Source organism: Magnolia sinica, chromosome 16, assembly GCF_029962835.1.
Source record: "Magnolia sinica isolate HGM2019 chromosome 16, MsV1, whole genome shotgun sequence".
Lineage (NCBI taxonomy): Eukaryota > Viridiplantae > Streptophyta > Magnoliopsida > Magnoliales > Magnoliaceae > Magnolia > Magnolia sinica.
In genome coordinates this window covers 49,759,238-49,831,326 of record NC_080588.1, presented here as the reverse complement: position 1 = coordinate 49,831,326, position 72,089 = coordinate 49,759,238, and the positions used below count along the sequence as shown (strand labels likewise).

The 72,089-nt window shown below is 38.4% G+C and overlaps 3 non-coding genes across 3 annotated transcripts; all 3 read left to right on the top strand.

The window, feature by feature from the left end:
- Window positions 1-50,193: 50,193 nt before the first annotated feature.
- Window positions 50,194-50,300, top strand: LOC131229978 (small nucleolar RNA R71). Its single transcript, XR_009163710.1, has one exon. It is a non-coding gene; the product is annotated as a small nucleolar RNA R71 (small nucleolar RNA).
- A 6,402-nt stretch (window positions 50,301-56,702) lies between these two features.
- LOC131230101 (small nucleolar RNA R71) lies at window positions 56,703-56,809 on the top strand. Its single transcript, XR_009163825.1, has one exon. It is a non-coding gene; the product is annotated as a small nucleolar RNA R71 (small nucleolar RNA).
- A 10,073-nt stretch (window positions 56,810-66,882) lies between these two features.
- On the top strand, window positions 66,883-66,989 carry LOC131230038 (small nucleolar RNA R71). The gene has a single exon (XR_009163766.1). It is a non-coding gene; the product is annotated as a small nucleolar RNA R71 (small nucleolar RNA).
- Window positions 66,990-72,089: the final 5,100 nt, after the last annotated feature.

The window sequence follows — 72,089 nt, the reverse complement described above, 5'->3', positions numbered from 1 at the left end:
ACCGATTCGTCATTATGTTTATTGATGACATCTTGATATACTCCAAGAGTCGGGAAGATCATGAGGAACACCTGTGAGCAGTCTTGGATACTCTAAGGAAGAACTAGTTGTTTGCAGAATACAAGAAGTGTGACTTCAGGAAAGAAGAAGTCAAGTTCCTGGGACATGTGGTGTCCAAGGAAGGGATAGCTGTGGACCTTGCTAAGGTAGCCACAGTTCAGGACTAAGAGCAGCCCGGTTCGGTTACTGAGGTAAGGAGTTTTCTTAGTTTGGCAGGTTATTATCGACAATTCATTCAGGACTTCTCGAAGATAACTAGACCTTTGTCTCAGTTGACACGGAAGGATCTGAAGTTCGCTTAGAATGAAAAGAAGAAGTAGCTTTTCAGGAGCTGAAGGACAGGTTGACGTCCGCCCCTGTGTTAGTATTCCAGAGCAAGGGGTCAAGTATGTTATATATACAGACGCGTCTCGTGTCAGTTTGGGTAGTATCCTTATGCAGAAGGACAAGGTGATTGCATATGCCTCGAGACAGTTGAGGAAACATGAGGAGAACTACCCTACGCACGACCTAGAGTTGGCAGCTGTCATCTTTGCACTGAAGCTTTGGAGACATTACCTCTACGGAGAGGAGTTCGAGCTCTTTTGCAATCATAAGAGCCTCAGATACATATTCGCTCAGCAAGACCTAAATATGAGGCAGTGACGATGGATGGAGACCCTGAAGGACTTCAAGTTCGAAGTCTCTTACCATCCTGGCAAGGCCAACCTTGTGGTAGACGCGCTTAGCCACAAGAAGGTATTGGCATTTACGGCTCCATTGATGGTAGCAGAGTGGGACATGGCAGAGTTCGTGCGAGGCTTTGAGCAGAAACTCACGTGGAGGAGCCGTATGAGGGTATCGACATATTCCAATACAGCCCCTCATTGATGACAGGATTATCGCAGCTCAGGCAGACGATGAGCAGTTGGCAATGATGAGAGAGTAGGTTAGTGCAGATGAGGACTCCGAATGGAGAGTTGGCATGGATGGGGGCTTACGTTACCATGGCTGCCTATGCATCCCAAACCTCCCTGACTTGAGGAAGGAAGTTCTTGTGGCTGCTCACGATTCAAGGATGGCTATGCATCCAGGCAGTACGAAGATGTATCATGACATGAAGAGGTCGTACTGGTGGGACAATATGAAGGCTCACATAGCAGATTACGTGTCCCATTGTCTCACTTACCAGCAGGTCAAGGCAGAGCATCACTAACCTCCTGGACTACTTCAGCCCATGCCCATAACAGAATGGAAGTGAGATTTCATCTCTATGGATTTCATCTCAGGGCTACCGAAGATGAGGAAGGGGCATGATTTCATTTGGGTGATCATGGACCGGTTGACGAAATTGACTCATTTTCTCCCTATCAGAGTCTCGAACTCTGCAGACAAGTTGGCCAGGTTGTACATCAAGGAGATTGTACGTCTGCATGGAGTTCCCTTGGAGATCGTGTAGGACTGAGACACGCGATTTACATCCATTTTCTGGACTCGCATCTAAGAAGCAATGGGTGTAAAGTTGAAGTTCAGTACCACGTTCCACCCACAGACTGACGGGCAGACGGAATGGGTGAATCAGATTCTGGAGAATATGCTGCGAGCCTGTGTGCTGGATTTCAAGGATAGTTGGGATGACTATCTTCCTTATGCAGAGTTCGCCTATAACAACAGCTTCCAGACAAGTATTGGCATGGCTCCTTACGAGGCACCATATGGGTGTCTGTGTAGGGCACTGCATTGCTTGGCAGAGGTAGGCGAGAAGAGCTTGATTGTTCCGGAGTTAGTTCAGGCAACTTCAGAGAAAGTCGACATTATCAGGCACCGACTTCTGACAGCGCAAAGCAGATAGAAGAACTACGCTGATACGAGGTGGCGACTACTAGAGTTCAAGGTCGATGACCATGTATTCTTCAGAGTTTTCCCTATGAAGGGAGTCCTTCGGTTTGGCAAGAAAGGGAAGCTTACGCCTTGATTCATTGGCCCATTCTAGATACTTGATCGAGTGGGTGTGGTGGCGTACCACCTTGCATTGCCCACACCACTTGCGGGTGTGCACAACATATTTCATGTATCTATGTTGAAGAAATACATTCCCGATCCTTCCCACATTATCAAATGGGAGTAGGTACAGTTGAGCGAGGATGCTACTTATATACTGTGACCGATGCCTATCCTAGACATGAAGGAGCAGGTGTTGCGCAGCAAAGTTATTCCACTTGTGAAAGTGCTGTGGACGCTTCACACGGAAGAAGAGTCTACTTGGGAGACAGAAGTCGAGGTTCGAAAGAACTACCCTTAGATTCTTGAGGAGTATGAAAAGGTACTATTTTCGAGGATGAAAATTTTCTTTAAGGGGGGTAGATTGTAACGTCTCGAAAAAATCCGTACAAGGACCCAAGTACCACCTCAGGCAGAAATCACCCGGGAGCAAAACCTTTAGAAATTAGGTTAATATTAACAAGTGCTAAACTAAAGTACTTATGAAATTAGCACTGATCACTTTAAATATGATCTGCAAGACCCAAACTGTGCAGTATCATTGACGCTACGTTGCCCTGAAATATAGAATCCATCCCTAAACCCGATTGCTCTCCGGAGCACACCGAAACTCCGTATCAGACCTGGACCACATGTCAAAAGTCCGACAACCATAAAACTATACAGTTATGACCACATTACTGGACTTGACAACTCCTTCGGAAATCAAGTCTTAATTGTGTCCAGAAATGCACAACTTGAGCCTGGAGCAAAGTGTGTGAGAAACGTGAATCTTTAGAAATGAAATCCGAATTTAAGTAATCTGAGTCATGTCGCTTGCGGGCCAAATATAAGGATTCAGACCGTCAGAATCTGACCCAAATACACCATCGGATCAGGGAAAATGTCCTATACATGGCCATGTACTTGTGGCCCTGATCGAGTGACCGTGACTGTTGAACTGAAACTGGTCCGCCACGGCTGATCTGTAAACCGGATCGGAACGAAAACTCAGCCTAACCTAGATCCATGGTCAGGTAGCTAAAGTTCGACTGCGTGAAGAAGGGGCCACCAGAAGTGCTCCGTTGGGCTAAAACAAATGCCCTTTGGATATAACCTAAGTATACCTTGGCCCTAGGGCCATTTCCATCAGTTCTGGGCCTATATAAGGACCTTAAACCCTCTCTCTCTCACCTCATACGAATTTGAGAAACCCTAGGGGAGAGAGGAGAGAAAAGAGAAGGGAAAGGAGAGAAAGTGAGAGAGTGAGTTGGCGATTCTTTTTAGGATTTGATCCCGCTACTCCACGCACTCAACCACCTTATCTGTATCGCTATACCGGCATTTTCGATAACGTACTTGGGTAAGGAATCCTAACCCTAACCTGTTTTAGGGTTTCCAACTAGTGTAATAGATGAAATAGCTAACCTATTCCCTAATATAGGTTGTTATGGTGCCATAGACAAAGACTTAGTGGTTAAACTGAGTTCGTTACCCGTTTACTGGTGTAAGGTGCAGGCTATTTACGTTTAGGTTATGGTTTTCAAGGCTTTCAATGTCGGTTAATGATTTATTACTGACGTGGGTGCCATTTCACAAGCCAAATGCAATGTCTGTTTCGCTTTACATATATATATGAACTATGTTGGGTATATTGTAATCCGTGTGTTTGTAGAAATGATTGTATATGTATGAAATTTGGAATTATGTTTACCATGATTAATTACCATGTATATATGCAAGTTGTATGTGTAACAACTCCTTGATGAAAGGATTTGCCCAAATACATGTTATCCCAACATACGTCGCGTATGTTATAATGTGTAGCCTAGGTGTTTGTGAAAATGTCTGAATGAGTGGAGGATTTGCATTCATGCTCGCCATGACAAATTGTTGTGGGTATATGATTGTTATGTAGGCGGCAACCCCTTGGCGAAAGGTTTTGCCCTAATATACATTATAATCAACATACGTTGTGTATGTTAAAAAGGCGTAGTCTAAGTGTTCGTGAAAATGTCTGAATGTGTAAGTACTTGGCATCAGGTACTTTATATGAGTGTTGAGATAAGATTCTCAACTACCTTGACTATGTGTATGATTTCCTCCATGCAATTTATATTATATTATCTATTTTACTTATGAAATGCGCATGTGTGAATCCCTGTGTATGTTGTACTTCATAACATGCTCAAATGGTTGTAGGATTGGAATTATATGTTTATTACTGATTTGACTATTTCATATGAATACTTGTTGGAATTGGATATATTTGGGACTACGATATAGTCCAGGTAATCGGTAATAGGCCCTGATTTGGTGGCTGAGGTTATTTTCGCCCCACAGGACGTGTTCGATGAGTCCGAGCCGTACTTCGGTTGTTGACAGTGGTTAAGACACACGGAGTGCTCGTGCACTTCATGTCGGTCAATTCGATGTGCGCTCATACCGGTCGAGCTCGTCAAGTAACCCAATTGACCCGATGTATGTTCACCATGTATGGATGCTACTGCTTGAATCTAAGGTACCAAAATCACCAGTAAAAATCCCTTTAACCTTGGTACCTCTATCCGCTAAGACTCATGAGCTGGGCATGGTGGTATGAGACACCGTGGTCAAGCTGTAAGCTTACATTGGGGTGACGAGCCTCCCCGTAGTGTCTAGTGAGCAACACAGCCTCGTGAGCCGAATACGGTGGTATGGGACACTATATTCGAGTTGTCGGCCTACATTGATAAGGTGACGAGCCCTTTGTAGTGACCTCAAATGTACGCTAAGACTGTGTAGAGGTGACGAGCCTTTCCGTAGCAACAAGAGTACAAACTAGGCCATCACTGATAAGATGATAAGCCCTTTGTAGCGACCTAGAACCGTAACATCGTATGAGATTTACTAGGATTGATGACCCTAGAATGGATCATCGTTTAGGAATTGATATAAGGAAGGTACCTCAGCTTCCCAATGCTGCTGTATGAAAAGGACTAATAAGAACTTGGTAATTATACTCATGCACCGCATTGCATGTGCCATTTGGCGATGTGTAGAGAGCACGAGGAAGTGACTGACATGCGCGACCGTTAAATGAAGATCGCTGAGGGAGTGCAGGTGAGGGCATGCATCATTTATACATACCATTCCTGCATTAATCAGAGTACTTAGGGATGTTTGATTGTATTGCTTTATCATTACTGCTTGACTGAATTGATAACATGTTGACCTTTGCTTTATTATTCCACTGAGTTGATCACTCACTCCCACGTTACGGGACGGTGTTTTAAACACCAACCAGACTCTGTCTTAGTTGCAGATGGAGACCCGACTGATGAGGCAGAGGCGGACTTTGCAGATGATGAGGACACTTTCTCATATATGCAGTATTCAGTCAGGTTTACATAGACCGCTCTGATCGGCAGGGCTTCAGGGTTATACTTGTAGTGGACTACTACATTTGTTTGACATTTTATATTTTGAAAGAATACATGTATTTATTGACCTGGGAATGCATACATACTTTGGGGATCTATACTGATTTAGACATTTTATACATTTTTAAGTAAGTCTTCCGCTTGCGTATTACAACTGTCCCTGGATTATGTTTTGCTGATTTGGCTTAATCTTACTCATGTTTTATGCACTAATACAGACAACATTTAACCATAATTAAATATGTTGCATAAGTGATGCGTTGGAACTCGGGAGTTGGACTTCTACTCGACCCCCGATTTTCAGGGCGTTACATGTCAGTATACTTTTTTTTTCATTAGATGTTGGATTTTGATTATTTTTCCTCCTTTTGTAAATGGCATGTTTTGATGAATGCATTGAATAGGGTTAATTTTATTTTGTGTTTGAAGTTTGTGAATTCCTGTGTGGGGCTTAAGTGGTCCCACCTATGATTGAGTTAGATCATTTGGAATTTTATAGAAGGGGAGTTAATTGGTACTCGTGCAGTGTGTCACGGTTGATGTGCAGGTACTCAAAATTTTTATCATGTGGCAAAGGCATACATTTACTTAAAATTTTAATACTCTTGATCTCTGAGCATGGAAATTCATTGAACTCATACTACTGGCTAGTTCCATTTCACTGTCCTTTTGGATCACTCAATATTCTTGTTAGGTTATCTAATAAGGTGGGTGTAGAGGTGCATGTTAGTTTACCAAACTCATCACCTTTCACCCTATTATGTAGTGATTTGGGATTTAATTGTGCAGATATGAGATATGGTTGCAATAGCAAAGATAATGAATGCAACATTGGTCCTTCCTTCTCTTGATCACAAGTCCTTTTGGATAGATCCGAGGTATGAACTCCTGCCTACAACAACCATGAGAATCTTTCACTGGTTTTGGTAGACTAGAAAACTAAAAAAACGAGGCTTAATGTAGTTTCAATAGAATCTTGTAGTGATTTTAAGGACCCTTTTGATTGGAAGCGCTTCATAGAAGTCTTGAAAGATGATGTTGAGATAGTGGAGTTCCTCTCACATTTAATTGTAAAAATGCTACATCAGATTATGTTTTAGAGACTTGGTTTTGCTCAAATCAGATTCTGTTTTTTTTAAAAATCTTTTTAAAGTCAAGCTAGGAGAGTTTTCAACATCATCAGTGTTTTTTTCTCTCTCTCTCTGCTTGTTTGTTTGTTGATGAAGGCGACATTTTGATTGGTGGGCTGTGAGATTCAAATTGTAAGGTGCAAAGATGGTGTAAGGCAGTGAGATCATGATATCTTCTTTTATTTGATTAACAAATGGTTCCTAAATGTTTGAGGTATTATAGAATGCTCAAGCTAAGTTCCTGAATGTTTGAGGCCTCATTATACAATGCTCAAGATGAGTTTGTACCGTATGTTCAGGTGAGTCAATTTATACAAGTCGGGTCCATGGTTCAGTAATCCAAACTTTTCATATATGGGCCACATATGAAAGGATCCTGAGATTGGAAGATCCCAGCTATAGAATATTTGGCCTTTTCCAGGTTGAATGTAAACCATTGCTGAGTTTTCTTTCTCAAGCGACTATTTGTCAGACTAGCCCCATCTGTACAAACTGAAAAATAGAAATGGGTGAGCATTGTATGAAAGGCCAAATGGCTTAGATGTATATAATTTTTATCATGTATACAGTGGAATCAACAAAAAGTAATGTATATGCTCGAAATTGATGGAGTAAACCCGGATGTGCGTCGGAGCTCTCCGGATGTTCTCTTATTTTTATATATCCTAAAAAAAGATGTATAAATAACATTATTATTCCAAGTTGTCATGAAAAAAGAAAATCCTTAAGTGCCACAAATATGGATCTAAATCTCTACCTTTCTTTGTTTTTCTTATGCTAATCTCTTTCTTATGTGATATATCCTATTAAAATTCCCTAAAGGCACGGATCTCCCAAAATAGAAGACTACTAATGACTTGAACATGACTAATTGCAGCATATCTTGTCAAAAAGCTTTTGTCACCAAGCATTTAGTGGTAGGTAGTATAGATTATTTAATATAGGCTTAACGACCAATGGTTAACTGAGGATATGCTCCTTGATAGAGTGGAATGGCATGAATGGGATTCATGTAGCTGACCCCAGTTTGTTGGGATAAGATTTAGATTATGAAGATGATTATGATGATAGATTATGTTGGAGATTTTGTTTGAGTTTCAGTACATTTGAGGATGGGAAAGTTTCAAGTTCTTTTATCGGTAGTTCCATATGTTGTATATCAGTTGGGTTAGTTTAAACCAAAGAGACATGGTGATAACCCTCCTGCCTATGAGTTGATAGTTTTGGAACTCAAAAGAGTTGTAAGCATTCAGATTCTAGTTAAAATTGCCAAGGCCACAGTACAATTATCAGTCACCTTTGTTTCATGAACCAAGTCTCCAACGTGCCTTACATGTGTCAACTCGCAGATACATCTTAATTTTTAAGTTGGTATTGCAAAGGGTGAGCTAATGCAATACCGCGGGTTCTAAATACATTAAGTAAAGATCTCTCTTTTTTTTTAAATTTTTTTAATTTTTTAACCTCATTTGGGTTCCTAATAAAATTACAATGGTCAGGCTAAAATGGTCAATCCACCTTACTCTTATGAACCAATCTCCTACATGGCAGAGTGAGATTCTACTGCTTTTCTTACTAATCTTTTTTTTTTTCATGTCCGCTCTTTTATGTGTATCTTTCACCTGTCTCAATTTTCTTGGATGGATGATGAATGTATTTGCGAATGTAAATGAAAATAAAGAATTTATAATATATAACCTATTCTCAAATCCCAAAACCTATAACCTAAAGCTAAACCTTAACCTAAACCTAAACCTATAACCTAAACCTAAACCTAAAGCCCAAATGTAAACCCAATCTCGAACCCGAACCCGATTTCCTAAACCTAAACCTTAACGTATTCTGAAATCCCTAAACCCAAACCTACACCTAATCCTAATCTCAACGCCCTAACCTAAAACCTAAACTCAATTCCCTAAACCTTAACCTATAACCTAACCTAAACCTAAACCTATAACCTACACTTATAACCTAAACCTAAACATATAACTTAAACCTATAACCTTAACCTAAACATAAAACCTAAACCTAAACCTATTCTTATAACCTAAACCTATACTTATAACCTAAACCTATTCTCAAATCCCAAAACCTATAACCTAAACCTTAACCCGAACCCGAACCTAATTTTCTAAACCTAAACCTACACCTATTATCAATTCCCTAAACCTTAACCTATAACCTAATCTAGACCTAAACCTATAACCTACACTTATAACCTAAACCTATAACCTTAACCTAAATTTAAAACCTAACGTAAACCTTAACCTATAACCTATAACCTAAACCTAAACCTTAACCTATAACCTAAACTTATAACCTTTACCTAAACTTATAACCTTAACCTAAACCTAATCTCAAATCCCAACCAGAAACGATTTGAGACGACGTTCAGTGATACTTTGTTAAATATGAAATTCATGACCTTTAGTAACTTGGTTAATAAAAAGAACTACATAGTGGCTTGATCCCAATCTGACTTTTTGGGTACGTAGGCAGCCGTTCGTAATGTACTAGAATATCGGTGCAGCCACAAATCTTTTTTCTCCTTTGAATTGTAACAAACTGTATTGGTTGCATTTTTCTCTATCATACAGGTTGTGGCTATCAAAGATATAATATCACCTCCTTATAGGGAAACATTTAATGATGTGTACAAGTAAATTCATTTTTTCTTATTCCTTATATTGTTTTCCAGTTATATTTGTGTTGGTTTCAGAGTATAGGTAGCAATAGAAAGTGTTGGTCAATTGTGGCTTATAGACAAAGGGATAAGTAACCAACAATACGAATATGGGAGGCCTTCCCCAGGTATTCAGATGCTTTTAGATATAATTATGTTGTTTTTAAATGTATTAGCTTGAAATTGATGGAGCAGACCCAGATGTGCGTCGGAGCTATTCGGATGTTGAACGGAGGTCCCTAGAAGGTGGGAACAGCTGTTATGACTATGATGGAGCTGTCCATTTCCTACGAACAGCATTGGAGTGGCCTGACCATTTGGACATGCCATATTTATGTATTTACTTGAAATTGATGGAGTAGACTCGGATGTGTGTCGGAGCTATTTGGATGTTGAGTGGGGGTCCTTGGAAGGTGGGAACCGCTGTTATGACCATGATGAAGCTGTCCATTTCTTATGGACAACGTTGAAAAGGCTGGTCAATTGGAGCAAGCCGTGTTTATATCTGTATTTGCAGGGACCACACCCTTAACCTATAACCTAAACCTATTCTTAAATCCTAAAACCTATAACTACAAACTAAACCTATAACTTAAACCTATAACCTAAACTCAATTCCCTAACTTTAACCTATAACCTAACTTAAACCTATACTTATAACCTAAACCTATTCTCAAATCCCAAAACCTATAACCTAAACCTTAACCTAAACCTATAACCTATAACTTATAACCTGAACCTATAACCTATTCTCAAATACCAAAACCTATAACTATAACCTAAACCTTAACCAAAAACCTATAACCTAACCTAAACCTAAACCTAAACATATAACCTTAACCTAAACCTAAACTTAAACCTAAACCTATAACCTATAACCTAAACCTAAACCTAAAACTTAATGTAATCTCAAATCCCTAAACCTGAACCTACACCTAATCCTAATCTCAACTCCCTAACCTAAACCTAAACCTAAACTTGAAAACCCGAACCCGAACCCGATTTCCTAAACCTAAACCTTAACCTATTCTCAATTCCCTAAACCTATAGCTTATAACCTAAATCGAAACCTAAACCTAAACTTAAACCTAAACCTATAACCTATAACTTAAACCTAAACCAAAAACCTAATGCATTCTCAAATCCCTAAACCTAAACCTACACCTAATCCTAATCTCAACTCCCTAACCTAAACCTAAACCTAAACTTGAAAACCCAAACCTAAACCCGATCCCGAACCTGAACCCGATTTCCTAAACCTAAACCTTAACCTATTCTCAATTCCCTAAACCTGTAGCTTATAACCTAAACTGAAACCTAAACCTAAACCTAAACCTAAACCGATAACCTATAACCTAAACCTAAACCTAAACCTAAAACCTAAATGTATTCTCAAATCCCTAAACCAAAACCTACACCTAATCCTAATCTCAACTCCCTAACCTAAACCTAAACTTAAACTTGAAAACCCAAACCTAAACCCAATCCCGAACCCGAACCCGATTTCCTAAACCTAAACCTTCACAATTCCCTAAACCTATAGCTTATAACCTAAACCTAAACCTAAAACCTAAATGTATTCTCAAATCCCTAAACCTAAACCTACATCTAATCCTAATCTCAACTTCCTAACCTAAACCTAAATCTAAACTTGAAAACCTAAACCTAAACCCGATCCACACCCGAATCCAATTTCCTAAACATAAACCTTAACCTATTCTCAATTCCCTAAACCTATAGCTATAACCTAAACCTAACCCTAAACCTAAACCTATAACCTATAACCTAAACCTAAAACCTAAATGTATTCTTAAATCCCTAAACCTAAACCCACACCTAATCCTAATCTCAACTCCCTAACCTAAACCTAAACCTAAACTTGAAAACCCAAACCTAAACCCGATCCTGAACCCGAACCTGATTTCCTAAACCTAAACCTTAGTCTATTCTCAATTCCCTAAACCTAAACCTTAACCTAAACCTAAACCTAAACCTAAACCTAAACCTATAACCTATAACCTAAACCTAAACCTAAAACCTAAATGTATTCTCCAATCCCTAAACCTAAACCTACACCTAATCCTAATCTCAACTCCCTAACCTAAACCTAAACCTAAACTTGAAAACCCAAACCTAAACCCGATCCCGAACCCGAACCCAATTTCCTAAACCTAAACCTTAACCTATTCTCAATTCCCTAAACCTATAGCTTATAACCTAAACCTAAACCTAAACCTTAACCTAAACCTATAACCTTTAACCTAAACCTAAACCTAAAACCTAAATTGTATTCTCAAATCCATAAACCTAAACCTACACCTAATCCTAATCTCAACTCCCTAACCTAAACCTAAACTTAAAAACCCAAACCTAAACCCGATCTCGAACCCGAACCCGATTTTCTAAACCTAAACCTTAACCTATTCTCAGTTCTCTAAACTTATAGCTTATAACCTAACCTAAACCTAAACCCAAACCTACACCTAATCCTAATCTCAACTCCCTAACCTAAACCTAAACCTAAACTTGAAAACCCAAACCTAACCCGATCCCGAACCCAAACCCGATTTCTTAAACCTAAACCTTAACATATTCTCAATTCCCTAAACCAAAACCAAAACCTAAATCTTAACCTAAACCTAAACCTATAACCTATAACCTATAACCTAAACCTAAAACCTAAATGTATTCTTAAATCCATAAACCTAAACCTACACCTAATCCTAATCTCAATTCCCTAACCTAAACCTAAACCTAAACTTGAAAACCCAAACCTAAACCCGATCCCGAACCCAAACCCGATTTCTTAAACCTAAACCTTAACCTATTCTCAATTCCCTAAACCAAAACCTAAACGTAAACCTTAACCTAAACCTAAACCTATAACTTATAACACCTAAACCTAAAACCTAAATGTATTCTTAAATCCCTAAATCTAAACTTACACCTAATCCTAATCTCAACTCCCTAACCTAAACCTAAACCTAAACTTGAAAACCTAAAGCTAAACCCGATCCCGAACCCGAACCTGATTTCCTAAACCTAAATATTAATCTATTCTCAACTCCCTAAACCTATAGCTTATAACCTAAACCTAAACCTAAACCTAAAACCATAACCTAAACTTAAACCTAAACCTAAACCTAAACCTAAACCTAAAACCTAAATGTATTCTCAAAGCCCAAAACCTAAACCTACACCTAATCCTAATCTCAACTCCCTAACCTAAACCTAAACCTAAACTTGAAAACCCAAACCTAAACTCAATCCTGAACCCGAACCCGATTTCCTAAACCTAAACCTTAACCTATTCTCAATTCCCTAAACCTTAACCTATAACCTAACCTAAACCTAAACCTATAACTTGCACTTATAAACTAAACCTATATCCTAAACCTAAGCCTAAAACCTAAACCTAAACCTAAAACCGAAATGTATTCTCAAATCCTTAAACCTAAACCTACACCTAATCCTAATCTCAACTCCCTAACCTAAACTTAAACCTAAACTTGAAAACCCAAACCTAAACCCGATCCCGAACTCGGACCCGATTTCCTAAACCTAAACCTTAACCTTAACCTTAACCTATTCTCAATTCCCTAAAGCTATAACCTATAACTAAAACCTAAACCTTAACCTAAACCTATAACCAAAACCTAAACCTAAACCTAAACCTAAACCTAAACCAAAACCTATAACCTAAACCTTAACCTATAACTTATAACCTATAACCTATAACTTAAACTTATAAACTATAACCTAAAACCTAAAACTAAACCTATAACCTAAAACCTAAATGTATTCTCAAATCCCTAAACCTAGACCTACACCTAATCCTAATCTCAACTCCCTAACCTAAACCTAAACCTAAACTTGAAAATCTAAACCTAAACCCGATCTCGAACCCGAACCCGATTACTGTAATAATGTAGCCTAATCACATGACAAGAAACAAGAACATATCCCTTTTAACATATGCCCCTTTTTACAAAGCTTTAATTTTTGTTGTTGTTTCTATTAACTTGAATTGAAACACTTTTTTGTATTATTTGCTTGCATTAGTTTTATTTTAATGATCAATTTTATTTTAAAAAAGTGCCCACTTTTTTGGAAGAAGTTTATGCAATTCTTCATGATTTTGAATTATAATGTTTTGTTGGTTTAATATTTTTTTTAGATGAAAGACAGAAAATTATTGTTGATTTTTTTCCTTTTTTTAAAATTTTTTTATTTATGATGTTAAACTTATATGTATTTATGTGTGGATGAAAGTAATGTGGATAAGATTGTTTGTGTTTGGATGGATGTAGTTTGTGTTTCGATGAATGTAGTTTATGTTGGATTTACATAGTTTGGGTTTAGATGGATGTGAATGTGAATATTATGAAATATATTATATAACAGGTGTATATCAGGAAAAATGCGATGAAATATATTATAACAGGTGTATATTGACCCTCTCAAATTTGAAAGTGTGCTTTGAAGGTTCATAAGGGACGGTCCATGACCGTCCTTTTTAAGGACGGTCTATGGCTGTCCTTTGAAGGCTCATAAGAGACGGTCCATGACAGTCCTTTTTAAGGATGGTCCATGGCCGTCCTTTGAAGGCTTATCAGAGACGGTCCATGACAGTCCTTTTTAAGGATGGTCCATGACCGTCCTTTTTTCATCAATAAGAATGACGGTTTTTGACCGTCCTTTAAGTAATACGACATGTCAAAATTTGATGGCCCATGCAATGGTCCATGACCGTCCTTTTTGGTCATTTGAGACAATTTTGGACTGTCCTTTTTTCACTATTTTGCCATAGTGGTGTACCTGCACAAGTGACGGATAAAGAAGACCCTGGCTAGTACAGGGGACCCTCCATGCCTAAGTCAGACATGGAATCTGGGTCTGATCATAGGCTAGAAAATATGCGTACCTTTCACCATTGGAGGAACTCTTATTTATAGGTAAGGGGAGGCGGTGGCGTAGAGGAGATCTCCATGTTTAGTAGGGGTGTGTTGTAGTAAGATTTAGATCATGTACATGTCGTGAGGATCTTTTGAGATTCTTAGCTAAGAAATTAGGTAGGCCCGTATTGCAGTCGATTCCTTAGATCCTTGGCTGGGATCCTGGGTAGACACCGCTGGGATCATGTCGGAACTAGTAGAAGAAAGGTTGTGCCGACTTGAGTCATTCGGTGAACAACAGTTGAGTTCCTTTTGGCACAGTGTCGACTAGGGGGTCTTTCGACCAACTGATGAGTTGATCAAGCTTGACCTCATCTCCAACTTTATCTGGGGCCAGAGGTTGAACCTTTTAGTCGTATTTGTCATTGTCCGACCTGGTGAAGTGAACAAAGTCCCTGCCTGACCTTATATTTTTGGTCGGCCCATTCTTCCCATAACAATAAGCCCCCTACTTTCGAGCTTGTGAAGCAGGCTTGAGAAGTAGGTGGGTCAGTTTCGGTTGGGTCAGATTTTTCTTGTTATTAATGTTCAATAAGGCGGCATGCTTAGAAAATGAGGTGTATCTGTAATCATGATGCATTGCATTTGAAGTGGCGCATCATAGCTTGAGGTCATGTGCGCTATTAGGATGCCTTTTTTGGCACTCGGCATATGGGGTAGTGACACGTGGACTGTCCTTGGTCGCGGAGCTATGTAGTGAGCAATTACGCTAAACTTGTATGAGCATGTTGAGGAGCTATTTTTCGGTTGCACATTGAATGTGAGCATTAAGTGCTCGTACGAGCGGGCCTGCTATAGAAGGGGATGCCCTAGTATTGTCTACGACTATTTGCCCCTCTTTCTGTGTTCATTGTCCCTTTCCGACGTAGGCGATTTCCAGTGAGATTTCATGGTCTCCCCCTTGGTGAGCCTCACATTCATTCTTCTACTCCCGTCCCTTCCTTTGTCTCTTTCTTTTTCTTTGGGATTCCAATTTCTGGTGATTTTCTTTCCTGGAGAATATGTCCGGATCGCATGACCAGTGGGGAGGGGCGTTCTGACGTGGTGATGGTGGGGCACATGAACTTCGCCCTATGTCGAACCCACCATCACCGTTGGTGGTGATGAGTGACAGGGATTTTCGGGCATCCCACAAGTCGTAGATGACAGATCGGTCCTCGGCCGAGTGGCTAGAGGATACAGGGGGGTTGCCTTAGTGACTGAAGAAATCAGTGGGTCCTCATCAAAGGAAGCAGAGAAAGTGTTGGTATGGTCCTCGTTGACAGAGACTGACTTGGTGTGGATCAGGTCGGGGTATTATATTCCCAAGTCTGTGGTACTCCGAGCTCCTGTGCCAGGCGAGCTCCCCATAGAACCTCGTAACGGAGAGGTAGCCATTTTCCAGGTCGCCCTCCAATGCGGGTTGATGCTTCCCTTGTAACCCATTATGAGGAAGTTCTCACATGTCTGGGGTTAGCTCCTGGGAAGTTGATTCCTAATGCCTGAAGGGCATTGGTGGGGGTATTCATTCTTTGGTCTAAGCTCGACCAACCCGAGCTGACCGTGAATGAATTTCTTCGCTTGTACCAGGTGAAATCCAAACGGTTAGTACTATTTTGTTGCTTGGCCAAGGACTAATAAGGCCCTAATCATAGATGTCCCGACCTTAAACAAGAATTGGAAGGGCAAGTGGTTTTGAGCGTCAAGAGATTGGGAGGTTCCATGAACTTTCGGGCTTCACTCTTGGGTCTTAACCTCCTTCTCCAAGCCAGGTCTTATATCCGAATTGCTTCCCCTTTGTTTTTTTTTTTTTGCTTCCTTCATTTTCTGACTGTGGTCATTGTTAGCAGTTCCGTTTAAGTATCCTGCCAGGGTGAGCGAAAAAGTTCGTGCTCGGATTGCTGAAGCGAGATTGATAGACTGTGAGTTAAGGTCTTGGAGGCATCTCATCACGCCCGAGCTGCTTCTCAAGTCAAGTCTCGTTCTATCCATAGTAGGTATAATGTCGAGGGTTAGTTGAAGGACCATCTCACTCTTGCATGATGGCTAATCATTTCTTTTTGTCGTGTAGGGATGCATGAGCAGAGGAGCCACAAACGTAAAGCCCCCTCCTTGGCCAAGGTCGCCTAAAAGAAGAAAAAACCGATCTTAAAGAAGAAGGGAGCGGTTGGCTTATCGTCTTCCATGGGTCGGGAAGTCGCAAATGACATTGTGACTATGATTCCTACTGCCGCCATCTCTGAGGCAGTAGGGGAGGCTTTGTCTCTGAGTGCCGGCCTTTTGAGGTGTAGGGTGCTGTGGAGATCGAGGCTTCATTTCGAGTTGAAGGCCGAGTTAATGGGAGTCAGGGATCCTCCAAGTCAGCTCGTGCCTCGATAGAGGGCCTTCCGCCCTGGGTAGAACGACATATTCTGAATGCTGAGTTCACCAGGACAATGGATATGCCTCCAGACGACATCGTGGGGTAGTTGGCAAACTTCTCCTTATGGGAAGTTGCTTTTCACAATTTTCTTTCGTCGTTTAGTAGTTTTTGTGTCTTCTAATATGAATTTAGTTTTAGCTCACCCCTTCTCTCCTTAATGTACTTCGCGAGATATTGCGCAGCAAGGCAAATTATAAGGAGGTCGAGGTGGCATTGCTGCAGAAGAGTGTTGAAGCCGAGTAGCTTCGCTCCGAGAACGCCTCTTTGAGGGCTCAGGGGGAGGGTTGAATGCTGCCCTGAAGGCCTAGGTGGAGGGGGCGTTGATCGAGCTAGAGGTGTCCAAGAAGCTCCTTGCCGAAGCTTTGGAGAGGGGTGCCCAGTGGAAGTCTGATTTGGCTGAGTTGAGGCATGAGTACAGTGCAAATATGAAAGAGGCTCAAGGAGCTATCCAAGCGGCTCGGGCAGCTGCCATAGAGGAATTTAAAGCCTCTAAGGAGCTTGAGGAGGACAGGGATGCTTTTATGGTCTCGGGTACAAAAAGTGCCTAGAAGATATCAAAGGAATGTATCCTGAGCTCAACTTCTCTGCCTTTGAGGTCGACCCTTCCTAAGACTCCTCTCCGTTGACTGAGGACTTGCCTTTTAAGCAGCCTCCTCCAGCAGAGCCCTACACTTTCTTTCTATTATGTATTTTTATTTTGGCTATGTACCTTCCTCAGCATATTAATGAAAGAGAGCTTTTGTCACAATGTTTATGTGCATTTTTCAATTTGTCATTGATTGGCAGAGCAACCTTTTTAATCGTGCTAGGGCTTAAGTAGGAGCCCTCCTTGTATACTGTGTGGTTTTGATGATATTCCTTAGTTAGCGGTCTGACCTTTTCTTTAAGGGTCAGGCGAATAGTGAGGGCTATCTCTTCCTTGCACTAAGGGAAGTCCTCAGTAGGCCGTGTAGATTAAGCTATTTGTAGATAAGAAGTACAAATATCCCAACCTCGGGATTTTTATTGTAGCCCCTAAGAAAAATATGTATGTTCTGACTTGGTCGGTTGCTTAGTTGTAGATTTAAAACAATAGAAAGTAGATTTTGCCCTTAAGCCTGGTCGGCTTTTATGCATAGTACATCTTCAGGTGCTCGTCGTTCCATTGATGTGACAGGGGTCCTTCCTCCATGCCTGGTCGGCTCATGCTTGTCACCTTGTAGGGCCCTTCCCACTTTGGCCCCAGGGTCCCTGAGACAGGTTCTTTGGTATTCTGGAAGGTTCTGCGGAGGACCGGATCTCAGCCCTAAACCTCCTCATATTTACTCTAGAATTGTAGAAACGGGAAACCTTTTGTTGTTGAGCTACAACTTTGAGTTAGGCTTGCTTCCTTCTTTCTTTGATCAGGTCGAAGTCTAGTGTCATCTACTCGGCGTTTTGACGTTTGTCGTAGGAGCGGGTCCAAGCAATCAGGACTCCGATTTCGACTGGGACAATGACTTCCGTGCCGAAGGCCAGGGAAAAAGGAGTTTCCCTGGACAATAGTCCGGTACGCCCAGAGAACGTGGGGAAGCTCTTCTACCTAGGCTTCTTTAGCCTTCTCAAGCTTGGTTCGAAGGTGATTCTTGATAATTTTTTAACCGCTTTGACCTGTCTGTTAGCTTGGGGGTGTCGAGGTGACAAGTAGACATTTCAAAATATGAGGATTTTGCACATACCTCAAAATTGGTCATTGTCAAATTGTTTCCTGTTATTTAAGACATTCGTATAGGGGATCCCATACTGATATATGATGTTTTTCCAAATGATGTCGGTAAGTTTTTGCTCGATTATCTTGGCTAGGGGCTTGGGCTCGGCCCACTTAGTGAAGTAGTCGATCGCTAGGACCACAAACTTGACATGCTCCTTGCCAGTTGGTAGAGGGCTGATAATGTTGATCCTTCATTATGCGAAGGGCCATGGTCCGACCATGGGGGTTAGCTGTTCAACCGGGTGATTGGGTATGGCCGCAAATCTTTGGCATTTATCGCATTTCTGAGTGTACTGACTTGTATCTATCTAAATGGTTGGCCAAAAATATCCTCGTCGGATGACTTTGTGAGTGAGAGCCCAACTACCGTATTGGTTACCATGAATGCCTTCATGAATCTCTCTTAGGACATACTCAGCTTTGTCAGGTCAGAGGAATCTGAGGTAGTGAAGAGAGAATTTCTTTTTATACAAAGTATCCCCGACCATGGTGTATCGAGCAGCCCTGAATCAGATGTGTGACTCTAATCGATCTTCTGGTAGCTTTCCTTCCTTGAGGTAGTTGACTATTGGGTTCATCCAGGATGGCTCCGAATCTATTAGGAGAATTGTGCCTGGATCGGGTCCACCGATGCACGATTGGGATCAGTTTCGAGATGTTGTCTTCAGCTGTTGTGGCCAGCTTTGCTAGCATGGAGTTCTTTGACATAGGGATTAGGTTGATATTGCACTTCGAGAATTTGTCGATAAACTCTTGGGCATTTTGAAAGTAGGTCTTCATTCTCTCTTCTTTGGCTTGGTATTCACATTGCTATCTGGTTGATGACGAGCTGTGATTCGTTGTGGACTTCGAAGTGCTAGGCTCCCATGGCTACTGCAAGCCTGAGCCTGGCCAATAATACTTTATAGTCTGCTGCGTTGTTTGATATTTGGAATCCAAATCTTAAGGCATATTGTGTGTAGGTCTGGTCAGGAGCCTCAAGGACTATCCTGACCCCACTGCCTTTAGAATTGGATGAACCGTTGACATGTAGTGTCCATGTCGGAAGATTTAGCTCGCACGTCTAATTTTTAGGCTGCTTGGTCTGGGTGTCAGGGCTGGTCTCCAGGTCATTCTTGAAAACAAATTCGATAATGAAGTCAGCCACTGCTTGGCCTTTAATGGAGGTTTAGGGTTGATATTTGATGTCAAACTGGCTGAGCTAATAGCCCATTTTGTGAGTCTCATTGATACTGCAGGTTTTTGGAGTACTTGGTGAAGGGGTTGGTTGGTTGGAAATATGATGGTATGGGCCTGGAAGTAAGGTTGCAGGCGGTAGGATGAAATGACCAAGGACAGGGTGAGATTTTCAATGTCTAGATATCTAGTCTTGGTGGGGACCAAGGCTTGCTTACGTACTACACTGGCAATTGTTTCCCCTCTTGCTCTTAGATATGGGCTGATCTGACTACTAATGTCAAAACGGCTAAGTATAGTAGCAATAACTCCCCTTGCTCAGGTTTTGAGAGCAATGGTGGCAATCCTAAGTACTGTTTGAGCTGCTGGAAGGCGAGTTCACATTCCTCTGTCCATTATCTTTTGTTTCCTTTCTAATTGTTTGAAAATGGGGAGACATCTATCTATGGTCCGGGAGATAAAACAATTGAGGGTGACTATTCTCCTGGTGAGACATTGAATTTCCTTCATCGTTTTGGGCGAGCTCATGTCTAGCAGAGCCTAGATTTTGTCGAGGTTTGCCTCTATTCCTCTCTGTCTGACCAAGAATCTGATGAATTTTCCCGAACTAACATCGATGATGCATTTGTTCCGATTCAATTCCATCCAGTATTTCCGCAGAATCACGAACATCTCTTCGAGGTCGTTAATGTGGTTGACATCTTTGATGCTTTTGATGAGCATGTCATCGACGGAGGCTTCCATGGAGCATCCGACCTGCTGAGTGAACATCCTGTTGATGAACGTTGATATGTGGCCCTGACATTTTTCAGCCCAAAGGGCATGACATTGTAGCAGTAGAGACCTTTGTTGGTGACGAAAGTCATCTTCTGCTTGTTGTATAGGTATATAACAATTTAGTTATAGCTCAAGTAGGCATCCATGAAACTTGTAAGTTCATGCCCGGCCGTGCTATCAACGAGCTAGTCGATCTATGGGAGGGGAAAGCAATCATTGAGGCAGGCTTTGTTTCGGTCGGTATAATCAACACAGACCCGCCGCTTCCCATTGGATTTTTTTTTTCACTAGAACGATGTTGGCTATCTAGTCTGGATAGTAGATGTCATGCCCCGAATTCCGACACCTAGGCATATTCAACCCTGATTCCGTACCCGAAGGAATGACTTCTGTTTTGTATGCTTACATTTCATAATCCACAGATATATGGAAAAAATTATTCTCATTCATAAAATATAACCATCCAAAAATTTAATAATCAAACATTTATTTAGAGGAGAACAAAATATCCATGTTCTGACTATTCAAGATTATTACCAAACACATGTCATCGCCATACTATCATACTATACTTAATGTTCATTACAACTTATTTAGAAAATGTTAAAGAATTGAAAAATAAATGTAAATATAAAAGAAAATCTCTTTAAGTTCCTTCATGAGATCCCGATTATGAAATTTAAAAATCCCAATAGGGTAAGCTGTGAAGCCTAGTAAGTAATCTTAACACATGTTTTAAAAATAATCTTATATAATCTGAATAAAAGTGTAGTAAAAGATACAATACCTATTTAGGTAAGGCAACAAATAAGAAGATTAATAAACAAGATTTTTCAATGTAAATTTAAAGAAAATGAATGAATGAAATCAGCATATGCTATACTCCATAATAACAAGTGCAATTTATTCTTTTTAACATTAGGGTCAGTTTACACCGGTTGGCCAACACCTGTGCCAATACAACACCTAGCTTGGAAATGAGAACCTTTTGCGTGACATGCTCACACATCTAAAGGGTACTCGGTGAGAGATCCATTTGTACATTAGTTGGTCAGACTACTACCCTACCGAACCTAACAGCAGGAACCTTTGCAATCCTGACATGCTCACCGACTCAAAGGGTATGGTAAAAATTCCAAGAGGTACCAGTTGGGTTTCTGAGACTTTCAATCTAAGGGTCTTGATTGCCCTACCTATTTATGTTTTGAGAATTTTCAACCTAGAGGATTAGATTGTCCCGCCTATTTTCTAGTGTTTGAAAAACTATTCTAGTTATGTATGATTTCAATATTACATGAAACAAATATTTCTAAAAATATACAATGATCGTTATTCTTCGGTTGAATCCATAATATATGTTGTAAATAATTTATTAAACTTAAAGCAAAATTTTCGATCAATGTAAATTGTCCGTACATGATTAAATTTATACAAAAAAAAACATACTACGTAATCAATTAGATCTTAGAATGTATAAAAAATTATATATAAACTTGAGATTCTTACAAATATTTTTAAACAAAATCCAAATAAATAAAAAATAAATTTTCAAGGTATAATTAACAATAAGAAGATATAAAAGCCGAGTAAAGGCATATTAAAATAATGACAACCGAAGTACAAATAAAAATAAAATTTTAAACACATTTTAGGAAGCATACTAAGCAATTACGTCGAATTATAAGAACATTTAAGATGGCAAAAAATAATAATTATAAGTGCAATGAATAAACAAACAAATAAATAAAAACATTTTTATAACATTAAGTGAGAGAAACTCACCTTAAAAAAAAAACTAAAATCAAAACTCCCATTTTTTCTCTCTTCGTTTTTCTCTTTCCTCTTTTTTTTTTTTCTTTTTTTTCTCCTTTTGCTCTCTCCTCCTTTTCTTTCTGCCTCTCTCTCTCTCTCTCTCTCTCTCTCTCTCTCTCTCCTCACTTCCTCACCTCACCTCACGTCACAGCACACTCCACTTCACGTTTCATAACGCATGATCTCTCTCATGCCTCCCCTTTTATAACCACCTTTCACACATGTGTCATGTGTGAAAGAGAGTTGCTTCAATCTCTTACCGTCTCACTTTCTTTTCTAATCACGCTTTTTGTTTGTTTTTTATTTATTCATTATCTTTTTAACACATGTTGTATACGTGCATGCAAGTTTGTACATGCATCGTACGTGTGCCACATACAAACCACATGCACGTGCCACATGCATGCCACAAGTGTGTGCACAAAAAATTTGTGTCTTGAAATGGGTATATGCAATATGTGCTGCATGCATGGGCTACTTGTGTGTATGTGAGAGGTATGTATGTGATGTGTTTGGTGCATGTGTGTGGTTGTGGTGTATTCAATGGTTCATAAATGTATGATGTAGATGGATAGATGGATCGATGTATACATAGATAGATGGGTAGATATATGATAAGATGAGCTATTTTGTGATCGGTGGTGGGATGGATGGGTAGAATTGTAAGTGGCCACATGACCAGCGAGATGGACAGTCGGTTTAGATGGATGGACAAGTATTATGATGATTTCAACATATGGGCGGTTTGATGGTTGTAATGTTGGATGGATTGTTAAATGTATGGTTGGATTTATTAGTTAATGAATAATTGGATTGGATATATCCAAATCAACGGTTGAGATTGGACCTGTTGATCTTGTAGATCGACTATCATATTGGACTAATTGGGTATTTTGATCAATGATTAAAATTAGACGGTCAAGATTAATTTGGGCTATTACATTCTACCATCAAAAAAAATTTCGTCCTCGAAATTCACATACCTATAATGCGAACAGGTGAGGGTATTTCTCTTTGAGCTTAGCCTCTCGTTCTCAAGAAGCATCTTCACCACCGTGGTGACTCCATTGAACCTTCACTAATGGTATAATTCTGAATCGAAGTACTTGGTCTTTCCTATCAAGAATATGGACTGGTTGTTCGATGTATGAAGCGTCTTTCTGGATCTTTAATGGTTGCCAGTCTGTAACATAAGAAACGTCCAGCTCATATTTCCTTAACATCAACACATGGAAAACATCATGAATACCGAACCACTGAGGTGGTAATGCAAGCCTATATGTGACAACACCAACCCTCTCTAGAACCTCGAATGGACCTATATACCTTGGAGCCAACTTTCCATTTTTACCGAACCTCATGATGCCCTTCGTAGGAGAAAATTTTAATAAGACGTGATCTCCAACTGAAAACTCTACATCTCTTTTGTGATTGTCAGCATGGCTTTTTTAACGACTTTGGGCTACACGCAAATGATTTTTAATGATAAAAATCTTCTTTGTTGTCTCTTGCACAATCTCTGGTCCAAGCAGGCTACCTTCTCCAACTTATGCCCAACAATTTAGAGATCTACAAGGCCTTCCGTACAAAGCCTCGTATGGTGCCATGCCAATACTCGTCTGGTAGTTATTATTACAAGCGAACTTGATCAATGGTAAAAGGTAATCACAATTCCCTTTGAAATTAAGCATGCAAGCTCGAAGCATGTCCTCAAGGATCTGATTCACTCATTTAGTCAGCCTGTCAGCCTGAGGGTGAAACGCAGTGATGAAATCAAGAGTGGTTCCCAGTGCCTTCTGTAAACTTCTCAAAAAATGAGACGTTAACCTGGAATCCCGATCGTATACGACAGATACAAGCACTCCACACAGTTTAATTATTTATTTAATATGGAGCTTACATAATTACTCTAGTGGATAGGTGGCACGTATAGGAAGAAAATGTACAGACTTAGTTAATTGGTCGACGATGACCCAAACTGTATCATGATTATTACGACTCCATGGCAATCCCATAATGAAATCCATGGATATGTGCTACCACTTCCTCTTAAACTGGATCAATCAGAGGTATGGACATATCCTCTGAATCAAATTTCTCAACAAATGGCTTTAAACAATGTCTATTCACTTTAAAAGCATTTCCATTGTTTGGATTCTTTATCTCAACGGCCCCATGCGGATAGACATTAGTAATAGTAAAAGGGTTAGTCCAACGAGATCGGAGTTTCCCCGAAAATAGGTGTAACCGAGAATTATACAAAATGACTTTTTAACCAGTTAAGAATGATTTTCGAAGGATGTTCTTGTCATAGAATACTTTCATCCTATCCTTGTAAATTCTCGAGTTCTCGTATGTGTCATTTCGGATTTCCTTGAGTTCATTTAATTGAAGTTTCACAGCGAGCAAGTGTTGTCCAGGTTAAAGTTCAGATTTTTAATAGCCTAGTAAGTTCTATGTTCCAACTCCACAGGAAAGTGGCAAACTTTCCCATAGATAAGTCTAAAGGGAGACATTCTAATGGGGGTCTTAAATGCAGTACGGTAAGCTCATAGATCATCGGTCAAGCAGATTGACTAGTCTTTACGGTCAGGGTTAATCGTTTTCTCCAAAATGTGTTTGATCTCCCTATTGGAAATCTCAGCTTACCCATTCATTTATTGGTGGTATGGAGTGCTCACCTTATGGGAGATGCTATATTTCTTCATTAAGTTGTCGAATGGCCTATTACAGAAGTGTGAACCTTCATCACTAATGATGGCTCGAGGCATTTCAAACTGGGAAAGAATGTTTTCTTTTAAGAATTTAATGACCGTTTGATGGTCATTGTTCCAGCACGGGATCGCTTCAACCCATTTAGTGACATAGTCTACTATTAGTAAAATGTATAAATTTTTAAAATATTGGGGGAATGGTCCTATAAAATCAATGCCCCAACAATCAAAAGCTTCAATCATTAGAATGGGATTCAGATGTAGCATATTTCGTCGGGATAATGCCCCCAATTTTTTACAACACTCATAAGCTTTCAGAACTTATGAGTGTCCTTGAAAATAGTGGGTGAGAAAAAGCTACACTGCAGAATTTTGGCCATGGTCTTTTTAGTAGAAAAGTGGCCAGCATAGGCTTGAGAGTGATATAAGGAGATGACACTTTGGTGTTCATTGTCTGGCACACATCTCCTTAAAATTTGGTCTAGGCAATAATTGAATAAATATGGATCATCCTATAAGAATTTGCGTACCTCGGCAAAGAATTTTTTCTTACCTTGCGTAGTCCAATGTGTTGGCATGAAACCTGTGGCAAGATAATTAGCAATGTCAGCGAACCAAGGTAAGTGTGAGACATTAAATAGTTGTTCATCTGGGAACATGTCGTTTATAGGTGTCATTTTAAGGGAATCAGGGAGGTCAAGTCTTGAAAGATGGTCAACCATTATGTTCTCTACTTCATGTTTGTCTCGTATTTCCAAATCAAATTCCTGGAGTAGGAGGATCCATCTTATCAAGCGGGGCTTAGCATCATTCTTAGGAAGAAGGTACTTGAGTGTCGCATGATCAATGTAGATGCTGATCTTAGATCCAATTAAGTAGGACCTAAATTTTTCCAAAGCGAATACTACAACTAAGAGTTCCTTCTCTATAATAGAGTAATTGACTTGGGTAGGATTTAGAGTTCTACTTGTATAATGAATAATATAGGGCTTCTTTTCTTTTCTCTAGCCTAACACCACCCTAATAATATCGTCAAACACATCACACATAATTTTAAAAGGAAAGTTCTAGTCGGGTGGTTGCATGATAGTTGTGATGGTCAACATACCCTTGAGCTTAAAAAAAGCTTCCTGGCATTGCTCGGTCCACTCGTATGGTACATCCTTCTGAAGTAGATTGCATAAAGGATGAGAGAGGTGACTAAAGTCTTTTATGAATCTTCTGTAAAATTTGATGTGTCCTAGGAAGGATTACACATCTCTTATGCTCTAAGGTGGAGGTAGGTTAGAAATAAGATCAATTTTAGCCTTGTCTACCTTAATTCCCTTAGACGAGATGATATGTCCAAGAACAATTCCCTTACAAACAAAGAAGTGACACTTCTCGCAATTTAGTACCAAATTCTTTTCCTCACATCGCTTTAACATAAATTTCAAATTCTCCAAACATTCGCTGAAGGATGGACCAAAGACACAGAAATCATACATAAAGTCCTCTAAATATTGCCCCGCCATATCAAAAAAATACTTAACATGCATCGCTGAAAAGTAGCAGGGGCATTACTGTTGAGACTCAAATATTGCATATTTTCCCCCATTTATATCTTGGTTTTATGAACATGATACTGTTTTATGTTATGTTTTATACATGTTTGTGTTGCAAGGTAAATCTGAGAGCTTGGATTGAAAAGAATGCTAAAAGCATGGATTTAGTGCTCAAGAATCACTAAGCAAAGGAGGGATCTTAGGAGACTAAGAACGGAGAATTCTTGTATTAAAGATCCAAGGAAACCAAGTACAAAAGATAGAGAAAAGATTGGCAAAAGTACAAGTTAAATAGCAAAAAAATAGGACATTTAGGTGCCACCTAAGCCAACTTCAGTGCCACCTAAAGTGTACAAAACAGTTTAGCAAGAAAACAATTTAATTAGGTGCCACTTAAGCTTAATTCGGTGCCACCTGCGCCAATTTCAGTGCCACCTAAGTACTCTGCACATACAATTTCAGATGCAATAAAATACAATTTCGGTGCCACCGAACTAATTTCGGTGCTACTGAAATCGCGCAGAGTGTAATGCGGTGTCTACGCGAATTGCATAAATAGAGTTTGTTTTGCAAAAGTAACCAAGCTAGAGTATAAATAGAGGTTTCCTATAGACTTTATAGCATGTCTTGGGTTTTTAGAGAACATATCTAAGGTTTTTAGAGAGCTCTCAAGTTTCATAAGTTTTAGAAATTATTATTTTTTTAGATCGTTATTAATTGATTTTCTTTCTTTCTTGTTTCTTTCTTATTTTGCAATTTAGTTATATTTTTCTAGTTCCCTCTAGCCCAAGTTAGAAGGGAAGCATATTGGTTTAATGATTTTATAAATTATGATGATTGATTGTTTTAATGATGAGATGAATGGTGTATTCATGTTATCAATTATCTAAGTTTAAGTTTTTTTTTTAAATCCTCATGTGAGATCCATATGTTTTCATCATGTGAGATCCATATTGATGGATAGGTTTAACCTGGATCAATTAGATTTCTTACATGGGAGATGTTCTCAACCTATTATATTTTTTTGATTCATTATCTTATGGATATGAATGCTTAAAATCATTGGCACTTGAGATATATGTTAATGGTGCTAATCCATGATTCTCTAATCTCTTATATCATTTACTAAAAATATTTGAACTATTTTATTTTCTGATTAGGGTGACCATAGTGCTCGGATCCTAATTGTGTTATCAAAGTCATCATGATTTATACATTATTAACTTATATGTGGAACTTTGAAGCTTGGGGGTTGTTTTAATTCAATTGAATTCCATAGCTTCAAAACTTTCAAAATTATTTCATCTATTTAGTTTCCATTACTTAGTTAGTTTTGTATTTGATTTTCTCATTCTCATAAATTATCTACTTGTGGGATCGACCCTGTATTTACAGGATATTACTTGCGAACAGCTGCACTTGGAGGCAAGTAAATAAGTTTTTGACGTCGTTGCCATGGAGACAGATAGATTAGATCTGTGCAAGATAGCTAAGGAAAGTTCTTTTCTAAAACCTCCTTAATTTCTGTAGATTTTCCATTTTACTTTGAAAGTAAATTTAGTTGTCTTTCAAGCACTAATTGTGACATAAGGTTGCTCTTAGTTGGGATTTTACCACCTAAGTTCTATGGTTATCCTACAGTTGCTATTTGATCACAAAGATCATCTGCTGAATCTATTTTCCAAATTAGTATAGTTTAATTCTGCATTAGTTTTACTTTCTTTTTATCTATTTTGATTTGTGATTTGAACCCTTATGGTCGGCTCTACCGCTTGAGTTATTGAAAAGTTTTTGTTTTTAATCTAAGTATCATATTTGCAATTTAAAGTTGTGTTTTTTGTTGTGTGGTATGGATGGTTTATGTCTCGTTGGAGTAGGGATCAAAATAATTGACTCTCCTCTGAAGGTGGGCTAGTCCCAGACCATGAGCATTCATTTAGGAAAGGCAGTCAACACCACTTAGATTCCATGGTAGACCCAGTTGATAATGTAAATACAAATCTCCCAGATCCAACTCTAATTCAAAACAGAGAAAATCAACACAATCCTCCTCATGAGGATGAGAGTGAAGTTCATAGGAATGTGTTAAACCGACCACGGACTTTATGTGAACATCTACATTCTGAGAGATCAACTTTACCATCCTGCAATGTGTTCCTTGTTCACACAGGGAATATTAATTTTAAACCAGGTGTGATTCAATTAATTCTTAAATTTCATGGCTTGGATTTTGAAAGCCCCTACTTGCACCTCAAGGACTTTGAGGAAGTGATTGCAACATTACAAGTAAATAATGACAATAAGGATGCACTCAAAATTAGGTTATTCTTATTTTCTCTAAAGGATCGGGCTAAAGCATGGCTCAACTCTCTATGACCTCATACCATCACTACATGGCAAGCCTTAAGTAGAGAATTTAAAAAAAAAATTCTTTATCAAGCACAAAATAAATGCACTAAAATCGAAAATCATGTCATTCTCCCAAAAGGGGAATGAACTATTTTTCAAAGCTTAGGAGCGCTTCAAAGACCTTCTACTCACTTGCCCACATCATGGTTATGAACCATGACACTTGATTGATGCGTTCTGAAAGGGGCTCACCATGGATACCCATCAGTTCATAGAGATGATGTGTGGTGGAACCTTTCTTGACAAAGATCATAATGAGGCTTGGGATTTTCTAGACATGTTAGCAGAGAATACTCAGGCATGGGATGTCTCTATTAAATCAGACTAAACTAAACCCATTCTTAGAGAGAAAGCGGGGATGTATGTCCTAAGAGAGGAAGATGACCTTAATGTAAAATTCGCTGCATTGGCTAGAAAGGTCGAAGCCTTGAAAATTAGGAAGGTTGATGCGATTAAAGAAAACACCTCCTTAGGTAATTTTTGTAGCATTTGTGGTGGTGCCGACCATGATACAAAGGATTGTCCAACAATCCTAGTTGTTCAAGATATCAAGGCAAGCAAATGCTATAAATAACTACTAAAGGCCAGTTATGCAACCAGTAGGAAACATGTACAATCCAAATTGGTGTAACCATCCTAATCTTAGTTAGAGGAGTGAACTATAAATTAATGTGCCCAATGCACCATATGTGCCCCTACCAAAGCGATCATCTGTGAAGGATGCATTGACCGCATTCATGAACTCTCAAGCTCAAATGAATCAGTCTCTAATCCAATCAAATCAAGAATTAAAGACAGCCATGGCTAGGATTGAGACTCAACTAAATGCTAGGGAAAAAGGCACACTTCCTTCTCAACTTGTGCCAAACCCTAAAAATACATATTTCATTGGAGACGTAAATCCAAGTGAGTTACATTATGAACAAGCTAAGTCCATCATTTCCTTGAGAAGTGGAAAAGAAGTCAATAACAAGATAATACAACCTGTAGAAATACCGGAGGATGAGCCACCGTCTCAAAAGAATGATGAACCGGCTATGGTTCAAGAGCCGCAACAACAAAAGGATAAAAAGACTAAGTCACATGAGCCTCTAGTTCCGTTCCCATTTAGACTTCGGAACTCGAATGTCCCCATAAAATTTTAAGAGGTGTTAGATGTGCTCCAAAAGGTGACTATCAATATTCCTCTGCTTGATGCCATTAGACAAATTCCATCATATGCCAAATATCTCTAGGACGTGCACTGTGAAGAGTAAATTAAACATGCACAAGAAGGCTTTTCTCACTGAGAAAGTGAGCGCTATCATTCAAAAAAGGGCCGTACCTAAATACAAAGACCCGGGAAGTCTCACTATTCCTTGTATTATTGGGAATTTTCAAATTGAGCATGCTTTACTAGATTTGGGTGCAAGCGTCGACTTAGTACCTTATTCTATTTACCAACAAATGGGGTTGGGCGAGCTTAAACCAACCACGATTACACTCTAACTTGTTGACCGCTCCATTAAGGTACCATGGGAATTTTAGAGGATGTGTTAGTCTAAGTGGAGTAATTCTACTTCCCTACGGATTTTATTGTACTAGACATTAAACCATGTGTAAATGTTAGCGCTTAAGTTCCCATTATTTTAGGCCACCCATTCCTAACAACTTCAAATGTAATCATCAATTATAAGAATGGAATGATGAAGTTGTCTTTTGGTAACATGACCTTAGAGCATAATAATTTCAATCTATATAAGCAGCCTATAGACAATAATTAGACATATGAGCTGAATTTTATGGATTGCTTGATAGAGGAAGAGGAATCAGAACCTAGCCTATCTAAGGAATTGATTAAAGTCTTTGGGGACTTGAAAAATTCTGATTTAAAAAAGTGCTTGTTGAAATTTATGATGATAATGAGAGCACTACCACCCAGAACATTGGTATATTCTGATAGAGACCGCGCACTCAAATCCTTTCTATCGAGAACTTGTGACCTCTGTCATCACCAACCAATGCTCCAAAGCTTGATCTAAAACCACTACTAAATGAGCTTAAGTATGTATACTATGAAAATGAAACTTATCTTATGGTGATCTCTTCATTTTTAGATAAGGATTAAGAGATTAAATTGTTAAATATTCTAAGGGACCACTAACGAGCCTTAGGATGGACCATTTTTGACATTAAGGGTATACGCCCTTCCATATGTTCCCATCAAATCCACCTCGATGAGGACACCAAACCAATTAAACAACCTCAAAGGCGTCTCAATCCAAACATGATAGAAGTTGTAAAAAATGAGGTGATCAAATTGTTGGATTTGGGAATCATCTACCCAATATCTGATAGTTTTTGGGTGAGTCCAACCCAAGTAGTTCCAAAGAAATTTGAAATAACTATTGTGCAAAATTCTAATAATGAAATTATACAAACACGTGTCACCACAGGTTAACGTATTTGTATTGACTATAGAAAATTGAATATGGTCACAAAGAAGGACCATTTCCCTCTACCATTCATTGATCAAGTTTTAAAAAGGGTAACAAGTCCCTCATTCTATAGTTTCCTTAATGGATATTCCGAATATAACCAAATAGAGATAGCCCTGAAAGACCAAGAGAAAACCATGTTCACTTGTCCATTTGACACGTTTGCTTTCAAACGGATGCCATTTGGATTATGCAATGCCCCAGTAACTTTCTAACGGTGTATGATAAGTATTTTTTTAAAATATGGTTGGGAAGTTTCTTGAGGTTTTCATGGATGACTTCTCTATATTTGGGAGTAGTTTTGAGGAATGCCTCAACAATTGATCTCTTGTCTTAAATAAGTGTGAAGAGAAGTAACTTGTCTTAAATTGGAAAAATTATCATTTCATGTTATCTTAAAAAATGGAATCGAGGTGGATCGCTCAAAACTTGACATTATTGCTAATTTACCAATTCCCCGAACTGTTAGAGATATTAGATCACTTCTAGGGCACGCTGGTTTCTATAGAAGATTCATCAAGGACTTTAGTGCCATTACTAGTCCCTTAACTAATCTTCTTCAAAAGGATGTCCCATTTAAGTGGACAGATGAGTGTGCAAGTGCCTTTAATAAAATTAAATCATCCCTTACCACTGCACCTATTATGCATCCACCAGATTGGACACTTCCTTTTGAACTAATGTGCCATGCATGTGATTATGCCATAGGGGTTGTTTTGGGTCAAAGGAAAGATAAACGACCCTATGTTATTTACTATGCGAGTAGGACTCTAAACTCGGCCCAAGTGAACTACTCAACAACTGAAAAGGAGTTACGTGCAGTAATTTTTGCTTTGGATAAGATTAAGTCCTACTTGATGGGATCTAAAGTGGTCATTTTTGTGGACCACTCTGCTTTGAAATATTTGCTATCTAAGAAGGATGTAAAGCCGAGACTTTTGAGATGGATCCTCTTACTCTAGGAATTTGACTTAGAGATAAAAGATAAGAAATGAGTAGAGAACGTAGTGGCCGATCACCTTTCCAGATTGGTGTTAGATGATTCCACTGAGGAGATGCATATCCAGGACACTTTCCCTGATGAACAAGTATTTGCGATCTCTAAATTGCCTTCGTATGAGGATATAACGAACTATCTTGTGACAGGAAAAATTTCATATCATTGGAAGTCACAAGATAGGAAGCGTTTTAAAACTGAGGTTAGGAACTTCTTCTAGGATGACCCGTATTTATATAAATATGGGACTGATCAAATTTTTAGACGTTGTGTCCCAAAAAAATGAAGTTCAGAGTGTTATTTCCTTTTGCAACATGAAAGCATGTGGTGGCCATTTTTCTGTTAAGAAAATCATTACAAAAATCCTTTAGTGTGTTTTCTACCGGCCTATCATGTTTAAAGACATGTATGTTTTCTGTGTTGCTTGTGATAGATGTTAAAGATTAGGAAGAGTGTCTCAGCGCAACATGATACCTTTATCCCCTATTTTACCATTAAAATTTTTTGATTATTGGGGTATTGATTTTATCAACCTATTTTCATCTTCTTTTAGATTTCTTTATATATTGGTTGGTGTGGAATATGTTTCCAAGTGGATTGAGGTAGTTCCCATCTCCCTAATCATATCATCTTCTAAATCATGGGAGTGGGCCGGGCACATCTCTAAAGGGTCAGAGGATAACGTCAGAAGAGTTCTATCTTCCACGAAAGAGTCAATCAGGTTAATATGATGAGAATTGTCATCATCCTCTAACTATTTGCTTCTATTGAAAAAGATATTTAGCTCTAATGTCATATTTCCAAAAGACAAACTCATGACTCCATTCCTGCAATTAATGATAATATTTGATGTGACAAGGAATGGGCGACCAAGAATGATAGGAATTTAAGTGCTCATGTCTACGATGGGTTGAGTATCTAGGACGATAAAATCTACTGGGTAGTAGAATTTGTCACCTGGACTAACACATCCTCAATTATCCCTCTCGGTACATGAACTGAGCGATCGACAAGTGTAATGTGGTCCGGGTGAGTTTTACTTCACCTAGACCTAGTTGTTCGTAGACCAAGTATGGGATTAGATTTATTGTCGCTCCTAAGTCAAGAAGTGCATGCTCAATACGGTAATTCTTAATTGCATAAGCAATGGTTGGACTACTGGGATCTTTTTATTTCTTTGGCACATCTTGCTTTAGGATAGCACTCGCTTTTTCTGTTAAAAATATTTTCTTTAGAATACTTTACCTTCTTTTGCTTGTAAACAAATCTTTCAGAAATTTGGCATATAAGGGTGTTTGTTTAATGGCATCTAGTAGAGGAATATTGACTTTCACTTATTTCAGTACCTCTAGAATGTCCTAAGAGTTAGGGAGAGGTTTTGGTGTAATCAACCATTGGAGGAATGGTGCAATCGGCTTGCCTTAAAGTTCTGGTTCTAATTCTTGTGGAGTAGTGTTAGGTCTATCAGTTTCATCTATTTCTGGGTCCTTAGACATTTCAGCCCTTATTGGAATAGATTTGTCAATTATTTTCCCACTCCTAAGGGTGGTTATAGACTTAGCTTGCACCATTTGATTTGAAGATCTTGGATCACTTATTTTGTATTGTGATTTATGATTGGAGAAAGGTTGAGTAGGAAGCATCCCCTTCTCTATAATCGTAACACATGAATCCATCATTTGCATAAATTTTATAAGTTCTCGTAATGCTTGGGTAAGCTCCTAAGTTTGTGTGGAATTTTGAACCGGTTCTTCTTGAGGTTTCCCTTGATTTGGAATTTGATTAGGGAATCCTTGAGGAGTAGCAGTTTGTCCATTCCTCTGACTAAAATTTGGATAATTTCTCCAACTAGGATTGTATGTATTGGAGATGGGTCTATTGAAAGGCCTTTGGTAATTATTCATGGCATTATATTGCTCATTCAATACCTCTTGAAAAGTAGGTATTGTTTGGCAATTTTCAGTTGTGTGAATGTTGCAAGCACAAATACCCCAAGCAGTTTCCTTAGCCTTATCCTTCTTTAGTTGCATGGCCTTGAATTTCCTTATGAGATTAACCACTTTAGCATTGATATCATCATCCTCTTTTAGAAGGTATATTCCACCCATCTCACTTGATTGAGCGGGCCTAGAGGTGGTGCTCAATTTTGGAGAGACGTCCCATGATTGTGAGTTTTTAGTAAGTCTGTCCAAATAATCCCATACATCATCGACATTTTTGTTCATGAATTCCCCATTGTACATTGTATCGACCAATTGACACATGGAGGATGTCAATCCATTATAGAAAAAGTGTGTAATGCGCCATGTTTCAAAATCGTGTTCTGGGCATGAACTGACAAGATCCTTGAACTGCTCCCAACAATGGAAGAATGTTTCATCTTCCTTTTGGGTGAAGTTCATGATTGACTTTCTAAGGGTGTTCATTTTATGGTGTGGAAAAAATTTCTTTATGAACTCCCTTATCATATCGTTTCATTTACCAATAAATCGAGGATGTAGCAAATGCAACCACGTCTTAGCTTTCTCTTTCAAAGAAAAGGGAAAGAGTTTCAGCCTGACTGAGTCATCAAACAAGTTAGGAAAATATAAAGTGGCTATGATCTCATCAAACTCTTTCAAGTGTAAATATGGATTTTCAGATTCAAGTCCATGGAATTTTGTAAGGAGTTGGATCACCCTGGCTTGATATCCATATGTCCCATATTTTCTTGAAAAACCAAACATGAAGGCGTTCTTACCCCTGCCGGTTGTAAATAATCTCGTAAAGTATGAGGCGGGGGTGCTTGATGCACCTTATTCTCATCCTGGATTTCCTCAACCCTAGGTTGAGGTGGATTTGGAGGTTGATTGATAGCCATAACTTCAGTTAACTCTATGGATCTCGAGTGGTTTCTAATCCTGTGATGGATAGATAACCCCTCAACCAATCCTCCTTCACTCAAATGATGTCGAGTGTTATCACAAACCCACTTGGGCATGAAACACTCTCAGCCCTCAATTTCAGAATCTAACCTAAACCTAAAAACAAAGAGAAATAGAAATCTAGAATTAGAAAGAAGTTACCAAATTAGAAGTTTCTATATTGGGATCCTGCAGAAGAAAAAGGAAAACAAATTAGTTTCTAAAAATAAATTAGGAAAGTTTCTAATCCTAGAAATAGAAAGTAAACTAGTTTTTAAAAATAAATTAGAAAAACCCTAACCAAAAAATATAAAGTAAATAAATCCTAATCTTAACCTAATTCTAAAACTAATCAGTCTCAGAAAAATGTAACCGTCGGTCCTTGGTAACGGTGCGAAAAACTTGTTTACAACCCCAAGTATAGGGTCTTGATGTAGTAATAATCTCGATAAGACTGAGGTCGAATCCATAGGGACTAAACTTGTATGTTTCTGAATTTAAATAGAATTAAAAATAGAAGAAGATGTGAATCTAATTTTGAAGTAATTGAAAGTGTAATTTTGATTAAAGTAATTAAAACTTGTAAATTTAAAGGTGCGAACTAGGGTTTCTAAGGATCTACTTGTAGCAATCAGGGTGATACTATGCTTGATATAAGAACACAACTGGAATCGGAGTCCAGGAATAATTGATGATGTGGTAGTCCAGGTTGACAAATTCTACTACCCAATAGATTTTATTGTCCTGGATACTTAACTCATTGTGGACATAGCACTCAAATTCCTGTCATTCTTGGTCGCCATTCCTTGCCACATCAAATGCAATCATTAATTGCAGGAATGGATTCATGAGTTTGTCTTTTGAAAATATGACATTAAAGCTAAATATCTTTTTTAATACAGGCAAACAGTTAGAGTATAATGACGATTCTCATGATATTAACTTGCTTAACTCTTTTGAGGAAGATAGAACACTTCTGACCTTATCATTTGACCCTTTAGAGACGTGCTTGGCCCACTCCCATGATTTGGAAGATGATATGATTAGAGAGATGGGAACCATGCTAGATACCATGCTGGTACTTGAAGTCAACCAGTGGAGGCCACAATTTGAAGAATTATCCCAAAATAATGTAGTGCCTCTGCCATCTAACCTTAAAGCACCAAAGCTTGACCTAAAACTTTTACCCTCTGATTTGACATATGTCTATTTAAGTCAAGATGTGACATACCCGGTGGTGATTTCTTTCCACCTTGAGAAAGAATAGAAGAGTATGTTTATCTCTACTCTCATTGAGCATAAAAGATTCATTGGATGGTCGATTGCGGACCTCAAGGGAATCGACCCTTTGATTTGTACTCACCGCATTTATCTAGATGATAATGCAAAGACCTCCCGACAACCACAACGTAGACTAAATCCAAACATGAAGGAAGTGGTTAAGGCTGAGGTTCTTAAGTTATAAGATGTGGGTATCATATACCCTATATCGGATAGCCAATGGGTGAGTCCAACTTAGGTGGTTCCTAAGAAGTCCGGAATCACCATAGTAGCCAATGCCAATAATGAACTCGTGCCAACTAGAGTTGCTACTGGTTGGAGAATGTGTATTGACTACATGAAATTGAATACTGTTATGAGGAAGGACCACTTTCCTTTACCCTTTATTGATCAAAATTTAGAAAGACTAGTTGGTAACTCATACTATTGCTTCCTTGACGGGTATTCAGGCTACAACCAGATAGAGATAGCCCCTGAAGACCAGTAAAAGATCACATTCACATGTTCCTTGGCACCTTTACTTACCGAAGGATGCCATTCGGACTATGTACTGCCCCCATCACTTTTCAGTGATACATGATGAGTATTTTTTCTGACATTGTGGGGCAATATTTAGAGGTCTTCATAGATAACTTCTCTATCTTTGGTCCATCCTTCAGCGATTATTTGGAGAATCTTAAATGTGTGCTAAAGCGATGTGAGAAAAAGAACTTAGTACTAAATTGGGAGAAGTGTCATTTCATGGTTCATAAGAGAATTATTTTTGGACATATCATCTCGTCTAAAAGAATTGAGGTAGATAAGGCTAAGATTGATCTCATCTCTAACTTAACTCCACCCAAGAACATACAAGACATGCGATCCCTTTTAGGAAACGTCGGATTTTACAAAAGATTCATAAAGGACTTTAGTCACCTCTCTCATCCTTTATGCAATCTACTTTAAAAGGATGTACCATAGGAGTGGACTGAGCAATGCAAGGAAGCTTTTTTCCAAGCTCAAGGGCATGTTTACCACCACATCAATTATGTAGCCACCCGACTGGAACCTTCCTTTTGAGATTATTTGCGATGCGTTCGACTATGCTTTTAGGGTGGTGTTAGGTCAGAGAAAAGAGAAGAAGCCCTATGTTATACACTACTCAAGTAGAACTTTAAATCCTATTCAAATGAACTACTCTACCATGGAAAAAGAACTCTTAGCCGTATTGTTCGTGTTTACAACCCCAAGTGTAGGGTCGCGATGTAGTAATAATCTCCATGAGACCGAAGTCGAATCCACAAGGACTAATCTCGTGTGTTTTCTGAAAGCAACTAGAAGAAGAACTAGAAAATTTTAAAATATTTGAGAGTAATTGTGAGAGATTTAATGAAAAATTTAAGAAATTCAAAGGTGTGAAACTAGGGTTTCTAAGGATCCACTTGTAAAGATTAGGGAGATTTATGCTTGATTCAAGTCACGCTATTGGAATCGGAGTCCTGTCCTATCCAATTGGAAGATATCTCAGTACAATCAAATCTAAACTTCCTTTGACCTAATTCTCAATGGATGAGAGGTATGAGAATTGGAGGCAATTCCATCACAAAACCATGCCCAGGAGACAAGGCAAACAATAGGATTTACCAATCCCTTAACCAATCTGAGAGAATTGTGAAAGTTAGGCAGGATTCCATCATCCAACCATGCCCAAGGGACGATGGTGAACAACAGGATTTCCTAATTTCACAATCTCCATACATGAAAAGAACATACTCAAAGCTATCGCAGATCTATTGTAATTTGAGTCACAACAAACCATTAAAAACTGAAAGTATTCCTTATAATCAAACTAGAATCAAAGAGAGTTCAATATAAACATAAATCAAAGTAATAGAAACATCCCATCACACTACAAGCTTCACCTTTTAGCCCTAGATAAGAGGTTTATCCAACCATAGGCATGATTGAACTAGAATCTCTTAAGAAAAGCATAAAAATAACTAAGGAAAAGGAAGAAAAACTCTTGACGACGGCTTCTCCACGCTTTTTCTCCACTCCCCAAACCCTAGATGATCCTTAGGGATGCCCTAGGAACTCCTATTTATGGTTTCAGGTCTTACACTTTTGCACCGAGTGGAAATTTTCGGAAACGGTCTCAAACTTTCGCAGTTCGCGCAAAAATTGCGTAACCATTGACTGGTCGTGGGCCGTCTTCGACTGGTCGTGGGACGTCCTCGACCGGTCGAGGGTCTCCTTCGACTGGTCGAGCAGGATGAAGATTTTGATGTTTTACTCACTGAAATTCGAGTCGAGACACCTTCAATGGGTCGAGCTTCGACCGATCGAGCAGAGTCTAGGACCAGTCGTGCGTAGCCAGGACTAGTCGAGCCGGATCCAGGACTGGTTGAAGTTAGCCTAATTTCACTTCAAAACTTCGATTTTCTTCCTTCTCGACTTAGTTTTCTTGGATCTTTAATGTGTCCATTCTTCATTCTTAGTTCCATTAGATCCACTCTTGACTTTGATGATTCTTGAGCATTAAATAATTCTTTTAGCATCCTTTTCAATCCAAGTTCTTAAACTCACCTTGCAACACAAACATGATTAAAATAGAACATTAAGCATTATCATGTTCATAAAACTAAGTAAAAAGTGGGGTCCAATATGCAATATTTGACCCTCAACACAATCCCCAACTAGCATTTTGCTAGTCTCGAGCAAAGTATGCAAAAAATGAACTTTAATGCGCAATGTTTGAACCCTTTTTTTCAGAAAACTATCTTTTGTGTAATCAAGTACGAATGAGTAGACTCAAGATGAGAAATTGAGATTTTGAAAACCTAGAGTTGAATCACAAAAGCAATCAATCAAGTAAGTCCTTTATCCATTAGGTCAGAGCATAGTTCGCATATCAAGTTTTTCAAATGCTCAGTGAAAATATTATCTTTTCATAATGTTAGCCATGGTCATCACTTCAAGATTGCTTGAAAACCCAAGTACTAATTCCGAACTTATCCCCTTTTCCTTCTTTTTTCAATTTTTGATTTTATATCGATGGTCATTTGTATTTATTCCTCTTCTTCAGACATTACATCCTTTTTGAAGACATTTTTCATTCTTTTTCACACTTTTTCAATCTTTTCACAGCACATTTCCCTTTTTGTCGATCTCCTATTTTTTAATCGGATCTTTTTCTTTTTTTGAGGTGGATAAAATTCTTTAGACTCGATTCAGTTCATATTAACACTTAGAAAATCTAGTACTATTCATAGAAAACATTTTGAATAACATATTATTCGAACTTACTCTTAATCAATTGAATGTAAGAACCATAAGTGATAGGTTACTTAGTTGCTCCAACTTTAATAATTCAAAATTTGATTTCTATCTTATTGTCATACTCAAAACAATCTTCAATACACAAATTTTTCAAAATTTTTACAAATTTTGCTCAAAACTGAGAAAACACTGATTAGGCTACCTAATCTCTCATCCCCAACCTAAAATCTGCATTGTCTTCAATGTAAAAGAAATAAGCATGATTTGTAAAAGAGAAGTGTTGGAAAGATAGTACCTAATAAAGAGATTTTGAGGCTTTTTTAGTGTGAAGGTAAGTTAGCACAAGAGTTAATCAACCAAAAACAAACTATCCTAAAACAGCGTAAGCAAAGTATCTTAGAACGGCATAAAACAAATTATCCTAGAACGACAGAAAGCAATAAACCTAACTATACCTCCTTCAGACTAGGAGATCAATCTTGATAAATAAGATCATTCAGAGGTATGAATATGTCCTCTAAATCAAATTTCTCAACAAGTGGCTTCAACTGATGTCTATTCACTTTAAAATCATTGCCATTGGTTGGATTCTGAATCTTGATGGACCCATGAGGATAGACATTAGTGACAGTGAAAGGACCTTCTGACCTGATGTGAATGATTTTCGAAGGATGTGTTGGTCATGAAATACCTTCATCCTGTCCTTGTAAATTCTTGAGTTCTCGTATACATCATTCCAGATTTCTTCGAGTTCATTCCAATGAAGTTTGCATAGCGAGCCAACGTTGTCCAGATTAAAATTTAATTTTTTGATCACCCAGTAGGCTCTATGTTCTAAGTCCACAGGCAAGTGGTAAGCCTTCCCATAGACAAGTCTAAAGGGAGACATTCCAATAGGAGTCTTAAATGCGGTACGGTAAGCCCATAAGCCATCGATCAATCGGATTGACCGATCCTTACAGTCAGGGTTAACCATCTTTTTCAAGATGTGTTTAATTTTCCTATTGAAAATCTCAGCTTGTCCACTTGTTTGTGGGTGATATTGAGTGCTCACCTTGTGAGAGATGTCATATTTCTTCATTAAGTTCATGAATGGCCTATTACAGAAATGTAAGCCCCCATCACTAATGATGGCTTGAGGCATTCCGAACCGGGAAAAGATGTTCTCCTTTTAGAATTTAATGACCATTTGATGGTTATTGTTCCGGCATGGAATTGCTTCGACCCACTTAGTGACAAGTCTACTGCTAGCAGAATGTATAAATTCCCAAAGGATTGGGGGAATGGTCCCATAAAATCGATGCCCTAGTAATAAAATGCTTCAAGAATCAGAATGGGGTTTAAGGGCATCATATTTCGACGAGACAATGCTCCCAATTTCTAACAACGTTCACAAGCTTTGTAAAACTCATGAGTATCCCTGAACATAGTGGGATAGTAAAAGCCTCACTGTAGAATCTTGGTCGTGGTCTTTTTAGCAAAAAAGTGACCACCACAAGCCTGGGAGTGACAGAAGGAGATGACACTTTGGTGTTCATTTTTTGGCACACATCTCCTTAAGATTTGGTTTGGGCAATATTTAAACAAATACGAATCATTCCAAAAGAACTTATGAACCTCGGTGAAGAATTTTTTTCTTATCATGCGCAGTCCAAAGTGTCGACGTGAAACTTGTAGCAAGATAATTAGCAATATTAGCAAACCAAGGTGAATGGGAGACTTTGAACAATTGTTCGTTAGAGAACATGTCATTTATATGTGTCATCTCCAGGGAATCAGAGAGATCAAGGCAGGAAAGATGGTCAGCCACTACGTTCTCTACTCTCTTTTTATCTTTTTTTTTCCAAATCAAATTCTTAGAGTAGGAGGATCCATCTTATCAGGTAGGACTTAACATCATTCTTAGAAAGAAGATACTTGAGCGCCACAAGATCTGTATAAATGACGATCTTGGATCCAAGCAAGTAGGTTCTAAATTTGTCCAAAGCGAACGCTATGACTAAGAGTTCCTTTTACGTGGTAGAGTAGTTCACTTGGGTAGGATTTATATTTCTACTTGCATAATGAATAACGTAAGGCTTCTTTTCTTTTCTCTGGCCTAGAACTGCCCTAAGAGCATAGTCAGACACGTCGCACATGAGTTCAAATGGAAGACTCCAGTCAGGTGGCTGTATGATAGGTGTAGTGATTAACATGCACTTAAGCTTAGTAAAAGCTTCTTGGCATTGCTCAGTCCACTCGTTGTTCAAACCCCAAGTATAGGGTTGTGATGTAGTAATAATCTCGGTAAGACCGAGGTCGAATCCACAGGGACTGACCTATACGTAATTTGAAACTAAGTAGAACTAGAACTAGATTAAGATGAAATCTAAATCGAATGTAATTGAGGGAATAATGATGAAGTAGTTATCTAAAATTTAGAGAATTCAGAGATAGGTAACTAGGGATTCAGAGGATCCACTTGTAGAGATCAAGGAGATCTTATGCTCGTTTCAAGAACTCAACTGGACTTAGGGGCCCATCTTCATCCAGTTGAAGGGTGTAACTAGGGAAATTGAACTGAACTTTCTTTGATATAGTTTTCAAGAGATGAAAGGTATAAGAATTAGAATGGATTCCATCACTATACCATGCCCAAGAGATAAAGCAAACAACAAAATTAAACTAATTAACAACCAATCATAAGATATATGAAGGTTAGGAAGGGTACTGTCATCCGACCATGCCCAGGAGATGATGGTAAACAATAGGGCTTCTTGACATCATAATCAAGTAAGGAAAGGAACATGCTCAAAGCTATCGCAGACCTATTGTAATTTTAGTCATAATAGATCATTAAAAACTGAAAACATTCCCTTAATAAAATTAAATCAAGATCCATTCAGTCTAAACAAAAGGCACAAGCATAAATTCTCCCATCACGCTACAAGCTTCACGTCTTAGCCCTAGCTAAGAGGTTTAGCGGAACATGATTAGGCTATCCTCAAAAGTAATCATAAAGAAAAAAGTAAATAAAACTAAGAAAAAGAAAACCCTCTCAAACTCTCTCTCTCTCTCTCTCTCTCTCTCATGTCCAACTCCACAGCCCTGGAATTAAATCTTCATCAATTGAATGATGATTCACGTTCTCTCGCTTTCTTTCTTGTAGGTAGCCGAGAGTCAGTGGATGAGAGCTGACGCACTCCCTGTGTAACGGTCTTGCGCTATGCTGAAAGTGGGGCCCATTATCGGGAATTGCTAAAAAATTCAATCCATTCATTGGATCGCCCTTGAAAATTCAGTAAAACTGGATAATTTTTAGACCGAATTTGGTGTGTCCCACCCATCTTTTTTGTTGCACCATCAGTCCTTTATTTGGACGAATGGAGACTGATCTCCACTGTCTTCTAAGATTCAGTCACCTAGGCCATGTTTATACGGTCTTTTAAAGCCTTATGGATGGTCCGGATTCATCATATGGACCATGATGGTGGCCCACAGAGATCAACCGCGACCTCTGTTGTGAAACAGAGTCGACGCACGTCGACTCTATGAAGTGTGATGGCCCTTTGATTGCTATTAGGTGGAAGATCCACACTGATCATTAGATTCAGAACTAAAAACCATTCAGGAAAGAGTGTTTTTGGAGTGAAATCGGTGTGGCCCATGAGATTATCTACTTCGCCGTCCATCTTGCGTTTAACAGTTGGGAACGTGAAGCAACTTGCATGATGCCAAAAGGTCATCTAGGCATGGGTTAACCCCCATTTTGGATGCAATGGACAGCTCCGATCTTTTAAAAGAACGAAGAGTGGGGCCCACAATCAAGACCCCGTGTCGGCAGTGAAGACGCTGTTGCGTCTTTGGTTTTTTTTTGAGAGAAATCGTCGGTCATCGCAATGCTGACCGACTTTGCTTTGTTCGGTGCATGGCGCTGTGCATGTGCACACCATTTAAGATGGGTCCCACCTTGATGTATATGAAGAATCTTCTCCGTCCATTCCTTTCCTCATGTAAATTAAGGGGTTAAGACCAAAATTGAAGCATATCCGGAGACCAGGTGGGCCCCAAATCACTGATATGTAGGCTGATCTGTCTGTTAGGCCACTTGCACAAGGATCCAATGGCTAAAATTTGATGTATACGGTTCATTTATGGTCCTCAAGTCATGTATGAAGTTTCGAGTCGAACAGATGGTGAAAACCCTGTGATCTTGCGCTCTGGTTGAATTTTAGGTCACTTGAGCTTTAATTTCTCGATTTTCTCGAATCTCTGGCATGTAACTTCATCGATCGTGGTCCCATGGGGTCTGTCCCTTATCTTGGTGACATCAGAGCTTTAAATCCATGCTTTTAGCATTTTTTTTCAGTCCAAGATCCTAAACAACCTTGCATTACAAACACGATTAAATCGGGCCGTTAAACAGTACCATGTTCATAAATCCAGGCAATAAATGGGTCTGATATGTAATATTTGACCCTCAACACAACTCCTAACTAGCATTTTTCTAGTCCCAAGCAAAGTATGTGAAAAATAAATTGAGAATTACAGGATGATTTCTAAGAACTCGAGTGATTTTTGAAAACAATCCAGATACTAGAAATCTAAGATTCATGAATGTTGGGCATTACATTCACTTATACTCAAGTGCACAGTAGACTTCATAATCAGGATCAAAGTATTAATCTATTAATTAGTAAAAATTTTAAACATTAAGATCCATGAGTTTATAGTGTAATCCCGGCTTATCATTTCGGTTCACTTCTCTATTTCATGATATCATTAGTAACTAATAAGAGAATTCATGACAGCCAAAACTGAAACCAAGACCTACCTCATAGATCAACATACCAACTTTTGATTTTTCCATTAAAAGTACTGCCAATGAAAGGAATCAAATCCTCACCTATAGGGAGCAAACTTATGGTGAAGACCATTCGTCCAATAGTTTCTGAATGTCAACTGTGGGGAATTGAACCTTCACCTATAAGGAGCAAACCTATGGTAAGACCATTCGCCCAACCCTGGGTATTTTCTTTTTCTTCAATTCTTCTTTTTCTTTTTCTATTGATCATGATGGGCAAATTGTCTAGGCTGGTTCCTTTCATGCTTAATGATTACCAGGTTAATCCTCCAATATTGAACTGAAACCTCAATGTGTAAGCGAGATGTGAGATGTGAAATTATGACTCAATCAATGTTTAAAACTTCTAATCATGGATTAATAATTCGAACTCAACTGTGAAATCTATCAAATAACTAAGTTTAAGAAATGTAAATCCCTAACACTCCGTATCTTATAATTCTAAATCAATGATAGCTGTTAAAATCACTTCGAATTCACAAGAATTTCTAGAAAAGTTTTTTAAAATTTTTAAAAAAAATTTCACAATTTTCACAATTTTTTTACAATTCATAATTTTTGCTCAAAACCGAGAAAACACTGATTAGGTCACCTAATCGCCCACTCCTAACCTGAAAGCTACATTGTCCTCAATGTAAAAGAAATAAGCATGTAATGCACATGGGACAACGAAAGTAAAAGAGGAGTGATGCAAAGATAGTACCTGGATGAAAGAATCAAGAGGCTTTCCAAATATATCAGCGTAAGAGCGGATTAGCACAAGAGAGAAACCAATAAAAGCAAACTAACCTAATGACAACGTATCAAGTAAACTAAGCTAACGACATAAAACCGTCTATCCTAGAACAGCATAAAGCAAACTATCATAGTCCTATGAAAGCGATAAACCTACCTATACCTCCATCAGACTAGGAGATTAATCCTGATAAACAGGATCAGTTAGAGGCATGGACATGGCCATGGCCTCTGAATCAAATTTCTCGATAAATGGTTTTAATCGATGTTCATTTACTTTAAACTCCTTGCCATTGTCGGGATCTCTTATCTCGACAGCCCCATGAGGATAAGTAGCGACAACAATGTAAGGGTCGGTCCAACGAGATCGAAGCTTACCCAGAAAGAGATGTAGTCGAGAGCTATACAAAAGGACTTTCTGACCTGGCGTGAATGATTTTCGCAGAATATGTTGATAATGAAACACCTTCATCCTGTCCTTGTAAATTCTCGAGTTCTCGTATGCATCATTCTGGATTTCTTCAAGTTTATTCAATTGAAGTCAGCGTAGTGAGCTAGCGTTGTCCAGATTGAAATTTAGATTTTTAATCACCCAGTAGGCTGTATGTTCCAACTCCACAGGTAAGTGGCAAGCCTTCCCATGACAAGTCTAAAGGGAGATATTCCAATATGAGTTTTAAAAGTAGTACGGTAAGCCCACAAGGCATCAGTCAATCGGATTGACCAATCCTTACGGTCAGGGTTAACCATTTTCTTTAAAAATGTGTTTGATCTCCCCATTGAAAATCTCAGCTTGCCCACTTGTTTGTGGGTGGTATGAGGTGCTCACTTTATGAGAGATACCGTATTTCTTCATTAAACTCTCAAATGGCCTATTACAAAAGTGTGAGCCCCCATCACTAATGATGGCTTAAGGCATTCCGAATCAAGAAAGGATGTTCTCTTTAAGGAATTTAATGACCGTGCGATGGTCATTATTCCGACACGGAATCGCTTCAACCCATTTAGTGACATAGTCTACGGTGAGAAAAATATATAGATTTCCAAAGGATTTGGGGAATGGTCCCATGAAATTGATGCCCCAGCAAGTAAATGCCTCTATAATAAGAATGAGATTCAAGGGTATCATATTTCGATGGGACAATGCTCCCAATTTTTGACACTGCTCACAAGCTTTATAAAACTCATGAGTGTCCCTGAACATAATGAGCCAGTAAAAGCTACACTACAGAATCTTGGTCGTGGTCTTTTTAGCAGAAAAGTGACCACTACAGGCCTGTGAGTGACAAAAGGAGATGACACTCTAATTCTTATCGTCTAGCACACATCTCCTTAGGATTTAGTCTGGGCAATATTTAAACAAATATGGATCGTCCCAGAAAAAGTTGCGCACCTCGGTAAAGAATTTCTTCTTATCTTGTGCGGTCCAATGTGTCGGTATGGAACCTGTGGCAAGATAATTAGCAATATTAGCGAACGAAGGTGAATGGGAGACTCTGTACTGTTGTTCATCAGGAAACATGTCATTGATATGGGTCGCCTCAAGGGAATCAGAGGTATTAAGGCGAGAAAGGTGATCGACCACTACGTTCTCTACTCTCTTTTTATCTTTAATTTCCAAATCAAATTTTTGGAGTAGAAGGATCCATCTTATCAGGCAGGGCTTAGAATCATTCTTAGAAAGAAGATACTTAAGTGCCACATGATCTGTATAGATAATGATCTTGGATCCGATCAGATAGGACCTAAATTTGTCCAAGGTGAACACTACGGCTAAGAGTTCCTTTTTCATAGTCGAGTAGTTCACTTGGGTAGGATTTAGAGTCCTACTCGCATAATGAATGACGTAATGCTTCTTATCTTTTCTCTGACCTAGAACCGCTCTAAGAGCATAATTAGAAGCGTCACACATAAGCTCAAAAGGAAGGCTCCAGTCGGGTAGCAGCATGATAGGTGTAGTGGTAACATGCCCTTAAGCTTGGTGAAAGCTTTCTGGCATTGCTCAATCCACTCGTATGGTGCATCCTTTTGAAGAAGATTACATAAAGGATGAGAGAGGAGACTAAAGTCCTTTATGAATCATCTGTTAAACCCTGCATGTCCTAAGAAGGATCGCACATCTCTGATGTTCTTGGGTGGAGGTAGGTTAGAGATAAGATCGATTTTTGCCTTATTTACCTCGATTCCCTTGGATGAGATGATATGCCCAAGGACAATTCCCTTCTGAACCATGAAATGACACTTCTCCCAATTAAGTATCAGATTTTTTTCTTTATATCTTTTCAGCACACATTTTAGACTCTCTAAGCACTCTCTGAAAGATGAACTGAAAACAGAGAAATCGTCCATGAAGACCTCCAGATATTTTTCCACCATGTCAGAAAAAATACTCATCATACATCGCTGAAAGGTGGCAGGGGCATTACATAACCCGAATGATATCCTTCTGTAGGCAAAGGTGCCGTCTGGACATGTAAATGTGGTCTTTTCCTGGTCCTTAGGGGTGATTTCAATCTGATTGTAGCCCGAATACCCATTAAGGAAACAGTAATAGGAATGACCAGCTAGCCTTTCTAAGATTTGATCAATGAAGGGCAAAGGAAAGTGGTCCTTTCTCGTGATGGTATTCAGCTTCCTGTAGTCAATGCACATTCTCCAACTAGTAGTAACTCTAGTTGGTATGAGTTCATTATTAGCATTGGCTACAATGGTGATTCCGGACTTCTTAGGAACCACCTGAGTTGGACTCACCCATTAACTATCGGATATAGGGTATATGATACCCACATCAATAGTTTCTCAGAACCTCGGCCTTAACCACTTCTTTCATGTTTGGATTTAGTCTACGTTGTGGTTGTTATGAAGTCTTTACATTATCCTCAAGATATATGAGGTACGTACAAATCGAGGGGTCGATTCCTTTAAGGTCCGCTATCATCCATCCAAGGGCTCCCTTATGCTCAATGAGAGTAGATATGAGCATACTCTCTTGTTCTTTTTCCAGGTGGGTAAAGATCACCACCGAGTATGTCTCATCTTGACCTAAATAGACAGATTTCACATCAGAGGGCAAAGGTTTCAGGTCAAGCTTTGACAGCTTGAGGTTAGACGGTTGAGGAGCTGCATCGGTTTGGGATAATTCTTCAAATTGTGGCCTCCACTGGTTAACTTCAATTACCAGTGCAGGATCAAGCAAGGCACACATCTCCCTAATTATGTCATCATCCAAGTCATAGGAATGAGCCATGCACATCTCTAGGGGGTCAAAGGATAAGGCCAGAGGCGTTCTATCTTCCATAAAAGAATCAATCATGTTAATGTTGTGGAAATCGTTATCATCCTCAGAATTTCTGCCATTATTGAAAAAGATATTTGACTCTGATATCATATTCCCAAAAGACATGCTCATGACTCCATTCCTGCAATTGATAATTGCATTTAAAGTGATAAGGAATGGGGGACCAAGGATGATGGGGAATCTGAGTGCTTCCATTATTGACGGGTTCAGTATCTAAGATGATGAAATCTACAGGGTAGTAGAATCTGTCAACCTGAACTAACACATCCTTAATTATTCCTCTTGGTATACGAACAGAACGATCAGTGAGTTGTAACGTGGTTAAGGTGGTTTTCAATTCACCCAACCCTAGCTGTTTGTATACCAAGTAAGGAATCAGATTGACGCTCACTCCTAACTTAAGAAGTGCATGCTCAATGCGGTAGTTACCGATCATACATGATATGGTTGGGCTACCAGGATCCTTGTATTTCTACGGCAGGTCTTGCTTTAGGCTGTCACTCACTTTCTCAGTCAAGTAGATCTTCTTTTGAATACTTTGCCATCTTTTGGTCATGCATAGGTCTTTCAGGAATTTGGCATATGAAGGTATTTGTTTTATGACATCAAGTAGAAGAATGTTGACTTTTACTTGTTTCAACACCTCTAGAATATCATAAGAGTTAGAGAGAGTTTTTGGTGCAACCAACCGTTGGGGAAATGGAGCAACTGGCGTCTTTAGAAGTTCCGGTCTAATTTTGTGGGGCATCACTAGATCCATCATTGTTGTCCTCTTCTAATTCTTTAGTCTTTTTCAGGCCTAACCGGAAGGGTTTTATCAATAATCTTCCCACTCCTAAGAGTGGTGATGGATTTAGCATGCTCCATCTGATTTGAAGAGCTTGGGTTGCCAACTTCATATTGTAACTTTGGGTTGGGAAAAGGTTGAGTTGGGAGGCTCCCCTTATTTCCAATCGTGTTTTTAGCCTTAAGTCCTTGTAATGTTTTGTTAAGGTTTTACAAGGCTTATAGCATATCCTCATTGAAATGATCTTGCTTTTTAAAATGTTTTCAAATCGAATCCTCTTGAGGTTTCTCTTGTTGTTGTTATGAAGTTTGATTAAAGAAACCTTGAGGGGTAGCAGTTTGTCTATTTATCCAACTAAAATTTGGATGATTTCTCCAATGAGGATTGTACGTATTAGAGGTAGGTCCATTGAAAGGTCTTTGATATTTATTTACGGCATTAGCTTATTCATTGAACACTCCTCGAAAGGCAGATATTGAAGGACAATTTTTAGTTATGTGACTGTTACAATCATAGATGCCGCAAACAATTTCATTAACCTTATCCTTCTTTCCTTCCATGGGCTCGACTTTTCTTATGAGATTAGTGACTTTATAATTGAGATCATCCTCTTCTTTCAGGAGATACATTCCACCTTTCTCCTTAGATTAAGTTAGCATAAATGTGGTGTTCGATTTTGGATAATGGTCCCATGATTGTGCATTTTCAGCAAGTCTATCGAGGTAATCCCATACCTCATTAACATCTTTATTCATCAATGCTCCATTACACATTGTCTCGACCACTTGGCGCATGGAAGATGTCAATCCATCATAGAAAAAATTTGTAATGTGCCACATTTTAAAGCCGTGTTGTGGGTATGAACTGACAAGATCCTTGAACCTTTCCCAACATTGAAAGAAAGTTTCATCCTCCTTTTGGGTGAAGTTCATGATTGCTTTTCTAAGGGTAATCGTTTTATGATGTGGAAAAAATTTCTTTACGAATTCCCTCTGCATATCATTCCATGTGCTAATGGATCTGGGACGCAGTGAATGTAACCATGTCGTAGCCTTCTCCTTCAAGAAAAGGGAAAGAGTTTCAGCCTGACTGTATCCTCGGATACATTAGGAAAGTATAAAGTGGTTATGATCTCATTGAACTCTTTCAGATGTAAGTATAGATTTTTTTATTCAAGCCTATGGAATTTAGGAAGGAGTTGGATAACCCCTGGCTTGATGTTCATATACCTTGTATTTTCAGGAAAAATCATGCATGAGGGCATACTCACTCCCGCTGGTTGTAAATAGTCTCATAAAGTACGAGGCGGGGGTGCTTGATGCACCTCATTCTCATCATGGACTTCCTCCACCCTAGGTTGGGGTAGTGCTTGAGGTTAATTTGCAGCCATAACCTCAATTAACTCAGGGGAATTCGAGTGGTGTCTAGTCCTGTGATGGATAGTTAACCCCTCAACCAATCCTCCTTCAGTCAAGAGATGTCGAGTGTTGTCATGAGCCCACTTGGGCATGAAACACTCGCAGCCCTTAATTTAGATTTTAAACCTAGACTTAAGAGGAAGAATAGAAAGGAATTCTAGAAATAAAGAGGAAAGATGGAAAAAAGTTACCGAATTCGAAGTCCTAAGTTAAGATCCTGTAAAACGAAATAAAAGAAATTAGTTTCTAAAAAATAATTAGAAAGTTAGTTCCTAAAAAATAAATTAGGAAAGTTCTAAAACTAGATTTAGATAGTTTCTAAAATAGAAAACCTAAACCTAAAATTAGAAAGGGATTACCAAATTAGAAGTTATGTTAGGCTCCTACAAAATAGGAAACAAGTTAGTTCTAGAAATCAAATAGAAATAAAAAATCTAAAACTAAAGTTAGTAAAATCCGAATCTTAAACTAACTCTAAAACTAATTAATTTCAGAGAATCGTAGCCATCAGTCCCCGGCACCAGTGCCAAAAACTTGTTCAAACCCCAAGTATAGGGTTGTGATGTAATAATAATCTCGATAAGACCAAGGTCAAATCCACCGGGACTGACCTGTACGTAATCTGAAACTAGGTAGAACTAGAACTAGACTAAGATGAAATCTAAATCGAATGTAATTGAGGGAATAATGATGAAGTAGTTATCTAAAATTTAGAGAATTTAGAGGTAGGTAACTAGGGATTCAGAGGATCCACTTGTAGAGATTAGGGAGATCTTATGCCCGTTTCAAGAACTCAACTGGACTTAGGGTCCCATCTTCATCCAGTTGAAGGGTGTAACCGTGGAAATCGAACTAAACTTTCTTTGATATAGTTTTCAAGAGATGAAAGGTATAAGAATTAGAATGGATTCCATCACCAAACCATGCCCAGGAGACAAAGCAAACAAAAGAATTAAACTAATTAACAACCAATCATAAGATGTATGAAGGTTAGGAAAGGTACCGTCATTCAACTATGCCTAGGAGACGTTGGTAAACAACAGGGCTTCCTGACGTCATAATCAAAATAAGCAAACGAACATGCTCAAAGCTATCACCGACCCATTGTAATTTTTGTCACAACAGACCATTAAAAACTGAAAACATTCCCTTAATAAAATTAAATCAAGATCCATTCAGTCTAAACAAAAGGCATAAGCATAAATTCTCCCATCACGCTACAAGCTTCATCTCCTGCCCTAGCTAAGAGGTTTAGCCGACCATGATCCTCAAAAGTAATCATAAAGAAAAATAGTAAATAAAACTATGAAAAAGAAAACCCTCTCAAACTCTCTCTCTGACGTCCAATTCCGCAACCCTGGAATTGAATCTTTAGCAATTGAATGATGATTCATGTTCTCTCGCTTTCTTTCTTATAGGCAGCCAAGAGTCGGTTGATGGGAGTTGTCGGTGAAAACTTGCAGCTAGCGTTTTCTTTGCGCACAACAGGTGTGGAAGTTTTACGCACTCCCTGCGTAACGGTCTTGCGCTATGCTGAAACTGGGGCCCATTATCAGGAATTGCTGAAAAATCCAATCCATTCATTGGATCGCCTTGAAAATTTAGTAAAACTGGACAATTTTTAGACCGAATTTGGTGTGTCCCACCCATTTTTTTCGTTGCATCATTAGTCTTCTATTTGGACGAATGGAGACTAATCTCCACTGTCTTCTAAGATTCGGACACCTAGGCCATGTTTATAGGGCCTTTTAAAGCCTGATGGACAGTCTAGATTCATCATATGGACCATGATGGTGGCCCACAGAGATCAACCTCGACCTCTGTTGCGAAACAGAGTCGATGCACATCGACTCTGTGAAGTGTGATGGCCCTTTGATTGTTGTCAGGTGGAAGATCCACACCGCTCATTAGATTCATAATGATAAAACATTTGGGGAGGAGTGTTTTTTGAGTGAAATAGGTGTGGCCCGTGAGATTATTTACTCCGTTGTCCATCTTACGTTTAACGGTTAGGAACGTGAAGCAACTTGCATGATGCCAAAAGGTCATCTAGGCATGGGTTAACCCCCATTCTGGATGCAATGGACGACTCCGATCTTTTAAAAGAACGAAGAGTGGGGCCCACAATCAAGACCCAGCGTCGGTAGCGAAGACGCTGTTACGTCTTTGGTTTTTTAGAGAAATCATCGGTCAGCGCAACGCTGACCAACTTTGCTTTGTTCGGCACGACGCCTGTGCATGTGCACACACCATGTAAGGTGGGTCCTACATTGATGTATGTGAATAATCCGCTCCGTCCATTCCTTTCCTCATGTAAATTAAGGGGTTGAAACTGAAATTGAAGCATATCCGGAGACCAGGTGGGCCCCAAATCACTAATATGTGGGATGATCTGTCTGTTAGGCCACTAACACAAGGATCCAATGGTTAAAATTTGATGTGTACAGTTCATTTATGGTGCTCAGGTCATGTATGAAGTTTCGAGTCGAACAGATGATGAAAACCCTGTGATCTTGCATTCTAGTTAACTTTTAGGCCACTTGAGCTTTAATTTTTCAATTTTCTCGGATCTCTAGCATGTAACTTCATTGATCGTGGTCACCTAGGGTTTGTCCCTTGTCTTGGTGACATTAGATCTTTAAATCCATGCTTTTAGCATTCTTTTTCGGTCCAAGATCCTAAACACACCTTGCATCACAAACACGATTAAATTGGGCCATTAAACAATACCATGTTCATAAATCCAGGCAATAACACGGTCTGATATGCAATATTTGACCCTCAACACTTGTATGGTGCATCGATTTGAAGTAGATTACATAGAGGACGAGAGAGATAACTAAAGTCCTTTATGAATCTCCTGTAAAAACCGGAGTGTCCTAAGAAGGATCGCACGTCTCGTATGTTCTTAGGTGGAGGTAGGTTAGATATAAGATCAATTTTAGCCTTATTTACCTCAATTCCTTTGAACAAGATGATATGTCCAATGACAATTCCCTTACGAACCATGAAATGACACTTCTCCCTATTGAGTACCAAATTCTTTTCTTTACATCTTTTCAGCAGACATTTAAGATTTTCTAAGCAATCGGTGAAAGATGGACCAAAGACAGAGAAGTCATCCATGAAGACCTCTAGATATTGCCCCACCATGTCAGAAAAAATACTCATCATACATCACTGAAAAGTTGATGGTATATTTCTTAGTCCGAATGGCATCCTTTGGTAAGAAAATGTGCCATAAGGACATGTGACCATGGTCTTTTCCTAATCTTCAGGGGCTATCTCTATATGGTTGTAGCCCAAATAATAATCGAGGAAGGAATAATAAGAGTGACCAGCTAGCCTCTCCAAGATTTGATCGATGAAGGGTAAAGGGGAGTGGCCCTTCCTTATGACGGTATTTAACTTCCTGTAGTCAATGCACATTCTCCAACCAATAGTGGTTCTAGTTGGCACGAGTTCATTATTAGTATTGGCTACGATGATGATTCCAGACTTGTTGGGAACCACCTATGTCACGCCCCAAATCCGTGGACAGACAACTTTCGTGATACATTGAATTCGGCACTCGACTTCCATACACCAAGTCCCAAGTTCGGCGCAACACAAGGAAGATTTTTAACTAATTTTTTTATATGCATAAAATAATACCTGAGCATGAAGATCCATGATCAAAATACCAAGCAACACTCTCCATTTTAAATCCTGATAGTGACAAGTACAATGCTTTACAAAAGGTACACAACGTCAACATTCCCAAATCCACTTAGGCAAGTATGTCTTCCAAGCTACTCCAGTCCTGAAAAAAAATAGGAAATAAGAAGCTTAGGCAAAAAGCCTAGTGAGTACACTCGTGTGTGCAGTGTGTCCTACATCCAAGCAAGATAAATATGCCACAAAAAAATCATGTATAGTGAAAGGCGTGTAGTATGTAAAGTATGATGTCGATGCCAATGCAATGCATATGCAACATAGGATCACTCCGAGTCAATGCTACCAGCACCACTAAGTCATATTTTCATTTCTCTTATACCATAGCCATAACCGTATTACATGCATCCGTAATTCCATCATCATCATCATATTGTCATGCTATAATCATACAATATCGAAAATACTGGCTAGATCATGAATCATACGATATTAGAGTAAGCGAAAATACTGACAAGTCCATAAGTCATACAATATTAGAGTACGCAATACATATCAGCTATGCAAATGAGGAGTCATAAAGAGTCAAATATCAGATGCCGAGGATGCAATGCAATATACAATTCCTGATGAGTTCACGAATACCGTCAGCCGTATCTAGACCATATAAATGCAGAAACAAAGTAACCAAAAATGTCATATGCCGTGAATGTAATGCAATATGCGGTGTGAATGGAATGACCATGCTGGAGTGTGAAGTCGGGATGATAGTACATAGTATCGCAGGCTATGAGGTTTATCGCAAGGGACTTCTATCCAAATCAGTCCCATACCTAAATTTGGATAGTCATACTCAATGTGGTAAACTCCTGATATCAGGTTAGTCGCACGCCCCAATTGAAATCTGGGCCATTGCAAAAGTACACGTAACAAATAGTTACACACCATCAGCCCAAGTGGATAGTGAATGAATGAATGAATGAGTATGTAACTCCTACTCAATAAGTCCACATATCAGTATTATTCATCTTTAGGATCATCACTGGGGTTTAGTACACTCTACACCAGCTTGCCGCCCCATTAAGCACACAACTGGGTAAGTGAAAGAGACCTCACTATTCGCCTGGCCAGTAGTCAGCCAATATCTATTCAACACGTCGATAGCGGACCCATTCACAAGTTGGTCAAACTCAGCCTAGCTATGCCTACTCCCTCAGGCGGGTAAGGCCGCATCCCCTCCCAACCGACCAAGACAGGCATATGAAGGTATTTATTTAACTACATCCAGTAGAGAGATGTTGACCTTCACTTGTTTTAGCACCTCCAAAATGTCTTGAGAGTTAGAGAGAGGTTTTGGTGCAACCAACCGTTGGGGGAATGGGGCAATCGACTTGCCTTGAATTTCCAATTCCAATTCTTGTGAAGTAGTGCTAGATCTATCATCGTTGTCCTCTTTCGGGTCCTTAGGCTTTTCAGCCCTAACCGGAATGGTTTTTTCAATGGTCTTCCCACTCCTAAGAGTGGTGATCGATTTAGCATGCTCCATCTGATTTGAATAGCTTGGATCACTTATCTAGTATTGTGGTTTAGGATTAGGGAGAGGTTGAGCAGGAAGCATCCCCCTTTCCATAACCATAATACGTGAATCCATCTTTTGCATAAATTTTGTAAGTTCTCTTATTGCTTGAGTAAGCTCTTGAGTTTGCGTGAAATTTTGAACCTGTTCTTCCTGAGGTTTCTCTTGATTTGAAATTTGATTAAAGAAGCTTTGAGGAGTAGCAGTTTGTCCATTCCTCCAACGGAAGTTTGGATGATTTCTCTAACTAGGATTATATGTATTAGAGGTAGGTCCATTGAATGGTCTTTGGTAATTATTCAGAACACTGGATTGCTAATTTAACACCTCTTGAAAGGTAGGTATTGTTGGACAATTTTCAGTTATCTGAACGTTGCAAGCACAAATACCGCAAACAGTTTCCTTAACCTTATCCTTCTTTAGTTCCATGGCCTCAAATTTCCTTATGAGATTAGACACTTTAGCATTGATATCATCATCCTCTTTAAGAAGGTATATTCCGCCCCTCATTTGATTGAGTGGGCCTAAAAATGGTGGTTGATTTTTAGTGTCCCATGATTGCACGTTTTCAGCAAGTCTGTCCAAGTAATCGCACACATCATCGACATTTTTATTCATGAATTCCTCATTGCATATTGTCTCAACCAATTGGCGCATGGAAGATGTCAGTCCATCAAAAAAAGTGTGTAATGCGCCACGTTTTAAAACTGTGTTGTGGGCATGAACTGATAAGATCCTTGAACTGCTCCCAACATTAGAAGAATATTTCATCCTCTTTTTGGGTGAAGTTCATGATTGACTTTCAAAGGGTGTTCATTTTATGATGCAGAAAAAATTTCTTTATGAACTCCCTTATCATGTCATTCCATGTGCCAATAGATCTGGGACGTAGTGAATACAACCACATCTTAGCTTTCTCTTTCACAGAAAAGGGAAAGAGTTTCAGTTTGACCGTGTCCTCAGACACGTTTAGAAAATATAAAGTGGATATGATCTCATCAAACTCTTTTAAGTGCAAATATGGACTTTCAGATTCAAGTCCATAGAATTTTGGAAAGAGTTGGATCACCCCTAGCTTAATGTCCATGTGTCCTATATTTTCTGAAAAAACCATGCATGAGGGCATGCTCCCCCCGCCAGTTGTAAATAATCTCACAAAGTACGAGGCGGGGTACTTGATGCACCTCATTCTCATCCTGGACTTCCTCAACCCGAGGTTGAGGTTGTCTTCCCAGTTGATTAACCGGTTGATTTACAACCATCACTTTAATTAACTCTAAGGATCTCGAGTGGTGTCTAATCCTGTGATGGATAGATAACCCCTCAACCAATCCTCCTACACTCAAAAGACGTCGAGTGTTGTCATGGACTTACTTGGGCATGAAACACTCTCAGCCCTCGATTTTAGATTCTACCCTAAACCTAAAAGAGAGAAAGGAAATAAAGATCTAGAAATAGAAAGAGAGAGGGAATTAGAAAGAAGTTACCAAATTAGAAATTCCTAGTTAAAATACTATAAAACAAAACAAAGCAAGTCAGTTTCTAAAAACAGAAATTTTGAATTAGAAAGTTTCTAAAAGCAGAAAGCAAACCCTAATCTTAAAAATAGAAAAATAGAAGAACCCTATTCTTAACATAATTCCAAAACTAGTTAATCTCAGAAAAATGTAATCGTTAATCCTCGGTAACGGCGCCAAAAACTTGTTCACAACCCCAAGTGTAGTAATAAAGGTCGAATCCACAGGGACTAATCTCGTGTGTTTTCTGAAAGCAACTAGAAGAAGAACTAGAAAAACATGAAAACCTAAATATGAAATATTTGAGAGTAATTGTGAGAAATTTAATGAAAAACTTAAGAAATTCAAAGGTGGGAAACTAGGGTTTTTAAGGATTCACTTGTAGAGATCAGGGAGATCTATGTTTGATTCAAGTCACACTATTGGAATCGGAGTCTTATCCTATCCAATTGGAAGATATTTCAGTAAAATCAAATCTAAACTTCCTTTGACCTAATTCTCAATGGATGAGAGGTATGAGAATTGGAAGTGATTCTATCACAAAACCATGCTGTCCTTGACCGGTCGAGGGTCTCCTTCGACTAGTCGAGCAGGATAAAGATTTTAAGGTTTTACTCATTGAAATTTGAATCGAGACACCTTCGTTCGGTCAAGTAGAATCGAGGACTAGTCATGCGTAGCCAGGACTGGTCAAGCCGGATCCAGGACTAGTCGAGGATGTCCAAATTTCACTTAAAAACTTCGATTTTCTTCATTCTTAACTTGGTTTTCTTGGCTCTTTAGTCTGTGCATTCTTTATTCTTGGTTCCATTAGATTCAGTCTTGACTTTGATGATTCTTGAGCGTTAAATCCATGCTTTTAGCATCCTTTTCAATCCAAGCTCTTAAATTCACCTTGCAAAGTAAACATGATTAAAATAGAACATTAAGCATTATCATGTTCATAAAACTAAGTAAAAAGTGGGGTCCAAGATTCAATATTTGCCCTGAACAGTTCGCTTTAGAAAAATTTAGGTACTACTTGATCAGATCCAAGATCATCATCTACACTGATCATGCGACGCTTAAGTATCTTCTTTCAAAGAATGATGTTAAGCCTCGCTTGATAAGATGGATCCTCTTACTCCAAGAATTTGATTTGGAAATAAAAGATAAAAAGAGAGTAGAGAATGTAATGGCTGATCATCTTTCCCACTTTGATTTCTCTGATTCCCTTAAGACAACATATATAAATGACATGTTCCCTGATGAAAAATTGTTTAAAGTCTCCCATTCACCTTGCTTTACAGATATTGCTAATTATCTTGCCACAGGTTTCACACTAACACATTGGAATGCGCAAGATAAGAAGATATTCTTCACCGAGGTACACAAGTTCTTCTGTGATGATCCATATTTATTTAAATATTGCTCAGACCAAATCTTAAGGAGATGTGTGCCAGACAATGAACACCAAAGTGTCATCTCCTTCTGTCATTCTCAGGCCGGTGGTGGTCAATTTTTTGCTAAAAAGACCACCGCGAAAATTATGCAGCGTGGGTTTTTACTAGCCCACTATGTTAAAGGATACTCATGAGTTTTGTAAATCTTATGGCATTGTCAGAAATTGGGAGCATTGTCTTGGTGAAATTTGATGCCTTTGAACCCCATTTTGATCATTGAAGCATTTGATTGCTAGGGCATCGATTTCATAGGACCATTCCCCCAATCCTTTGGGAATTTATCCATTTTACTAGTAGTAGACTATGTCACTAAATGGGTCGAAGCGATCCTGTGCCGGAACAATGATTATCAAATGATCATTAAACTCATAAAAGAGAACATCCTTTCCCTGTTCGAAACGCCTCGGGCTATTATTAGTGATGGAGGTTCACATTTCTGTAATAGGCCATTTACAAACTTAATGAAGAAATATGACATCTCTCATTAAGGTGAGCAGTCCATACCACCCACAAACAAGTGAGCAAGCTGAGATTTCCAACAGGGAGATTAAAAAAAATGGTTAACCCTGACCGTAAGGATTGGTCAATCCGATTGACCGATGCCATATGGGCTCACCGTACTGCATTTAAGACCCTTATTGGAATGTTGCTCACAACCCCAAGTGTAGGGTCGCGATGTAGTAATAATCTCGGTGAGACCAAGGTCGAATCCACAGGGACTGAAACTCGTACGTATTCTGAAAGTAACTAGAAGTAGAACTAGAAGAAGATGAAAATATAAAACTGAAGTAATTGAGAGAGTAATTGTGATTAAAGTAATTAAAACTTAAAAATTCAAAGGTGGGAACCAAGGTTTCTAAGGATCCACTTGTAGAGATCAGGGAGATCAATGCTTGATTCAAGGACACAACTGGAATCAGAGTCCTATCTTATCTAATTGAAAGATATCTTAGTAAAACCAAATCTGAACTTCCTTTGACCCAATTCTCAATGGATGAGAGGCATGAGAACTGGAAGTGATTCCATCACAAAACCATGCCCAGGAGAAAAGGCAAACAACAGGATTTACTAATCCCTCAACTAATTATAAGAGAATAATAAAGATTAGGTAGGATCCCATCACCCAACCATGCCCACGGGACAATGGTAAACAACAAGATTTCCTAATTTCACAATTTCAATACATGAAAATAACATACTCAAAGCTATCGCAGATCTATTGTAATTTGAGTCACAACAAACCATTAAAAATTGAAAGTATTTCTTAAATATCAAACTAGAATCAAAGATAGTTCAACTTAAACATGAATCAAAGTAATAAAAAATATTTTATCACGCTACAAGCTTCATCTCTTAGCCCTAGCTAAGAGGTTTAGCCAACCATAAACATGATTAAACTAAAATCTCTTAAGAAAAGCATAAAAACAACTAAGGAAAAGGAAGAAAAACTCTTGACGACGGCTTCTCCATGCTTTTGCTCCACTACTCAAACCCTAGAAGATGCCTGAGAATATCCTAGAGACTCCTTTTTATAGTTTTGCAACTCCAACTTTTGCACCGAGTTGAAAAAATCTGAAAACCACCTCTAATTTACGCAATTCATGTGCTATCTACGTTACCTTAGACTGGTCGAGGACAACCTTCGATTGGTCGAGGGTCATCTTCGACTAGTCAAGGGTCTGCTTTGACTGGTCGAGGATGTCGACAATTAAAGGATTTTGATTGCTGGAGTTCAAGTTGAGGAATCTTTGACTGGTTGAGCAGGATCCTTCGACTGGTCGAGGATGAGCTTAGACTAGTCGAAGGATGCTAATTTTTAGGGATCCTTTTCTTCACTTCAAGTGTTCAATTCTCTTCATTCCTCAGTTGATTTTCTTGGATATTTGGCATGTGAATTATTCATTTTTAGTCTCATAAGATCCATCCTTGCTTTGGTGATTCTTGAGCGTTAAATCCATACTTATAGCATCATTTTTAATCCAAGCCCTTAAATTCACCTTGCCACACAAACATGATTAAAATAGAACATTAAGCATTATCATGTTCATAAAACCAAGTAATAAATGAGGTCCAATATGTAATATTTGATCCTCAACACAATCCCCAAATAACATTTTGCTAGTCCCGAGCAAAGTACGTGAAAAATGAACTTTAATGCGTAATGTTCAAACTTTTTTTTTTAGAAAAAAATCTTTTGTGTAATCAAGTATGAATGAGTTAACTTAAGATGAGAAAGCGAGATTTTGAAAACTTAGAACCAAATCACATAAGCAATCAATCAAATAAGTCCTTTATCCATTAAGTTAGAGCATAGTTCGCATATCAAGTTTTTTAAGGTGCTCAGTGAAAATCAACTTACTTCTCATAAAAATACTATCTTTTCATAATTTTAGCCATGCTCATCACTTCAAGATTGGTTGAAAACTCAAGTACTGATTCCGAACTTATCCCCTTTTCCTTCTTTTTCAGTTTTTGATTTTATATCGACAGTCAGTTTTTATTCATTTAAAAAAAAAATTGCATTCTTTTCTAAATTTTTCATTCTTTTCATCCTTTTTCATGACCTCTCTGTTGATCTCCTATTTTTTTTACTAGTTCTTTTCTTCTTTTAAGGTAGATAAAATTCTCCAGACCTAATTCTCACCATCTATCAATGATTCACATACTAACAATCTGAACTTCTAGTATATCATATAGAAGACAAATTGAATGTGTTTTGTGATTTAACATGATATTCAAACTTGCTCTTAATCAATTGAGCGCAAGTACTTAGGTGATAAATTACTTAGATGACTAGACTTTAGTAATTCAAAAATTCAGTCTCTATCTTATCATAATCAAAGCACTTTTAAGTGCACAATTCATTGCTTCTAAACAGATAAACATTGAATTTTTTTTTTAAAAATTTACAAATTTTGCTCAAAACTGAGAAAACACTGATTAGTTTACCTAATCTCCCATCCCCAACCTAAAATCTACATTGTTTTCAATGTAAAAGAAATAAGCATGATTTGCAAAAGAGACAACATAATTGAAGGAGAATGATGGAAAGATAGTACTTGATGAAGGAATTTTGAGGCTTTTTCCAAAGGATCTCAGCGTGAAGGTGAGTTATCATAAGAATTAAACAACCAAAAAGCAAACTATCCTAAACAAACAGAAAGCAAACTATCTTAAATAGCGGAAGAAAACTATCCTAGTCCTAAATTCTAGGAAAGCAATAAACCTAACTATACATCCATCAGACTATGAGGTTAATCCTGGTAAACATGATCAATCAGAGGTATGGACATGTCCTCTGAATCAAAATTTTCAAAAAATGGCTTTCATCGATGTCCATTTACTTTAAATTCATTGCCATTGTTTGGATCTTTTATCTCAACGGCCCCATGAGGATAGACATTAGTAGCAGTAAAAGGACCGGTCCAACGAGATCAGAGTTTACCTGGAAACAGATGTAACCATGAATTGTACAAAAGAACTTTTTGACCAACTAAGAATGATTTTCGAAGGATGTTCCTATCATGGAACACCTTCATCCTGTCCTTGTAAATTCTCGAGTTCTCGTATTCATTCTGGATCTCCTCGAGTTTATTTAATTGTAGTTTGCGCAGTGAGCTAGCGTTGTGTAAATTGAAGTTTAAATTTTTAATTCCCCAGTATGCCCTATGTTCCAACTCCACAAGTAAGTGGCAAGCCTTCCCATAGACAAGTCTAAAGGGAGACATTCCAATAGGGTTTTAAATGCAGTACGATAAGCCCATAAAGCATCGGTCAATCGGATTGACCAATCCTTTTGATCAAGGTTAACCGTTTTCTCCAAAATGTGTTTGATCTCCTTGTTGAAAATATCAGCTTGCCCACTTGTTTGTGGTTAGTATAGAGTGCTCACCTTGTGAGAGATACTATATTTCTTCATCAAGTTCGCGAATGGTATATTACAAAAATGTGAGCCCCTAGTCACTAATGATGGCTCGAAGCATTCCGAACCGAGAAAAGATGTTCTCTTTTAAAAACTTAATGACCATTTGATGGTCATTGTTCCGACGTGGAATCGCTTCGACCCATTTAATGGCATAGTCTACTACTAGCAGAATGTATAAATTTCTAAAGGATTGGGGCATGAAATCGATGCCCCAACAATCAAATACTTCAATGATTAGAATAGGGTTCAGGGGCATCATACTTTGACAGGACAATACTCCCAACTTCTGAAAATGCTCACAAGCTTTGCAAAACTCATGAGTGTCCCTAAACACAGTGGGTCAGTAAAAGCCACACTACAAAATCTTGGCCATGGTCTTTTTAGTAGAAAAGTGACCACCACAAGCCTGAGTGTGACAGAAGAAGATGACACTTTGGTGTTCATTGTCTGGCACGCATCTCCTTAAGATTTGGTCTGGGTAATATTTAAACAAATATAGATCATCCCAGAAGAACTTACGAACCTCGGCGAAGAATTTTTTCTTATCTTGTGCAGTCCAATGTGTCAGAGTGAAACCTGTAGCAAGATAATTAGTAATATCAACAAACCAAGGTGAATGGGAGACTTTGAACAATTGTTCGTTAGGGAACATGTCATTTATATGTGTTGTCTCAAGAGAATTAGAGAGATCAAGGCGGGAAAGATGGTTAGCCACTACGTTGTCTACTCCCTTTTTATCTTTTATTTTCAAATCAAATTCTTAGAGTAGGAGGATCCATCTTATCAGGCGGGGCTTAGCATCATTCTTAGAAAGAAGATACTTAAGTGCCACATGATCTGTGTAAATGATGATCTTGGATCCGATCAAGTAGGACCTAAATTTATCTAAAGAGAACACTATAGCTAAGAGTTCCTTTTTCGTAGTTAAGTAGGTCACTTAGGCAGGATTTAGAGTTCTACTTGTGTAATGAATTACATAGGGCTTCTTTTCTTTTCTCTGGCCTAAAACCGCCCCAAGAGCATAGTCAGACACATCGCACATAAGTTCAAAAGGAAGGCTCCAGTCGGGTGGCTGCATGATAGGTGCAATGGTTAATATGACCATTGAGCTTAGTAAAAGCTTCCTGGCATTGCTCAGTCTACTCGTATGGTGCATCCTTTTGAAGTATATTACGTAGAGGACAAGAGAGGTGACTAAAATCCTTTATGAATCTTCTGTAAAACTCGGCGTGTCCTAGGAAGGATCGCACTACTCATATGTTCTTGGGTAGAGGTAGGTTAGAGATAAGAACAATTTTAACCTTATCTATCTCAATTCCCTTACGAACCATGAAGTGATACTTTTCCCAATTTAGTACCAAGTTCTTTTCCTTGCATCGCTTCAACACATTTTTTAAAATTTCCAAACATTCGCTAAAGGATGGACTAAAGACTGAAAAGTCGTCTATGAAGACCTCTAAATATTACCCCACCATGTAATAAAAAATACTCAACGTGCATCGCTGAAAAGTGGTAGGGGCATTACTTAGCCCTAATGGCATCCTTTAGTAAGCAAAGGTGCCGTAAGGACATGTAAATGTGGTCTTTTCCTGATCTTCAAGGGCTATCTCAATCTAATTGTAGCCTAAATAACCATCGAGGAAGTAATAGTAAGAGTGAGTAGCTAGCCTTTCCAAGATTTGATCGATAAAAGGTAAAGGAAAGTGGTTGTTCTACGTGACGGTATTCAACTTCCTATAGTTAATGCACATTCTCCAACAAGTAGTGATCCTAATTGGCACGAGTTCATTATTAGCATTGGATACGATGGTGATTCTAGACTTCTTGGGAACCACCTGAGTTGAACTAACCGATTGGCTATCGGATATTGGGTATATGATACCTACATCCAATAGCTTAAGAACCCCGGCCTTAACCACTTCCTTTATGTTTGGATTTAATCTACATTGTGGTTGTCGTGAGGTCTTCGTATTATCTTCAAGATGAATGTGATGAGTACAAATCAAAGGGTCAATTCCCTTGAGGTCCGCAATCGACCATCCAAGGGCTCCTTTGTGCTCATTAAGAGTATAGATAAGCATACTCTCCTGTTCTTGCTCAAGGTGGGAAGAAATCACCACCGGGTATGTCTCATCTTGACCTAAATAAATATATTTCAAATCATAGGGCAAAAGTTTTAGGTCAAGCTTCGGTGCCTTGAAGTTAGATGGTAGAGGCACTACATCAGTTTGGGGCAATTCTTCAAATTGTGACTTCCACCGGTTAACTTCAAGTACTAGCATAGTATCAAGCATGACACCCATATCCCTAATCATATCATCATCTAAATCATGGGAGTGGGCCAAGCATGTCTCTAGAGGGTCAGAGGATAAGGTCAGAAGTGCTCTATCTTCCATGAAAGAATCAATTAGGTTAATACCGTGGGAATCATCTTTATCCTCTAACTGTTTGCCTGTGTTAAAAAAATATTGAACTCCAATGTCATATTCTTGAAAGATATACTCATGGCTCTATTCCTGCAATTAATGATTGTGTTTGAAGTGGGAAGGAATGAGCGACCAAGAATGATGGGAATTTGAGTGATCATGTCCATGATGGGTTGAGTATCCAGGACGATAAAATCTATCAAGTAATAGAATTTGTCAACCTGGACCAACACATCCTCGATTATCCCTCTCAGTACATGAACTGAGCGATTGGCAAGTTGTAATGTAATTCGGGTGGGTTTCAATTCACCCAAATCTAGTTGTTCATAGACCGAACAAGGAATCAGATTTACACTTGCTCCTAAGTCAAGAAGTGTGTTCTCATTCTAGTAGTTCCCAATTACACAAGCAACAGTTGGGCTACCGGGATCTTTGTATTTCTGTGGAACAACTTGCTTTATGATGGTACTCACTTTTCAGTTAAAACGATTTTCTTTTGAATATTTTTCCATCTTTTGGTCGTACACAAGTCTTTTAGAAATTTGGCATATGAAGGTATTTGTTTATCCACATCCAGTAGAGGGATGTTGACCTTCACTTATTTCAGCATCTCTAGAATGTCCTAAAAGTTAGAGAGAGATTTTGGTGCAACCAACTGTTGGGAGAATGGGGCAATCGACTTGCCTTGAAGTTCTGGTTCTAATTCTTGTGGAGCAGTGCTAGGCCTATCATCATTTTCTACTTCCGAGTTCTTAGGCTTTTCAACCCTTACCGGAATAGATTTGTCAATTATCTTCCCACTCCTAAGAGAAGTGATAGACTTAACTTCCTCCATTTGATTTAAAGTGCTTGGTTCACTTATTTCGTATTGCAGTTTAGGATTGGGTAAAGGTTGGGCTGGAAGAATCCCTTTTTCTCCAATTGGATTTTTATTCTCACGCCCTTGTATGGCCTTTGAAAGGTCTTGAAGGGTTTGCAATATATTCTGAGCCATAAGCTCTTGGTTTTGAATATGTTTTCAGACCGGATCCTCTTGAGGTTTCCCTTAATTCAAGAATTGGTTTGGGATTCCTTGAGGAGTAGTAGTTTGTCCATTCCTCCAAGTAAAATTTGGATGATTTCTCCAACTAGGATTGTATGTGTAAGAGATGGGTCCACTGCAAGGTCCATTCGATTTCTTGTTCAGTGCCTCTTGAAAAGCAGGTATCGTTGGGAAATTTTTAGTTGCATATATGTTGCAAGCACAAATACCACAAACAACTTCCTTAGCCTTATCCTTCTTAAGTTCCATGGCCTCGACCTTCCTTGTGAGACTGGCCACTTTATCATTTATATCATCATCCTCTTTCAGTAAGTATATCCCACCTCTCTCCCTTGCTTGAGTAAGCTTAGATGTGATGCTAGGTTTTGGGGTGATGTCCCATGATTGTGTGGTTTCAGCGAGTTTGTCAAAGTAATCACACACCTTATTGACATTATTGTTCATGAATTCCCCATTGCACATCGTCCCGATAAATTGGCGCATGGAAGATGTTAGTACATCGTGGAAGAAAGTTGTTATATGTCATGTTTCAAAACCATGTTGTGGGCATGAACTAATAAGATCCTTGAACCGCTCCCAACATTGGAAGAATATTTCACCTTCTATTTGGGCGAAGTTCATGATCGACTTCCTGATGGTGTTCATCTTATGGTATGGAAAGAATTTTTTTGTAAACTCCTTCATCAAGTCATTCCATGTGCCAATAGATCGTGGACATAGTGAGTGCAACCACGTCTTAGCTTTCTCTTTCAAGGAGAAAGGAAAGAGTTTCAGCCTGACTGTATCCTCAGACACGTTAGAAAAGTATAAAGTGCCTATAACATCATCAAACTCTTGCAAGTGTAGGTATGGACTTTCAGATTCAAGTCCAAGTAACTTTAGAAGGTGTTGGATCACTCCAGGCATAATATACATGTTTCCTATGTTTCCTGGAAAAATCATACAAGAAGGGGTGCTCACCCCCGCCGGTTGTAAGTAATCTCATAAAGTACGAGGCGGGGGTGCATGATGCACATCATTCTCATCCTGGACTTCCTCAACCCGAGGTTGAGGTTGTCTTCTCAGTTGATTGATTGGTTGATTGGCAGCCATAACTTTAATTAACTCTGTGGATCTCGAGTGGTGTTTAGTCTTATGATGAATAGATAACCCCTCAACCAATCCCCCTTCACTCAAAAGACGTTAAGTGTTGTCACAGACCCACTTGGGCATGCAACACTCTCAGCCATCAATTTCATATTATAACCTAAACTTAAAAAAAGAAGAAGGGAAATAGAAATCTAGAAATAAAAAGAGAGAGGGAATTAGAAAGAAGTTACCAAATTAAAAGTTCTTAAATTAAGATCCTGCAAAATAAAAAAAACAAGTCAGTTTCTAAAAAATAAATAAATTCTGAAACTAGAATGTTTCTAAAAATAAAAATAGAAAGATGAGTTAGTTTCTAAAAATAATAATAAGAAAGCAACCTATTTTCTAAAAACAGAAAATAGAAAGTTTCTAAAAAGAGGAAAAGTTAGTTTCTAAAATCGAATTATGAAAGTTTCTAAACCTTGAATTAGAAAGCTAAGTTAGTTTCTAAAATAATTCAGAAAAACCCTAACCTAAAAATAGAAAGTGGAAAAACCCTAATCTCAACCTAATTTCAAAACTAGCTAATCTTAGAAAATTGCAATTATTAGTTCCCAGTAACGATGCCAAAAACTTGTTCACAACCCCAACTGTAGGGTCGTGATGTAGTAATAATCTCGTGAGACTAAGGTCGAATCCACAGGGACTGAAACTTGTACGTATTCTGAAAGTAACTAGAAGTAGAACTAAAAGAAGTTGAAAATCTAAAACTAAAGTATTTGAGAGAGTAATTGTGATTAAAGTAATTAAAACTTAAGAATTCAAAGGTGGGAACTAGGGTTTTTAGGGATTCACTTGTAGAGATCAGGGAGATCTATGCTTAATTCAAGGACAACTGAAATTAGAGTCCTATCTTATCCAACTGGAAGATATCTCAGTAAAACCAAATTTGAACTTCCTTTGACCTAATTCTCAATGGATGAGAGGTATGAGAACTGGAAGTGATTCCATCACAAAACCATGCCCAGGAGACAAGGTAAACAACAGGATTTACCAATCCCACAACTAATCATATGAGAATTGGAAAGATTAGGTAGGATTTCATCACCCAACCACGCCCATGAGATGATAGTGAACAACAGGATTTCCTAATTTCACAATCTCAATACATGAAAAGAACATACTCAAAGCTATCGTAGATCTATTGTAATTTGAGTCACAACAAACCATTAAAAACTTAAAGTTTTTCTTAAATATTAAACTAGAATCAAAGATAGTTCAACTTAAACATGAATCAAAACAATAGAAAACATCCCATCACACTACAAGTTTCACCTCTTAGCCTCAGTTGAGAGGTTTAGCCAACCATAGACATGATTAAACTAAAATCTCTAACAAAAGCATAAAAATAACAAGGAAAAGGAAGAAAAACTCTTGACGATGGCTTCTCCACACTTTTGCTCCACTCCTCAAGCTCTAGAAGATTCCTGGAAACATCTTAGGGACTCATATTTATAGTTTTACAACTCCAACTTTCGCATCGAGTTTGAAAAATCCAGAAACTGCCTCAAATTTACGTAGTTCGTGTGCTGTCTACATAACCTTAGACTGGTTAAGGACAACCTTCAACTGGTCGAGGGTCATATTTGACTGGTCGAGGGTCTACTTTGACTGGTCAAGGATGCTAAGAATTAAAGGATTTTGATCGCTGAAGTTCGAGTCGAGGAATCTTCAACTGGTCGAGCAGGATCCTTCAACTAGTCGAGGATGGGCTTAGACTAGTTGAAGGATGCCGATTTTTAGGGTTCCTTTTCTTTACTTCAAGTCTTCAATTCTCTTCATTCCTCACTTGATTTTCTTGGATCTTTGGCATGTGAATTCTTCATTTTTAGTCTCATAAGATTCATCCTTGGTTTGGTGATTCTTGAGCATTAAATTCATGCTTTTAGCATCCTTTTCAATCTTGGCCCTTAAATTCACCTTACAACACAAACATGATTAAAATAAAACATTAAGCATTATCATGTTCATAAAACCAAGTAATAAATGGGGTTTAATATTTAATATTTAACCCTCAACTAATGACTCCCTTTAGACTTGTCTACTGGAAGGCTTGCCACTTACCTGTGGAGTTGTAACATAGAGCCTACTAGGCTATTAAGAATTTGAACTTCGATTTGGACAACGCTGGCTCGCTGCGTAAACTACAATTAAATGAACTCTAGGAGATCCAGAATAACATATATGAGAACTCGAAATTTACAAAGACATGATGAAGGTGTTCCGTGATAGGAACATCCTTCGAAAATCATTCTTAGTTGGTTAAAAAGTCATTTTGTACAATTCTCGGTTACATCTTTTTTTCCGGGTAAACTCCGATCTCGTTGGACAGGTTCTTTCACTGTTAATAATGTCTATCCTTATGGGGCTGTCGAGATTCAGAATCCAAACAATGGCAGTGTTTTCAAAGTGAATGAACATCGATTAAAGCCATTTGTTGAAAATTTTGATTCAGAGGACATGTCCATACATCTGATTGATCCTGTTTATTAGGATTGACCTCCTAGTCTGACGGAGGTATAGTTAGCTTTATTGCTTTCATATATGTAATGTTTAGAATAGTTTTCTTTTTGCTATTTAGGATAGTTTACTTTTTATTGTTTATGATAGTTTGTTTTCTATTGGTTTAATTCTTATGCTAACCCATTTTCACACTGAGATTATTGGAAAAGCCTCAAAATTCATTCTTCCGGTATTATCTTTCCATCACTTCCCTTTTCTTTTCATTGCCTCTTTTACATTATATGCTTATTTCTTTTACATTAAGTACAATGTAGATTTTAGGTTGGGGATGGGGGATTAGATAAACTAATCAGTGTTTTTTTTAGTTTTAAGCAAAAATTTTGAAAATTTTTGATGTTTCAAATAGAAATCTATTTGGGAAGCGATGAATTGTGTACTTAAGATTGCCTTGAGTATGATAAGATAGAGATCAAATTTTGGATCATTGGAGTTAGATCATTTAAGTAATCTATCACTTAAGTTCTTACACTCAATTGATTAAGAGGTTGTTTGAATATTATGTTAATTTAAATTATAAGACACATTCATTTTGTCTTCTGTAAGACATGCTAGAATTTCTGATTGTTAGTATGTGAATCATTGATAGATGGTTAGAATTAAGTCTGGAGAATTCTATCCACCTTAAAAGAAGAAAAGAACCAGTTAAAAACAGGTGATCGACAAATAGGTCATGTATGGTGAAAAGACCGGAAAAGATTGGAAAAGAATGCAAAAATAATGCAAGGTCTGTAAAAGAATAAATAAAAATTGACCATCGATATAAAATAAAAAACTGGAAAAAGAAGGAGAAGGTGATAAGTTCGTAATCAATACTTGAGTTTCAAACTAATCTTAAAGTGATGAGCATGGTTATCATGATGAAAATGTAATATTTTTATGGGAAGCAAGTTGATTCTTACTGAGCACATTGAAAAACTTGATATGCGAACTATACTCTAACTTAATAGATAAAAAAAATTATGTGATTCGGCTCTAGGTTTTCAAAATCCCACTTTCACAACTTAATTCTACTCATTCATACTTGAGTGCACGAAAGATTATTTTTCAAAAGAGGTTTTGAACATTGAGCGTTGAGATTTATTTCACGCATACTTTGCTCGGGACTAGAAAAATGCTGGTTGGGGATTGTGTTAAGGGTTAAATATTGCATATTATCCCCCATTTATATCTTGGTTTTATAAACATGATAATGCTTTATAACTTGCCGATTTTTCACGACCAGATTTTGTACTTATGCTTGAGGAAATCGGGTGTTAGTAATTGAATGAATTGAATGCTTTGGAAATCACACCCTATTTTTTTCATTTGGATCACATCTAGATACATTCATAAAGGTAACATTCACAGGAATATCATCAATTGTATTAATTATTTCATCAGAGTAACAAAATTTAGTAAATAATAAAATGCTCTCTCAATGGGAGCTTATTACATTTATCAAGTTCGCAGTAGAAGTATAGAACTAAATCATAAAGCTATCTTTTTATTCTTTTAGCATAATCTTCCTTAGGGAGATGGTTCTCGACATCTTTAATCTATACGTCACCTGCATAATCTGTATGATTGTGAGAGGGTCGATGCCCTACTCATAGTGATGGGTTATCCTTTAAGATTAACAATAATTTAAGAGATTCATAAAAGTAATGTAAAGGTTCCGATACATCTTGTACTCCACTAATACATGAGATATCAGAATGTGCAAAAAACTTACATGAGATACATGCCTAGCATAGTATGTGCTGCTCATCATACATAGTGATCATCACAATGTGGAATGTAATTTACAAAAAATCCGACTCGACCCACATCCCATAACTATGGATATTCGTCGGCATGGCCAACGCTAACGTGGATTTACACGAACATCTCAAGGCAACACAACACGCAGTTGTGGGATTTACGTAACATGAGGTGTTCATGGAGTGACTATTTGCGACATCCAATCCTGAAAAAAAGTAATGTAGAACCCATGACAATTTACTTACATCAACTGTTCACCATTCCAACCAACCCACAGAATTACGTGCTAATCATGAGGGCTGCTACCCGTAGCACATTACGTCTATGATAAGATATTTGATTCACCAG